At 42.9% G+C, this 72,089-nt stretch overlaps 2 protein-coding genes across 3 annotated transcripts; both read right to left on the bottom strand.

The window, feature by feature from the left end:
* Window positions 1-11,439: 11,439 nt before the first annotated feature.
* Window positions 11,440-16,599, bottom strand: LOC138784751 (uncharacterized). 2 transcript variants are annotated; one of them, XM_069960427.1, is made up of 8 exons: window positions 15,671-16,599; window positions 14,526-14,626; window positions 13,703-13,849; window positions 12,468-13,495; window positions 12,247-12,335; window positions 11,817-12,104; window positions 11,618-11,706; window positions 11,440-11,517 (listed from the first exon to the last, which is right to left on the bottom strand). In XM_069960427.1, exon 4 carries the CDS (start codon window positions 13,380-13,382, stop codon window positions 12,627-12,629), a length of 756 nt encoding a protein of 251 aa, XP_069816528.1. In that variant the 5' UTR covers window positions 13,383-13,495; window positions 13,703-13,849; window positions 14,526-14,626; window positions 15,671-16,599; the 3' UTR covers window positions 11,440-11,517; window positions 11,618-11,706; window positions 11,817-12,104; window positions 12,247-12,335; window positions 12,468-12,626. Both variants share the same exon structure in this region, with proteins under 2 accessions (XP_069816528.1, XP_069816529.1).
* Window positions 16,600-20,816: 4,217 nt separating this feature from the next.
* Window positions 20,817-54,614, bottom strand: GALNT15 (polypeptide N-acetylgalactosaminyltransferase 15). The gene is made up of 10 exons (XM_069960430.1): window positions 53,704-54,614; window positions 41,795-41,961; window positions 37,824-38,028; window positions 29,513-29,680; window positions 28,796-28,913; window positions 27,897-28,088; window positions 26,292-26,423; window positions 25,989-26,084; window positions 24,434-24,562; window positions 20,817-21,282 (listed from the first exon to the last, which is right to left on the bottom strand). The coding sequence occupies exons 1-10, from the start codon at window positions 54,180-54,182 to the stop codon at window positions 21,148-21,150; spliced, it is 1,821 nt and encodes a 606-aa protein (XP_069816531.1). The 5' UTR covers window positions 54,183-54,614; the 3' UTR covers window positions 20,817-21,147.
* Between the last annotated feature and the right edge of the window lie 17,475 nt (window positions 54,615-72,089).

Raw genomic sequence — 72,089 nt, forward strand, 5'->3', positions numbered from 1 at the left:
GTTTAAGAGTGGATTTGGATTACAAGCACGGCCCCGGAACGAATTATGCTCGTAATCCAAGGCACCACTGTATTGTCATAAAAACTATTTTTAATGCGGCAGCGCTGTGTCTAATGTCCGGGGCTTAGATTTGTGTATGCATTAGGCTGGCACACCCTCTCTGTCCTTCCTTCCCACCCTCCTCATCATTAGGAATACTCCAGGCAGATTGATTCCTATTCCCCACCTGTGTGTATAATGAACATGGGCTGGATCGTTAATACACCTGTGCAAAGCTCAAACAGCAGTAAATGTTCCTGGATCATTCCTAATGCTGGGGAGGGTGGGGAGGAAGGACGGAGAGGTTGTGCCAGCCTAATGCATATACAAGTGTAATGCTGCATTTACACAGACAGATTTATCTGACAGATTTTGGAAGCCAAAGCCAGGAATGGATTTGAAAAGAGGATAGATCCCAGTGTTTCCTTTATGACCTGATCCCTGTTTATAGTCTATTCCTGGTTTGGGCTTCAAAGATCTGTCAGATAAATCTGTCTGTGTAAACGCACCATAAGCCCCGTGTCGGGATCGGGCGATACAGACAGGACAAGACAGTGGGCCCTAGGTCTGAACCCACCCACTGTCACCTGCCTATTTGCCTCAATCGGCCCTAGGCGGCCGTGGACAATCACGAAGACGTTCCCTACACTGATAAAGTGCACACAGAACGAGACGGACAAACAAACATAAAAGAATGGTGAACAAGCCAGGTCAAATCCACACAGGCAGCGCAGTACAAAATCAGCAGGCAAAGGGATCGTCAAATAGTCAGGCAGAAGGTCAGATAACAAGTTGAGTAACACAGAGGGATTAGGAGAGGGGTTCGCAGGAATAGACGGGGGAGCTGGGACCAGGGACCAGGAGTTAACCTAATTAGCCAGCGCTGGGACTCAGTCTCTGCTTTGCTTTATGCTGACCAAGAGCCCGGTCTGAATCCTCATTGGACCGGCGCTCTGGTCTTCCAGGTACAGACAGGCAGAGAAACCTGTCAATCACAGCAACAACACAGGTGTAAAATCAAGTCCAGGAGCTTCTCAGCTTAAGTCCTGCATAGCCAGAAGCTGAGAAGCAATCGAGTGTGGCACACAAAAGCAAAACACCAGGTCCAGTTCACACAGGCTTCTGCAGATTCCTGACACCCCGGCTGTTAGACACAGGGCTGCCGGATTAAAAGTTGTTTTTATGACAATAACTGCATCCCCTGCCGAACGGACCCCAGGACAGATCTTGGATTAAAAGCAGCTATTTGAAGATACAAGTGGTTTGGGGGGGTCAGATTGTGGGTACAGAGTCGCTTTAAAGTGAGGCAACAGGCTACTTACATCAATGAACTCCCATTTTCCATATTTTATCCTTCACTGCAGCATTAAGGTGACAACCAAGGGTGGACACGTCGCAACCCAAAGCCTCCTTTAAACAAACTTCCAGGACCCCAGGTTTTGCCACAGGTAATACAGACACATTAACAGGCACATCGCAGCATTCAGGCAAACAAACGTCTTGAGCAGAATTAATCACAGCACCACTGTTAACATCAGTTATAGCACCAGTATTAGCACACTCCTCACCTATGGCAGCCCTGCCCAGTATTTTAAAGAATGTGGCAACCCCAGCGATTACAGACGAACCACCACTCGTTGCAGGATGCCCGGCAGAGGAGGAACTGACAGGATGGAGAAGGGGGTGGGGGTGGGGGGTGGGGGTGGGACGGGTGAAGCGCTCACGGCGCTACACACACTAGTACCGGACGGGTCCCTGGCTCCTTTCACTGCTGCTCCCCTCACTTTCCCTCTCTTCTTGTTAGCTTGCCCGGTCCTCCTCTTCCAAACCTTCTACTTGTTGAGCCCGGTAGTCGGCGATGCCATCTTTTTCTGACGCTGTAGCTGCCCTCCGCTTCTCCGGCGAATAGTAAATGATGACCTGCCTCCAGCACTGCCCTCCACTCCGGAACTGCCTGCCCGTTCCGGCGTCAACAATAGAGGTGGCCCCGGTTAAGACGCTGCAGCTCCCTCGTCACTGGACAACGATATCTCCCGGCGTAATCCCGAAACCCCGTGAGACATCCCACTCGGTCCTGGTATGGCACCGACATCCTCGGGCAGCCAACAAGCATTGTCTCAGCCACTCATCACCCCCGACACCGTAAGCCTTTGTGAAAACGCGATAATACAGATCTTCCATTACCAATCAATTGCCACACAGGTAACAGCACAGGTAATCTTGTTTCTTCGCTGCTTCACCTCGCAGAATAACAGTTCTTTCCGCTGAAATCCTGTTTTACTCTCTCTTCTGCTGACGTCATCACCTTTTCCGGGTAAATTAGATCCAACTTACCTGTAATCTGCCCAGTTACCTGAAATCTGAGTAGTAACTGTGGAAAGATCTAGACAGGTTAAAGCACTTAACTCCCTCCCACAGGCAGGGCTGACTCTACCATGTATTCAACTAACTATGGGTATTCAACGCACCCACATGTATACCCATCGCTATGTGCTCTGGGCATTTTTCAAGATGTTAATATGTGGTTGAGTTTGCACCATGTGCGGGCTGTTTTTTTTCCTGGTATATCAAGATACCAGCAAAGATTTGTCATGTGCCCGTATCAGGCTTATTCAGTTTTTAAGAATAAACTGTTGACTACATTCAGTCTATTTTTTAAAAGGCACTTCATAGTAAAATAGTACAGTTCAGTGTACAGTATTAGTAAGTGTACTTACTGACAGCAGATCCCTGTGTTCCTCACAGGGCTAAAATCAGACTCCCCTCCAGGTTGTGTCATCCTGCACTGTGGTGAGTCTGTCCATAAGATTTCCCGACAAGGGGGAGCATGTGACCATGCTCCGTCCCCAGTGTTCTCCTTTGGCTAATACAGGCTCAGTGGGCTCACTGGGGGGCGGAGCATGGTCACATCTTCTCCAAGTCGGCCATCTTATGGACAGACTCCCCACAGAGCAGGAAAGAACAGCCTGGAGGAGGGGAGTTGGATTTTAGCTCTTTAGCTCCTATACTGGACACTAAACTATTTTACTATGAAGTGGCCAAACCCTTTAAGAAACATAGTAGATGGTTAGGGACAAACAGGTTAAGTGATGTTGGCTTATCTCACAGTGCGAAGGTGCTTTAAGTTCAACATGTATGGATGGCATATCAACACAATAAACTAACAAATACTATTGAAACGTGTGTTTTACCCATTTTTTTTTTTTTTTTTCGTTTCCACTTTAAATGGGACTTCTTGTAAAGTGTAATTCGGTTTTGGGAATGCTTGACTAAGGTGGAGGTGTGATAGAGCCTCCCTGAAATATTCAATCTTCAGCCTATTTGTATCTGATGTGTATGGCCACCATTACAGAGACAACCCATTATTTTCAGTAGGCAGCTGCAGTCAGCCTATTAGATACGACCACTTGTGTTCTAATTCCACATTTAGAGGACAAACACCTCTAATCCCACAAAAGACATTTCTAATCAGGGCTATCGTCAAGAATTACCAAAAAACCAAGCTTGGTAGTGAGCTAGGTAGTGTCAAAGTTTGCACTATCATATTTTTATTTAACCATTGAAAGGTATCAATCATTGGGTTTTTTTCATCAGTAGGCACTGGGTGTGATGGTTCATTCACCATGTGGTGGCGCTGCAGGGAAATTCAGCACTTACAGCCAGGTTTTGGATGGTTGCAGAGAGTCCCAGCAAGACAACATTTTATGACCAGCAGTCCTTTACAAAGTTCAACTAATTGTGTGTCAGGAAATGTGCAGCCGATAGTGATCATTTATATGGCTGATCGCAGTTCATCATCAATAATCCGCTTGTGTAAAAGAACCCCAAGGCTTGGTTTACATTCTATTTTCTGCTTTACATTTGGGCTATACTTATAGTTATAGCCTGATGTCTTGCTTGTTGACCCATTGACTTTAATGGCCCTCACAGAAATAGTTTACTTTTGGAAAATCGACCAAAATAGGCTATGTTTGAACTTTGGTACCCCTATTTGATACTGTGACTATGTATAGATGTAACTGAGCCTTAGTTCTCAAATATTGTCTTCCAACCCTATGCAGCATAAACATAGGACATATTAAGAGATCAATAGAAGGCCGGTGCAATTGATGTATGTGTTCCTCCATGTAGCTGCTTGCTCTTTGTTCTTTCTTCTACTGGATGCCTAGGAAAGGTGTCCCACAAAACACAGTTCTTGTAAAGGGAGCCTCAACTGACTGCACAACCCCTTAATCCTAATATGGCAGAAATTCTCTGAACTTGTTATTTTACTAGCCACATAAATACACCTGCTAAATTAGTATAATAAAATCTCTAGAAAAAAATGTTTTCACAGTTTTGAACTGAGTAATCTTAAGTTTAATAGTTTCTAATATGAAAGATGGATGTCTAATATATTCCAGTAAGTGGGTGGTAAGCTTTGTTTTAGTGACAGGCATTGGTTTTATAGCTTGGCAAAGCTTTTTTGTTATTGTGCCAAAACATTGGGTTAGTGTTAGCGTGTATACAGGACTATGACCTGGGTACCATGGTTGTAAGCAGCTACACTAAAACCATTCCTTACAATGATATCTACAATGTGCAATTTATTTGTTGACATGAAAAGAAAACATAATACTAACCGGGTAATTTCTTTTCTTTGAGCCCATGACGGCACCACTGGAGAGGACAGGAAACAGGACCACTGGACCTTAAAAGAATCGCCTCCTCTCACCAGCACCAGTTTCTCAGCAAGGTTCCTAGGACTGAAGGTTAATAAACACAACCTAGAACAATACTGTGTGTGTGTATATAAATTTCAAAGTGTTTTCTTTTTTTTTCTTTTTTTTAATAGAAATTAAGTTCCCGACAGGGTGGGTATTAGTCGGGGTGCCGTCATGGGCTCAAAGAAAAGAAATTACCCGGTTAGTAATTTATGTTTTCCCTTTCGCCCTATGACGGCACCCCTGGAGAGTAGACTAGGAATCTTTTTTCCCCGCCTAGGGGGGGACTACTGCCTGAAGAACCCTACGTCCAAATGTAAGATCTTCTGTAGAGGACAGTTGTAGTCTATAGTGTTTGAAGAAAGTGTGTGGAGTGCTCCATGTAGCTGCCCTACAAATCTGCTCTAGGGGGACAGAAGCCCTTTCTGCCCATGAAGTGGCCACTGCCCTAGTTGAATGTGCCCCAAAGCCTACCGGAACATACTTCCCACTGGATTTATAACATTCTCTAATAGCCTGTCTGACCCATCTAGAAATAGTTTGTGATGTAGCTGCTTTTCCCCTTTTTTTTCCCTGAAAGGCAATGAGGAGATTATTGCTCTGTCTCCAATCCTTATTAACCTCAAGGTAGTGTAAAATACTACGTCTCACATCTAAAGTGTGGAAGGCTAATTCTCTCTCGTTAGCAGGATTGTTACAAAATTAGGGAAGAACTACCTCTTGGGTTCTATGAAAATTGGAAACAACCTTAGGGAGAAAAGCAGGATCTGGTGACTGAATAATCCTATCCTCTCTGATGGTCATGTAAGGAGAGACAATGGAAAAGGCTCTAATTTCGCTAACTCTTCTAGCCGATGTAATGGCTAATAGGAAGGCTAGCTTCCAAGATAGTAATTTAATCGGCAAATCAGACATGGGTTCAAATGGGGCAAGTGTTAATGCTGAAAGAACAATGTTCAGATCCCCTGGTGGTAGTCTAGACTTAGAGGTAGGATTAAGTCTAACTGCAGCCTTTGTGAATCTCCTGATCCAGGGATGCTCTGCCAGTCTGTAATCGAATAGAGCACTGAGTGCTGACACTTGGACTTTAATGGTGCTCAGTCTTAATTTCTTTTTTAGGCCCTCCTGTAAGTAGTCCAGGATCAGTGGGATATTGGGAGGGGCTAACACATTAATAGGATGGTTCACAAATGCACAAAAGGATTTCCAGGTTCTGAAGTAAGTCATGGATGTTACCCTCTTACGGCTTGCCAGCAATGTAGATATCAGCTGGGGGGACAGACCTCTATCAATCAAGAGCTGCCTCTCACACGCCAGGCTGTCAGATGTAGATTCTGAACTGTGGGATGGTAAACTGGGCCCTGGCTCAGGAGATCCAGTCTCTCCGGTAACACCCATGGGTCGGCTATTGACATTCTTCTTAACCAACTGAACCACACCCTTCTGGGCCAGAAGGGTGCAATTAGAATGGTATCTGCCCTGTTTTGTCTGATGTTGCGAATGACTCTGGGAAGAAGTCTGATCGGAGGAAAGAGATATAACAAATTCTCTCCCCAATACTGTGCCAGGGTGTCCACAGCTACAGGTCTGTCTTTCGGGCGGAGGGAGTAGAATTTCTGAACTTTCCGGTTGGCCCGTGTAGCGAATAAGTCCATCTTCGGGGTCCCCCAGAGTCTGCAAATTTGCCCGAACACCTCCTGTGACAATTCCCATTCCCCCTGATTGAGTCTGTGTCGACTGAGATAGTCTGCTGTCGTGTTGTCTACTCATCTCAGATGTAAGGCTGTCAAGGAAAGGAAGTGGGGTTCTGCTAACCTGAAGATGTAATGAGTTATTCTCATCAGGTCTGGACATCTTGTTCCTCCTTGATGGTTGATGTAGGCTACGACTGCTGCATTGTCGGACAGAACTCTTAAATTTTTTCCCTGTAGTTCTGGAAGGGCCTGCGTTAAAGATAGAAAAACGCCTTTCAGTTCTCTTACATTTTGGGACTGTCTTGCTTCTTCCGCACTCCATCTTCCCTGTAGGAGCAGGGACTCTGAATGAGCCCCCCAACCTGATGGGCTGGCGTCTGTTGTTATTGTTACCACTTCCTGGATGTTCCAGGGGAGCCCTCTGCACAGATTTACTTGTTGTTCCCACCAGAACAGGGATCTTACAGTCTGTGGAGATATAATGAAAGGGGAATCTAGGGAATCAGGCAATCCATCCCATTCAGCTAAAATCTGTGATTGAAGCACTCTAGTATGATATTGTGCCCAGGGAACCGCTGGAATGCAGGATGTTAATAACCCCAGCAGGGACATGGCTGATCTGAAAGATGTTAGGGGATGGGACCTGATTTCTCTGACTTTAGTCTGTACTAATGAGACCTTGTTCTCTGGGAGGAAGGATTTTTGTAAACAAGAGTTTAAACAGATCAGGGCATAGCTGAAAACTAAAAATGTTTAATCTCCTCACCCATGTTAACTGCGACTCTCAAAAATCTCTGATGATCGGGATGCATAGGGATATGATAGTATGCGTCTCTTAGATCAATGGTGGCCATGTAACAAAATTCCGAGAGGTTCAGAATAGCAGAGGAGATGGATTCCATTCTGAACCTTTCATATGTTAGGGCCCTATTCAGAGGTTTGAGGTTAATAATGGTTCTAAATGATCCATTAGGTTTCTGAACCAAAAATAAAGTGGAGTAGAATCCCACCTTTCTTTGGGCTTCTGGCACTGGGATTAGAACTCTCTTTTGCAATAAAGAATTTACTTCTGCTACCTTTCCCCTGGGGAAGTCGAGAAAGAGATTTTTAGGCCAAACTTTATTATGTCTAGTACAAATAAACTGGCAGAGATGGTACTCCATTGTGAGACATAACAAGACAGCCGCCCTCCCACAGGGACCTCATGTCATTGCGTTGGTTTTTTATTATCAGTAGAGGGGAAAAGAAACCCTTTGCTTTTCTTAGCTGGTCTCCAAGTGGAAGAACCCCAACCCCTGGGCTTCCTACCTCTTCCCCTAGCTGGTCTTCTGGGTTGTTGAGGGATAATGGGGAATCCCTTCTTCCTATCGGAAGCTTTCACAAAAACATTGTCAAGTGCTGACCCGAAGAGCAACTTCCCTTCACAAGGAATGTCAAATAATTTTGCCTTGGATGTTGTATCACCCTTCCAATCTTTCAGCCATAAGGTACGTCTAGCTTAATTAGAAAGTGCGGCTGAACGGGCAGTCAGTTTTAAGGCGTCCGCAGATGCTTCTGCCATGAAAGCTATGGCATTGTCCATAGTGGAGAAGGCCTGTGTGAAATCTTGGCTAGGGTTGGTTTCTCTAACCTTGTCCTTCAGTTCCGACATCCATACCTTCAGTGATCTAGCCACCGAGGTAGTTGCAATTAGGGGCTTGAAAGCAGATGTTGTAGCCTCCCAATTCTTTCTTAGGTATATTTCTGCTCTCTTATCCAACGGGTCTTTTATGACCGCTGAATCTTCAAAGGGTAGTGCATTCCTCTTAGTAATTTTGGCCACTGGTGGGTCGATCTTAGGTGCTCCCTGACTGAAAGGGTATTTCCTTTTATACTAGAAAAGAAGAAAAGGAGGAGACCAATATTAAGTATGGACTTCATATAATAATATCAAAAGAAAAGTCAGAAATCCCATCACTTACAGCCTGAGGGACGAAAAATTTTCTATCTGGATTTGACCACTCATGGCTAATGAGAGACTTTATATTCTGATGGATCGGAAATACAAGGTGCTTTTTTGGAGCCAGTTCCTTAAACATCATGTCTTGTCTAGTCTTTTGTTCTGGGGTGTCATCTATCTCCATAGTCAAGCGAACAGCTTTGACCAATGAGTCAATATACTCTACTGGAGTAGAGGAATCGTCTCCAGCTATCTCCTCCACTTCATATGCTGGTTCACTCTGATCCTCTAAGGGCTCGTTCACACTGAGCAAAAGGGGCGGATTACGCAAGGAAATATTTCCGTCTGAAATCAACTGACGCTGAATTCCGCGCAGAATGTAAGCGGAATCCCTGCGTATTCCGCTAGGAAAGTGTTCAGCTTGTAATACAAATTCAGCGTGGAATACTCGAGGAATCCGCGCTGATTCCGCATGCATTCAGCGCTACATCAGAGCTGAAATTCAGCGAGTATTCAGCGAGTAAATAGAGGGAGGTGCCAAGAACAAAATGTTGCAAACTTTGCAGACGACTAGACTATACCAGAATTTTCTAGAACAGATCACCTCAGAGCTGCCAGAGGAGAAGGAGCTGAGCAGACATGGCAAAACATCACTGCTGTGTGATTGATAGAGATGCACTAATATTTGAGGTAGTGTATGTATGTATGTTTATACTGTGTGCATGCTGACATAGTCATTTCTTGCTTGTGGGCCCCTGGTATCACCTCCAGCAGGTGCACCACAGGGACCCACAAACAAAAAGCTCATGCAATTGGTCATATGCTGTGAGTGTGCATGCTGACACTGTAGCATTATGTGTTGTCATTTCTTGCTTGTGGGCCCCTGGTATCACCTCCAGCAGGTGCACCACAGGGACCCACAAACAAAAAGCTCATACAATCGGTCATATACTGTGTGTGTGCATGCTGACACTGTACCATACATCTGTTGTCATTTCTTGCTTGTGGGCCCCTGGTATCACCTCCAGCAGGTGCACCACAGGGACCCACAAACAAAAAGCTGACTGTCAAGTAATCTTAATTTTTTTGTTTTTTTTAGCCTTATTTCTTCTTTATTTCTTGGTTTCAGGTGCAGAGCCGACCACAACTTTGAGATAAAAGCAGCAAAGGATACAGCGACAGGTTCATAAAGCAAAAACTATGGAGGGAGGTATCCGAGGCACTGTTTGAAGAGTTTGATGACTTAGAACGCGATGAACAGATGGAAATTGGTAATTCTTTTTTTTTTTTTTTTTATTTATTTATTTATTTTATCGATTTGTTCTATTAATCTTATTGTAATTTTTTTTCCCACAGAAAAAAATGTGCGAACTCGATGGAAATCAATTAGAGACTATTTTGCTAAGAGTCTCTTAGATCAAGAGAAAAGTGGATCCTCCCCAGCTAAAAAAAAGGCCATACCCTATGCAGATTCCCTTTCCTTATTACCAGCAAAAATGTGCGCAGGTAAGTGGTTTCCCCCCCCCCCCCCCCCCCCCCCAAATATATAATCCTTTTTACATTATTTGACCTAACATATATTTTGTTTTTAAAGAACGGAGGGAAACTATGGCAGACAGCAGCAAACACTGGAGGATACAGCAGAGGCGGAGTCTGGTCCAGCACGCAGTTTGATAGACATTGAGACCCCTTCCAGAGTCTCCACAACCACCAGTACCACCACCACCACTGCAACCACAGCTGCTGAACCTCCCTCTACCCCCACCCCTGCAACCACAGCTGCTGAACCTCCCTCTACCCCCACCACTGCAACCACAGCTGCTGCACCTCCCTCTACCACCACCACTTTTGCCACACCCGCTCGCCCTCCACGCCGTCTGCCCCAAATTGCTCGGCGAACTCAAAGAACCTCCCGAACCACAGATAGGGAACTTGATGTGGAAGCTCATGCCTTAGCCATGATTCAGAGGGTCGATAACAAAGATGAGTTTGATAACTTTGGAGCGGGCATGGCATCCAGCTGTCGCCGGATGCGTCCCCAGGCCTCTGGGGATTTCAGGGCACTTTGCCATGCCATGGCAACAGTTTTTGAGTTGACCGAGCAATTACCACCAGTGGAGGAGTTTATTAAACAACTAAAGATCATTGCGGGCCACAGACCGGGACAAAAAGACAATGCAGCACAAACGGTAGTGCAGTCGCATGTCTCACTGCCACCAATGCCCCCAGTATACCACCAGCAGCAGTAGTACCATCTGCCTACCAGCAGTCTGCCTCAGAGTGGTCATGGTGATGCCATGTATTCTGGTCCCTCGTTTTATCAAGACTTACATTAGTTTTCTTTAGGGATGGTCCTAACCTGCCGAGGTTCAGGTTCGACTGAAAAACCTAAAAAACTGTGTCGTCTCCAATTTCTTTGTTCTTATAACTACATACATTACCTGGGGGCACTCCTGCCTGCCACTCTAGCTCCCAGATGCCCCATCCCAAACATCCAGTGGCTGGGATGGGGCATGTGGGAGCCAGAGTGGCAGGCTGGAGTGCCCACAAGTAATGTAGTTATCACAGGCCAGAGGCTTCATTCTTGCCTGCAGAACCAATTCTGCTGGGGAGAATGAAGCCTCCAGGCAATAATATATTACCTGGGGGCACTCCAGCCTGCCACTCTGTCTCCCAGATGTCTGGGATGGGGCATCTGGGAGCCAGAGTGGCAGGCTGGGGTGCCCACAAGTAATGTAGTTATCACAGGCCAGAGGCTTCATTCTTGCCAGCAGAACCAATTCTGCTGGGGAGAATGAAGCCTCTGGCCTGTAAAGGCTCCAGCCTAGATGATTAATATCCCTATTAAAGGAGCGATAATCGGTGACATTCAGCCAATTATCAATCAATGTAGTGCCCTAGGTGGTCATTGAACAAGCCGTAATCAACAAGATCATTACTCATACAGATAAGCATACATTTTTGGCAAAAGACAAGGACACATGATTTATAACATAAAATTTTTATTTTTCAACAGTTCAAACTTTCTTTTCCAGTTGCTGGGCCTGGGTTGCTTCCTCAGAGTCAGCTGCAGAAAAATCTGAATGTTGTGCACAGTGGTGCCCAAGGCGGGAGCCAATGGAGGACCCCAAAAGACCAAAGCCTGAGAAATATAAGAGATAATTAAAAACAAAAAAAGATACAGAGAGAGAGACGGGGGGGGGGGGGGGGGGGATAGAATGCAAGGACAGAACAGTACTTACATGTGGTTTGCCAATAAGTGGGCGTCTTGGCGGAAAACCTGAAGGTTAAGGTGGAATGAGGACGGAGTCCCAAAATCAAAGACCAAATCCTGAGAAATAAGAGTGATAACGTAATAAACTAGAGAGAAAGAAAGAGACAGAGAGAAAGAGAGAGGGGGGGGGGGTGGGGAATAGAATGCCAGGACAGAACAGTACTTACATGTGGTTTGCCAGTAAGTGGGCGTCATGGCGGAAAACCTGAAGGTTAAGGTGGAATGAGGACGGAGTCCCAAAATCAAAGACCAAATCCTGAGAAATAAAAGAGATAACGTAATAAACTAGAGAGAAAGAAAGAGACAGAGAGAAAGAGAGAGAGAGGGGGGATGGGGAATAGAATGCCAGGACAGAACAGTACTTACATGTGGTTTGCCAGTAAGTGGGCGTCATGGCGGAAAACATGAAGGTTAAGGTGGAATGAGGACGGAGTCCCAAAATCAAAGACCAAATCCTGAGAAATAAAAGAGATAACGTAATAAACTAGAGAGAGAGAAAGAAAGACAGAGAGAAAGAAAGAGACAGAGAGAAAGAGAGAGAGAGAGAGAGAGAGAGAGGGGATGGGGAATAGAATGCCAGGACAGAACAGTACTTACATGTGGTTTGCCAGTAAGTGGGCGTCATGGCGGAAAACCTGAAGGTTAAGGTGGAATGAGGACGGAGTCCCAAAATCAAAGACCAAATCCTGAGAAATAAAAGAGATAACGTAATAAACTAGAGAGAGAAAAAGAAAGACAGAGAGAAAGAAAGAGACAGAGAGAAAGAGAGAGAGAGTGTGTGGATGGGGAATAGAATGCAAGGACAGAACAGTTCTTACATGTGGTTTGGCAGTATGTCGGCATCATGGCGGCAAACCAGGAGGTCAGGTTGGAGGGAGGACGGAGGCTCCAGCATCCCATTGCCAGGAAAAGAGATGCCAATGAAGTCCTTTGATAAGCTGGGGTGCAAGCCATAACTCCCAAAGGCCGAGTGCTGATCACTGAGGCTGTCCAAACTGCCTGGGCAAAGCACCTTCGGGGGACATGAAGTAGTCCGTGAAGGTTTCTCTCACCAGTACAGCACGGTTGGATGGCCGTCCTGAGCCCCAGTTGACAGTGGAGTCATCCAAAGCTTCATGTGTCTCCAACCCTAAGTCCGGACTACTTTCATAGTCACGGACAAAGTTGTGAAGCACACATGCAGCTTTAATGACGCTGTCAACTGTGGCCTCATCCAACTGCATTGCACTGGTGAAGACCCTCCACTTACCAGCCATGATCCCGAAGGTGCACTCCACGAAGCGTCGTGCCCGGCTCAGCCTCATGTTGAAGACCCTCCTCTGGGCATCCAGGCCCCTCTGTGGGTATGGGCGCAGCAGGTTCGTCATCAGCGGAAAAGCCTCATCCGATACCAAGACGAAGGGGACTGGACGCGTGATACCCGGAAGAGGTCTTAGAGGAGGAAGAGTCGCCTGATTGAGAAGTACTTCCCTCCCAAATTGTGATGTCATCAGCACTCGGGAGTCCCCAGTATCTCTATAGGCGCCGACGTCGATAGCAAGAAACTTGTACGAGGCATCAGCCACCGCCATCAAGACCACTGAAAAATACTTCTTGTAGTTGAAGTATAGGGATCCTGATGCCGGTGGCTGCTGCACACGTACATGCTTACCGTCGACGGCACCTATGCAGTTTGGGAAATTGGCCACAGACTGAAAGCCATGCAGCCATGTCTCCTGAGTAGGACTAGGCATCGAAATGGGTTGCAAGTACTCCCAAATCACACGGCATGTTGACCTCACAATTCCAGAGATGGTAGATTTACCAACTCGGAATTGATGCAAAACTCTCCCCTGTTGCGAGAAATCTGTAAGAGAAAAAAAAATAAAAATTAGTGTCTAATCCAAATGTGACATCCCACATTTTACCTTTTATCACATAAATCATGTTTAAGAAACCAACATTTTAAAATATGAATGGTGGTTTCTGAAACATAACATTTCAGATAAAAGGGTAAAGTGGAAGTTGACACATGATACATACATTAGCTTATAGGGAAAAAAAAACAACTCACCGCAACGTGATCAGCAGTCGGTCTTTGGCAGTGATGGCTTGTCTCATCCTGGTATTTTGCCGTTGAATGTATGGTCCCAAGATGTCCACCAGCTTATCAAAGGCCTCCATTGGCATCCTCGTAAAATTATAAAATTTTTCAGGATACCTTAAAAGACAAAAAAAATAATATACAAACCAGGGGTGGGGGATAATTGTTACAAACTGGCTCAGTTTCCCATAGCAATCAATCAGATTCCACTTTTGTCCAAAGATTGAACAAAAAAAGAAAGGTGGAATTTGATTGGTTGCTAGGGGCAACTTAACCAATTTTAGATTTAAAAGTGTGCCTTCACACACACCGGATCTGCAGCAGATCCGTAGAGAAATCTGTGGCGGATCCAGTGTCAGTGCATCCCTATGAGAATACATACCCACAGTGGAATTGACATCCCGCTGTGTGTATGTATATTAACCCCCCCGGCACCAAGAGTATACATCACCACCTCCTCCCCCTTCTGGCTTGCTTCGGGGGTTCTCAGCAGGACATCCAGCTCTGGCAATCATTTGCTGCGGCGGGGCAGCGCACCCCGGGAACCGCCAAAGCAAGCGGGGAGGAGGTGATGTATGCTCCAGCGGTCGGGGGGTTAACATACATACACAAAGCGAGATGTCAATCCCGTGCGAGTATGTATTCTCATAGGGATGCACTGACACTGGATCCGCCGCGGATTTCTCTGTGAATCTGCTGCGGATTTGGTGTGTGTGAAGGCACTCAAAAAAAATGTTTTGAAAATCTCCCCAACATTCTATTACCAACTATACAAATCCTTTTAGCTACTTACTGCCGTAGTTCTTCATAAAGTTGACCAATGTGTCCACGTTCTTCTCTTAGCATATTTATGGGATGAACCCAAAACTGTCGGCCCCGAGCTCTGGCGATGGCCTATAAATATATATAAAAAACCCCCATAAATAATAATAATAATTTGCAAGCATTTAAAAAAAAAAATACTACAACCCATCATACATATTGGGCTACAGTGCAGAAACTAAAAATCTCAACACAGGGATGAGTTAATATGAGCGTGTGTATAATAAAAAAAATATATACGGGGTGGGGCAATTATGGAACTAGGCATATAATGTACTATATAGTACTATATAGTACGGAATTTGATGGGGGGATGGGGCAAATAGAAAAAAACAAACCTGGAAACATTGAAAAACCATATACAGTGGTACCTTAGTTTAAGAGTAACTTGGTTTAAGAGTGTTTTGGTTTAAGAGCTCACAGTTTTTCAAAATTGTGACTTGGTTTAAGAGCATTGCTTTGGTTTAAGAGCTTCCTGTACTGGGTGGGTGGGTGAGTAGGAGAGGGGCATGGCCTGCATAGAGGGGTCTACAGCACTGTACTCTGACCCAGGAAGTCTCCCTCACCTTCCAAATCACAGCAAATCCACTTCAGGATAGGGCTTGCATCAGGGGACAGGACTGTGGAGGTAATCTCTCCATAGCTGTAACCCCTCTCTCCCCGGACAGAGAGTGCTGCTATACTGTGCCCACATCTGCCCTGCTTATTCCTTCCTGCTCCCTGCAGTCTCTTGTGTTTCCCATCCTCTCCATTAACTGTACAGTAACTTATAATATCACATATTCTGCTGTTTCTGAATGTTTGTTTCATCTATTTTACATGTTATTCAGAAAAATAAATCATTATTTTTGGGGTGTGGAACCAATTGTCTGCATTTCTATGATTTCTTATGGGAAACCTTGCTTTGGTTTAAGAGTGGATTTGGTTTACAAGCACGGTCCCAAAACTAATTATGCTCGTAATCAAAGGCACCACTGTATATTACTATCCATGTCACATATTGGGAAAAAATTTTATAGGGTTGCTATACAGAGATTTGGACCCGAATTAGAAAAAATAGATATAGGGTCACAGGACACTTGTGAGACTGGACATATCAAAAAATTATAGCCTTACCTGACGGCGGCGAATAGCCTTGACTGTGACTGCCAGGAGGACTGTCATTTGATCATGGTTTAGCCTCATTCGAGGCAGAGTTGGATTCTCCTGTGCGCACATTTCCCAAAAGATTGGTGATGCTGCTCTTGCTTGCAAGTGAATAAAATGGCTGCTGTGATTCAAAAGGTGGGAGTGTTCAAATCTGTAGGACCTCCTTCAGTAACTCCTTTTGGGTTGTCTTAGAATCCTCCTCTCCCCCCCTTTTCCCCATTTCCGCGCTGATTCAGCGAGTAATTTCCGCTTGTATTACGCTTGTATTCCGCGCTGAAACAGAAAATCAGAGCCCCATTGATTTGTATAGGCTTCCGCTAGCGGAAGAATGAACATGTTCATTCTTCTGGCGGAAAGCGGATTAGTTCAGTGCGGAAATTCCACTGTGTGAACTGCAGAGCAGAATTTCCATTCCACACAATGGAAATTAGCTCTGCACCTATTTTTACGGCTGAAATTTCAGCGCAGAAATTTAGCTGCTTTTGCTCAGTGGGAACGAGCCCTAAAGACACCAGTTCCTGATCCTCCTCAACAGCAGAAGGGGAGTTCACCATCTGGCTAGGTCCTGCAACCTCAATAGGCTGAGTGTCAGCCGGAGGTGTCGGGATGACCACAGCGGTAGTTGTAGTCTCAAAAGGTGGAGGGCGAGAAGGAAGTGAGGCCTATAGAAAAACAATAATAATGAACTAGGATACAAGAGTATAAAAAGGAAAAAAGACCTATAAAGGAATAATACATACCCTGATTTCATGCCTAACCATGTCTCTCATACTCCTCATAAAAGAGGGTCCCTGGTCTTCCAATACACGGTTCATACAACCTCCGCAAAGGGTTTTTGTATACGAACTACTAAGTCTCTTTCTGCATATGGGACATTCTCTGTTTTTAGAACGTTCTTTCCTAGCAGCTTCATCCTATAAATACATAATGAGCTGAAATAAGATACCAAAAAATTGAAATGAATATGGGGATCTCCCCTCTTACCCCACCATACCGCTGGATTCTCTGCAGTAGATGTTTGAGCCACAGAGGGTTGAGCAGTGTCAGCGCCTTGGTACTCCATCTGACCCAGGATAAGTAGTAAATGGTTCCCAGCTGGTAGAAACAGATCCACAGCTACACAAGCAGCAAAACCAGAGACTGTCACAAGAGTGCAAGGCACTCTGAGTCTCCATGCTGCCGGTTTTTAAATTATGGTGCCACCACCTGCCGCGGCGCTGATTCGGCACACCCTCCCGCAGTCAGACTCCTGACAGGCCCAAGGCCTGGAGTCTGTTGAACAAGGCCCCCAGGACTCCCCCCCCCCCCCGTGATGTCAGCGCGTAACCACTTCCGGTAACACGCGTACGCCACACGGTGGACGCCGCGAACGCAACATCACCGCGCCCCCGCCGCGGCCCGCGCGCCCAGCAGGCAGCACCTTACCCGAGGAGATGCCGGAGGGGCCAAGAGGACGTGCGGGGATCCATCCTCTGGAGGTGCCGGAGCGGGAGCCAGGCTTGAGAGAGGTCGTCTCGGGAGCCGGTGAGCAGTGATCTACGCCGGTGATCCCCAGTCCCTATGACGGTCCAGTCTGGAGAAGAGAGTCCTCCACGTCCTGCTCCCGCAGGACAGGATACAGAAACTGGTGCTGGTGAGAGGAGGCGATTCTTTTAAGGTCCAGTGGTCCTGTTTCCTGTCCAATGGGAGTAGAAGGTGGTCCTCTCCAGGGGTGCTGTCATAGGGCGAAAGGGAAAGATTACATTTCCTTGAGCTGTATTCGGTCCTGTCCAGTCGCTGTCGCATATCAAATTTCAAAGTTAAGGAGAATCTAATCGAGAAGAATTGAGGAGAACAGATGAGAAAATGTTAATACAGGGAATTGGGTGGGGGACGATGTAAGCTGTCCCATGTTTAATGCTAAAGAGAAATTATACGATTTGTAAGAACAGGTGGATCCACAAAATAGGTAATTTAAAACAAGTCTTATTTTGATTTATTAACTTTTATTTGTATATTTACATACAATTCTGTACAAAAATAGTCATGATCACTAACATATCTGAATACCTTCCATTTCTTTGCAATGCCTTTCTGGTCAGCAATAAGGCATAACTAATAGAGATAAGTGCACTGGCTGTATTTAACTTCTTCAGCCACCGATGCTCAAATACCGACCAATCGGACTCGAGCATGCTTGAGTTACGCTCATCCCTAATAACTATGATAACCATTGTCCTGTAATTTTATTATAATCTAATATTTAAAAATAAAAGTAGGATTATGGTACAACAATCATTTAGCAGATATACAGTCATCCATCCCTAATCCAAGTATTATGGAAACAGATGCTATTTATATTAACATGTGAACAATATTTGGAAACCTTAGCCTTCATTTATTGGTTTCCTTTTAAAATAAACTTTAAGTTAAAAATTGTGTTAGAATAAATTTTATAAAAAAAAAACAACTTCAACAGCATTTTAGATTTATTGGAATTAAAATGGTATTAGAGACCTGTGGCAAGTAGTATAGACTCTTCAAACTGTGTTTACAGCCATCAGTAAAGGATAGTGAAGGAACAGTGAAAATATAGGGATGTAGAAGAATATGTGGAAATCATATTTAGTTTTTTTTTTATTGTAGGCAACATGATTTCTAATAACTGCAAAAGCATCTTTGGGGTTTGTTCACATTGGCAAATTGTTTGTGGATTTTCTGTATTTCCATGTGCATGTATTCCACGAGGCATACTTATGTGCCCCAGTCCCTGCAGCTGCCATTCTCATCGCGCCCTCCTCTCATGTTGACCAAGCAGAAAATCGCCATTCCCTTAGTCAATGGCTGAGGCGGGTCACAGACAATGACTGGCGCAATGAAACTGGTGCAAAGAAATGTGCAGTTCAAAGGCTACTCTAAGATGTAAATATAAGTGCACAGAAAATATAGATGCACTTTCTGTCATTGGGTTTGTGTACACTGAGGAAAACACGCGGAGGACTTGCGCACTCCCGATTCACTCTTCGCCTGTGCCATAGACTCCACTCTATAGTCAGGCAGATTCCACCTTCCACGCAAAGAATGAACCGTTCATTCTTTACCCGGACAGCGTAATCTGCCTGTGCATAGAATGGAGTCTATGGCATAGGCGAGTAAGCGCACAGCCGCGAGCGTGGGTGAGCTACGGAATACGTGGCTGGTAATCCGCCAGGATTCCGTAGTGTGCACATACCCTTTTGTAGTAAATGCGAGACTCCTTGATTTTTTTAACTTTGCAAATAAGTATTAGCTAAGAGACAGGATCTCTGAGTATGATATAGAGCTGACAGGTTCCCTTTAAATATTAGCATTTTCATTCCAAAATCCACAGTGGCAAATCCACACCAAATGTATGATTTGGTGCACATTTGCTACTGCAGGATTGCTGCAGATTTTCCATCACATCTTGAAATGGTGACACCGCAGTGTATAAGGCCAAGTTCACATGTCCTCCCCCATGTTTAGTAGTTACACTGGTAAAGCTTTTGACATACAGACTAAACATCTCTCTAGAGGTCCATTTGTCAGATGGAGGCTTCCTTATGGCCAGTATACATCAGTATCACAGTATTGCAGGAAATGAAGTGTGGAATAGCATTGTATATACCGTATTAGCTTCTAGTGGGCTGACACCACTGTGCAGCATCTGTAATAGACATCCTTTTAAAGGATACATATTGAGCTTTTCAATAGCTTTATATGACATATTGATATATCAGTGATGGATGTGTTGTGCTGGGTTCACACTGCAGTCTCCTAACAGTTTTACTGTTTCAATTTCAGTGCATTTAGTTTTAACGTACAGAACCATTTCAATGCTTTTTTTTATTTTTATTTCACCTCCCAAATAATTTTTTTCTGTTTTGAAGCATATTTTATGGAGAAATTAGAGAAGTCTGGTGATTTTAAAAATTTGTCAGCCGGCAGGGGTGAACATAATAAACAATCACTACCTACCTCCCCCTGTGCCTTTGCAGCACTGGCTTGCTGCTCTGGGACCACTGACAGGCTCTCCTTCTCTTGGAACTTCACAACCCTGTTGATGGACAGCACAATCAGCCAGTCAGTGACTGTAGTGGGACACTGCTGCAGTCACTGATTGGCTCATGAAGCAATCCATCAGCTGGGTCGGTATTTTTGAGTCGTGACAACATCGAAATTTGGTGGAAAATGCCTTTTGGCGGGGGGTCCCAGAGCCTGTGACTAAGCGCTTTGCGGGCATTGGGAGAGGAACATAGTGATTGTTTATTATGTTTCCCCCTGACGGTTGACAAAGTTTTAAAATTTTTACAAAACTTTAAACAAGAAGAGAAATAACTCAAGTGCAAAAATAAAAGTTGTCTTTCACATGAAGGGGTTAAAGTCAATAGGGCCTGTGCCTGTCTGTGCATGTATAAAGGGCCCTTTTACATGAAAAGATTATCTGACAGATTATCTGCCAAAGATTTGAAGCCAAAGCCAGGAATGGACTATAAACAGAGAACAGGTAATAAAGGAAAGCCTGAGATTTCTCCTCTTTTCAAATCCATTCCAGGTTTTGGCTTCAAATCTTTGGCAGATAATCTGTCAGATAATCTTTCTGTGTAAAATGGCCCTAAAGTCAGGATCCCATTGTGACAGTTTGCTAACAGAAGGGCCATTTGTAATGTGAACTTTCCCTTAGGGTATATTCACACGGGCGGGCTCGCAGCGAGATTCTCGCTGCGAGCCCGGCAGTTCCTGGCAGTTCCCATACACTACATACTTGCTGCGGTCTAAACGACCGCAGCGAGTATGTAATTATACCGCCCTTAACCCCTTCTGCTCCCCCGCTGTAAGCATACTTTACCTGTCCTTGCTGCACGGGTCCGGCGTCCTGCTCTCCTGTCCGGCCAATCAGTGTGTTGCCCAGCCGCAGCCACTGATTGGCCGGGCGGGAGAGCAGGACGCCGGACCCGTGCAGCAAGGACAGGTAAAGTATGCTTACAGCGGTGGGAGCAGAAGGGGTTAAGGGCGGTATAATTACATACTCGCTGCGGTCGTTTAGACCGCAGCAAGTATGTAGTGTATGGGAACTGCCAGGACCTGCCGGGCTCGCATCGAGAATCTCGCTCCGAGCCCGCCCGTGTGAATATACCCTTAGACAGACAAATAAACCTTTGATGGACCCTTCTTATCATTGTTTTACCAAAGCTGCGAATTTGCCCCAGGTTTAGCTAATTTAAATGATGAACATATCAAACTCATGCACACATGTAGTTTATATGAAATAATCTTTTTTTTTTTTTCATCTGATGATAAATCTGGACGTGTTGTCTACAGTAAGAATATATTAATGCCCAAAGGTGCTATTTCGGATCCGGTGAAGAGTCCAAGAGCGAAGTCCTTACAATGCATAAATATCAGTTAAAAAAATATCATACAACAAAAATTACATCTTGGCTGTCTCACTTTGGTATAATTTTCCAGATTTGGTTCCTGTTTCTATAATTACATGGTTTTACGAACAGCAATGTGTTGGAAGTCTGTGTTTTTCCTGGCTCCATGCACTTGCCAGTAGGGAGGTGAATCACCAATCCAGCCTATAATAGAAAATAACATCACATAATTTATCAAAATAATAAGTTATAAGACATGCAAATTCCACAACAACTATAATAATACACTACTATTAGTAGTAGTTATATATTGCTTTAGTTAGATATTTATATTGGACTGCTTAGCAATAAACGGTGGTGCCAATTAGCACACGGATAGATAGTTTTGGACATACTCTTTTTATTTTAATAGTCCCTAACATGGTAGGAGCCAAGTCCAGCCCATGTACTCGTTATCTAGTGGTGGTCAGTCAGATGGGGTAGGGGTTGTAAGCGGGTCAAGGGGCTATGATAAGAAGATGGGCTGGACTTCCTTGGGCTGAACCTGGTTTCCCTCCAGGAACAAAAATGGTATATATCTCACCAGTGTAGAGGACTATTGATATATGGTCAAAGTAGATTGAATTGCTCATTTAGTTTCTTTTTCCCAATGTAGAATTTTATACCACAGAAAGAATCATTTTCCATAGTGCTATGTTAGAGTTAAGACACACAGGAAAGGGGCAACCTGATGTGGCATTGTAGGTTGTAAGTGCTTCAGGTGCCCAGGAATAGACCGCGCTGTGCCCAGGAACCATGACTCAGTTCAAAAAAAGGACCGCGGCACTGGCGTCCCCAGGCCAGTCTAATTATGTAAAAAACTTAAAGTGACTGTACCACCAGGCCCAGGCTGAAGCACTGGAGGCGGGCCGACCCACCCTTAGTGGGAGGAAACCCTATGATAGGGTTCCATTAATTCTAATGGAGTCAGGTCATGGAGGGGCTGGGGTTTCTTCCCACTGGGGGTGGGTCGGCCCTGTGGTACAGTCACTTTAAAGCCATGTACCTGATGGTACATTTACTTAAAACATTTTTTTTAAGTATAGTAATTGTACTTCTTATTCATCCTTTTGCTATGGAATTAAAGCAAAACTAATTATTTTGACAATTTAGTTTAATACATATACTGCAGCTGAATTTCCACTCAGCCCTGTGTCTGCCTCTGCATTACTTGTCAATTCTTGTTTGCCCCGCCCCCTGGAAATCTGTACTGTGGCTGAACTTCCAGGACATCCCCCCTCCCCCACCATCAGATGTCTGCAGCAGGTGCACAAATGTAATGCGCAAAATACAAAAGGAAAATAAAGGAAATAACAGACTAGATTGACCAGGAAAGGGCAGACTAGATTGACCAGTTGGTCTTTTCCTGTTGACAATCTTCTCTGTTTCTATTACTGTGTGAGGGAACAAAGGGGAATATTACTACTATAAGCAATGTACAACATTACTTTACTACTATATGGCAGCACAAAGTAGGCATATAGCCCTCTTTTTTGGGAGGGGGGTGTTAGGAATGTGACTGCGCTCCATGCTTTGGAACGGGCGGCTGAGGAAGCGCTGAGTTTCTGTCTGTGTTTTTTGCAACTGTGTCTGAATTTACCAGCCACACGCCTTGCCTGTCAGACTTCCGTCAGTAAAGGGGTTACTGCACTGCTGGATCTGCTCAGCTGAGCTTGGTGCTGGGATCAGGCCTGGTCCAATCAGCTGCCGGACCCAGTCTCTGGGTAAATAGCAGCAGGCTCCTCAGTTCTCTGCTGACTATTAGTTATCACTTCTGCTCAGCTTCCTATTCATTTTCTCTGTTCTTCGTGTTCCTGACCTTCTGCACCTGACCTCGACTATTATCCTGCTTACTGTTTTTGTACCACGCCGCCAGACTGTTGCTGACCTGGTTTGTCTGACATCTCTTATTGTGTATGTTTGTCTGTCAGTGTTCTGTGTTCCACGTATCGAGAGTAGGGAATGCCTTCGTGGTTGTCTGCAGTCACCTATGACTCTTCTGGCAAGTAGGCAAGGACAGTGGGCGGGGTCAGCTTAGGGCTCACTGTCCGTGTCTTGTCAGACTGCATTTGCCATACCTGACGCTAACAGGGGCCTATAGCTTTATAGACCATGACAATACCACTGGCACAAGTGCAGGCCCAAAATCTGCCCCAGGGCCCATAGGATATTAGCTAATGTATACATACATATACAGTTTATCTGTGTAAAATAGGCTCAGCTGTATAAGCTATTGTGTCATGCATTTTACATTTAATGAGGCTACATAATGTAGAACAATTGTCTGAAATCATATTCTTTAAAGCACATAGGCTTGCAAACCACTTTTATTGAGTTTCTTTTTAGGGTTTACAAGTCTATAAACCTCTCACCATTACATTTAAAGGGGTTGTCCTGCGATAAAAAATTATTCACAGAATAACACACATTACAAAGTTATACAACTTTGTAATGTATGTTATGTCTGTGAATGGCCCCCTTCCCCGTGTACCCGGAAGTGTGGTGCGCTATACATTACCTGTCACGTGCCGACCATGGTCTCCGATCCTCAGCAGTGACGTCTTCTTCGGGAGGCCGGCAGATCTTCCCGAGTGTCGGCCGCCCTCTGCAGCGTCATCCGAAGCTCAGCCGCGATTGGCTGAGCATAACTGTGCTCAGCCAATCGCGGCTGATGACGCGGCCACGTCATCAGCTGCTCAGCCGCGATTGGCTGAGCACAGTTATGCTCAGCCAATCGCGGCTGAGATTCGGATGACGCTGCAGAGGGCGGCCCGCACTCGGGAAGATCCGCCGGCCTCCCGAAGAAGACGTCACTGCTGAGGATCGGAGACCGTGGACGACACGAGATGCGGTGAGTATAATGCACCACACTTCCGGGTCTAGCGTGGGTGGGGGGAAACACGGGGAAGGGGGCCATTCACAGACATAACATACATTACAAAGTTGTATAACTTTGTAATGTGTGTTATTCTGTGAATAATTTTTTATCGCCGGACAACCCCTTTAAGTTCAGATACGTGAATGAGCATTTGGTACAGAGAATATTTCTTTTACTGGAATTTAAATTAAAAGTACTCCTGACACATAGGATATCCACTCAATGAATGAGTAGAATGGATCAGATGTAACATTTTGAGATGTTTATCCTGAAGATAATTACAGAATTAGTAGACTTTTGTGGCCTACCCATCTTCTCAGTTTTGATCTGGCTAAAACTTTTTTGTTATAAAAATACTGTGTGAGCCGGGCTACTGTGTGAGCCGGGCTTCAGTAGCCTCAATATTTCTAAATTATATAATTTAAATAATATCTGTACCTCATTAAAATCCCATGTGGATACATCATTGAAGGTACAATTTTGGAGGAATACCATTTCATTTCTTACATCCAGGCATAGGGACTCTGTCATCCTTAATTGGATCATCTTATCATTATAGACAAATATCTAGAACATAAATTATATATGTTGTTAAACAGCAGTAATATGTGCACATCAGTATTATTAATGCTGCTGTAGCTGCTGATCCCGCTAAATAGAGCTCTAGTGAGACCACATTCTGAATACTGTGTCCAGTTCTAGAGACCTCACCTAAAAAAAGTCCAAAGACGGGCTACAAAAATGGTGAAGGGTGTGAGGCATAAAACACTGCTCCTCCTGATTGGTGGAGGTGTCAGCAGTGAGACCCCCACTGATCAGAACTTTTTTTTTTTTTATATATATATATATATATAACAGGCGTGAACCTGTGTAGTCTAAAGAAAAGAATGAAACATGCTAAGGGTTAAAAAATTCTTTCAAATCAACTGGTGTTAGAATTTTTTTGGCTGAACTACCCCTTTAAATAAAATTCAAGAGGGAAGTGTTTTTAATAAGAAACTGAGCACAAGTAAAATGGGCCACAATCTGAGGTTATTCAGGTCAAAGATCAGAAGAAATGTAAGAAAATATTATTATACTGAAACAGTAGTAGATGCTTGAGTTGTTACTGGTTAACAGTATTAAGATATTTTAAAATAAATGATTCTAATGGAGGCGCATCACAAAGGGAAGGGGATATTGTTACACTGGGGTCATCGGGCCCACCTCCAGTAACAATTTTGTCTTTACAATAATATAATTCAGAGTGCACAAATCTAGATGAGAGCAGAATAAAATGTGTGAAATTTATTACAGTGGGTAACAGATTCGGCACATCTTGCTATATACTGCATATTAGATCATTTCCTCTTCAAGGGGTATTCCCATCGTCTAAACTTTTGTTTGCATCAGCAAAATTGCTTTCTTTTGAAGTTTGTCCCTCATCCTTCACTGTCATCATGACAGCTGTTGCCTTGGATCCCGACCACCGATATAATCTATGATAGCAGTGGTTTGGCAGTGATGGGACTGGTGGTCGGGAGCTGGTATGTTTTTACTTATCTTATGTCTCCCTCCAACATCCCACATGTATCCAGGGCTGTTACTGGAGACTTGTGTAATGTCAGAGGGAGACACAGCAGAGCCGAGCACATTCAGCTCAGCATCACTGCATCCCTTCCTCGCTCACCTAAACTTGAAGCCGAAAGTGAGAGCAGGATGTGATGGGGCAACCCCTTTAAAGTATACCTGTCACTTCAAAAAAAATTTTGTTTGATCATTGGGGCTGTCCAATTGGTAGAACAAGGAGGGAGAAGCATGTTGTAAAGCACTGCAATTTCCAGTGATTGCAACAGACATTCTATTGACAACACACTTGAACACTTCTCCTAACTCCTCCAAGTGATCAGTGGGAGCCTCAGCACTTTTGAAAAGTCTCTATGATTTTTCTAGTTTTTTTTTTTTTTTTTGCATTAGAAATACAAATAAAATTTTGAAAGAAAGTAAAAACTACCTGATTAACATTGTCATCACAACTGGAAAGCTCAACCAGCTTAGTTCTTCTGTTACATAAACATTGCACACACTGTCTAGCATCTGAGCTAAACAACTGAAAAAAGATACAAAAGATAGACTGTTAGATGCATATGAATATACAGTGTGTGTGTGTGTGTGTGTGTGTGTGTGTGTGTGTGTGTGTGTGTGTATGGTTGTAGACATTCTAGTTATTCGGTGGAAAACTTACATTACGGTGGAGTATTCAGAATAGAGCTCTGAACTACATTTTGTGTAATTGCACATGGACAACATATATTACCTGTCCTGATAAATAGAGCGCTGAATATGTGGTGTTCATAGCAGGATCAATATCTGATAAAAACGACTTAAATCCTTTACATCCCAGTCTCAGACGGAGTTGCCTCAGTTCAGTGATATCATTCCTTTCTATCTAAAGAAGAGAATAAATATATTGTAATTCCAAATAATAATAATAACAGGCTGGAAAGACAAGTGAAAACACAACCATCTATACTGTAATGATGCTTGTGTAAGATACTTTACTAGAATGGAAGAGGAATGATCTTTAACCATATAGTTTGTGATTTATGGATAAGATTCAGTATACTATGTTTCAATTTTATAGAATTGTATTTAATAAATTTGGCCCAATCCATACTGTTCATTGCAAGTAAAATATATGCAATGTATTTACAAAGAAACTCAATATACATATATATGTATTCTATTTTGTGCCTGGTATAACTTATATATTGGAAGACCAGGGATTGGTACATATGGAGACTATACCAGGGAGAACATTTTTTTGCATGTCCCTTTATCAAATACCCCAGTGTGCTGTAATAGTTGCAGAGAATACCCCCCCGCCACCAATTGCAGATAGAAACGTTTGCCCTTTTGTTAGAAGTGAATGATTCTCCACCACACCCATCTCTTCCCTGCTAATTCTCTCAGGACACTTAACAGTTAACCTCTCTTTTGCTTTGGTGATTAACATCTAGTCCTTCTGTTTCTGTGTGTGTGTGTGTGTGTTGTCCAATCACGCTCTGGACTAGATCCATGACCTCCTATAATGTGTCTCACAGCCCTGAGCTCCACACTGGCTATAAGCCCTACCCCTACTACCCCTTTGTAAGTTTGTCTTGTCCTTGTGCAGTGTTATCTCCTTTATTGCAAGAAAGGACCGTCTTGATGGTTGTGCCCAGTCGTCTATTACTGACCCCCGGACGAAGACTACGAAACGCGCGTCGGGGTGGTGGCGTCCCGGAGGACATATACGAAAGTTACTTGATAGGTATTTATGCTGTGTCTCTAAGACCATTGGGGTCAACAATTCTTTTAGGCAAGTTGTGATAAGATGTATGACTTGATGCACTGATATTACTAATAATTTTGCACTGGCACTTTAACTGTCTGCCTATGTCATGGTACGTTAAGCTGGTCAGGGACACAGTATGTGCAATAATAGTATAGTATAACATCATACCTCCTCTGGGATAGCCACTGTTCTTTAATGTTGGTTTTTCTCTTTTTTAAAAGAACGAATTGTTTGTATTTAATAAAGATTGATTTTTTGGCTACATAATTTCAGCATTTTTTCTTTGGAGGTAATTGTCTGTAGAGCTGTAGTAGCAGTACGACTAGATGCACAACGTTTAGATTTATTTTGCCATAAGGTACCAACTACTAACTGATGCATGAGGACAAAAGTGTGCAAAAAAGGACCGTCTTCATGGTTGTGCCCAGTCGTCTAGGACTGTTGAGGCAAGTAGACCAGGTCAGCTGGTGGGACCAGCTTAGAGCTCACTGTCTGTGCCCTTCCCCGCCCTTCTCAGGCTATACCCTATCTACTGTTAGATCAGCAAAGTTTTGAGGGTGTTAAGCTACAATACACAATCCTTACCAGCTTTGTTACCACTTCCTTTCCAATATTATGGTAGAAGATGTCTTTATAGGTGTCCAGCCAAACCTCTGCTATTCTAATTTTATTTTCTAACAATGTTTCATTTTGATATTTATTATGTGTTTGATTTTTAAGCAAATATCCAACTCTTGAACAAGGTACAATTTCTACTGATCCACCACATAGCCATACCTGTGAAGAAGAAACATAGTGCAGTAAATATATTCAGACACATATCTGATTATTCCAATTTTGAACTAACTATGCTACTTGTAAATTATAACTTATTTATTGTAATTTAATTAAAATCGTTTTGCATACCAGTTGTAATAATATATTGTAAATCACAGGGCCAGCCCATGACAACCAATGGCATACAAATCATATGTTAATATAACATATTACTTTAATAAAGTGTATTTATTAACAAATTTCACAGGATAAGTAATAGTAAGAGATCACGGGGGATCCTACCTCCCTGTAATCTCCGTATCGGCCTGCGGCTCCTTTGTATTGATTAGAGCCACGAGTACATCACATGACCCATGGCTCTATTCATTCCTATTGAGCTGCCGAAGAGAGCCGAGTGGTGTACTCGGATCTTTTTGACGCCTCCATAGAGAATGAATGGAGCCTACAGCTATATAGGAATGAATACAGCCACAGATCACGTGCTGTACTCGTGGCCGTATTTAAAACAAAGGAGATGGAGGCCAATACGGAGATGGCTGGTGGGTACGGAGGTCAGACCCCCTGATCTCTTGTCCCCTATGCTGTGGTTAGGGGACAATTTATTTTATCTTGGAATTCTTCCTTTAATTCATATCTTAATTATTTTTAGAATAATTGTAGTTATGATTTGTGTTTTTTAAATAAAATGCTAATTTTTATTTACTTACCCGGATGGAAAGTTCAATGTTTTCCACCCCTGAAATATTCATTAATGTATCAAATGCCCCAATGTTCTGAAAGTAGTGACGGTCAACAGCTATAACACAGCCAGGTATTACTGGAGTCCTAGTTCAGTAGAACGAAACAAAATCTACTCAAACTTCAAAAGAAATCCTTATACTTATAATAATGTATCATAATACAGTAATACAGGAGGTACTAAAAATATGTTTACAATTTTTAAAGGAATTTTCCAGCGTAGGGGCACTTGTATTTGGGGACCGGGGAGGAGGTGGCTGAAATAAAAGACGTCCACTTACCTCCCAGGTTCCAGTGGCAGGTCCCGGCTGCTTCCTGGTGTCTGACGCCGCCCAGCGACTCAGTGAAGGAGGTGGGATCCGAGCGGACTTCAAACGGATCCCGCCTCCTTCACTGAGTGGCTGAGCGGCCCTGAGATGTAGCGTCTCGGGCGTCGTCAGACACTGGGAAGCGGCCGGGCACCGGAGCGCCGTGATGTGGGACCCGCCACTGGAACCGGGGAGGTAAGTGGACGTCTTTTATTTCAGCCACCTCCTCCCTGGTCCCCCCAAAAAAGTGCCCCCACGCTGGATAACCCCTTTAAGTTTAGTAGCCAACTATAAAGTACATACATCAGCACATATGTTTACAGTCATATCAGTGCCTAACTCAACTACCTAACCCTGAACTGTGAATGTAAATATTACCTGAATGGAATGATGGGAGATTGTCGTACCTTCTGGTCGGTTTCTGACAGAGTAACCCAATGAAAATCAAGGTTCCAGTCAAAGACTCCTTGTCTCAAGTCCGTAGAGTGATAATACTTATATGTTCTCCAGTCAATTACATCTAAAACTGGGGACACAATGCAGTTTCTAAAAAAGAAGATAATACTGAATTATCTGAAATATACAGTATACAGTCCTAATATACAGTATGCCCATGTGAATATACATTGTGAATATATAACCTAGTAATACATAAAAGAGGTTCTCCAGGATAATATATCTGTTGTAGTTAAAGTGAACCTGTCATTTGAAAATTGAGTACCAGGCACTGGTACAAGCAGGTATTGGTTGAGAATTAATTTGTTATAAACCAATGCATACTGTTACATACTCAACATAAACAGTAGCAACTTTAACACATTTTAACATTTCTCTATTTTGCCCTCTTTTCCAACACCAATCCACTCATTCTCAGCTCTGAGGTTTGGTCCTGTAGTAGGTAGGCCTCAGGACAGCTAGCCAATATGTCCAGTGGCCAGTCTTTCTCCAGCAGATGTTCTGTCTCATTCTACTCTGCTCAGACCCGCCCCAGCGATCGTTCAGCCAGAGCTGCATGATTAAGAGATCATTCATCCAATGTAATGGTACGTTAGAAGAGGAGGTCCAAAGTGCATGATCCCCACTGTGGTAGCCTAAGGTTATGTTGGGGGGACATTTATTAAGTCCAGCGTTTTCTGCGCCAGGCTTGAAGATTTCCCTGCATCGCCAACACTTCGCTGATTTATGTAGAGGCTCACTGCCTCTACATAAATCCTGTGCGCACCAGTGTGTGCACGGAGGGAAACCTATGCAAGCTCAGGGCTGGTGTAGGTTTCCTTATCATTTTTCCGCACAAAGAATTGATAAAATGAGCAGATTCATAGTCTGCAGCCCCCATTGCGCCCCCTCCACACACCATCCCCGCCCTGGGGGCAAGGTGCGGAAAATGTCCTGATGCGAAAATGTATTTACAAAATGGCCGCTTGCGAATAAATTTATTCATATCTGGCCATTTTCCGCCAAAAATAGACTTTTTTTGTTCATAAATCTCCCCTTTGGAGTTTAATTCTGTTAACACAATAAAGGATAGCTGACCGTCAATGAAATGATTAATTACTGCAATTAAATGGGGCATTCACTTTGCATCTTCATTGCGTTACTGGAATCCATTTAGCTTATCATCTCTTTAGGAAAAATCTGAAAGTGGCTTTGTCGTGCTTTTGGGGAAAAGTTTATTTTAGGGTGTACAGCTATTGTATAGTTTTTAAACATGTAAAATTCCAAGAATGCAATATTTTAGTACCCTTATACAAAGTAAAGCTACTTTGCACAATCTGCGTGATGGTATCTTAAACATCTAAGGTATTCACATAGTCAACAGCAGACTAAATACTCAGGTTTTCACCCATAATTTTGTGTCAATTACTCTGTTGTCTGGAATTTACAATATACTTTTATCAGGACGTTACAGTAAAATAACAGTTTTATGCTGTGTGTTGCTGATCTACTAAAGTATTACAAATTGTAGACATTGGGACGTATACCATAGATTACTTTTAAAGCTGCAATTGGTCTAACTTCAGAAGTCTATTCCTGGCATCCACATAATGTAACACATGAGCAGTCACTCCCCTGGGAAACTGTTCTGTTACACGGACTATTACAGTATAACCAAACCCATGTTAGCTATAGTACATTGTGTAAGAATCAGATTTACAAAGGAAAGTTTAGTACGAACATCTGTTTTATAGAACACATTTCAATTAACTTCAATGGCATTTGGGAGTTTGAATTTCCTGTAAAAATAATTGTTAGAATACAGTATTGAACAAAAAAAAAATTATGTATATTTTTTTTTATTGGGAACATAAGATTGATTCCACTTTTGCAAATTTCTTATAAATGTGCATGAAATGTTAAAGTGTTTGTGTCATATAGAGTATATATAAACTTTTGACGTTCAGACATGTGAGCGATTATATATCTCAATGGGTCACTTGGTGGCACATCCAGGCTATAGCATTCACCTTTCCGGGGTCAGAATAATGGCTTCCCATATTTAGATAGCTCCAGGTCTTCATGGAACAGAAGGATAGGATGACCCGCCATACAGTACATACAGGATTGTATCAAGTCAGAAATGAAGAGTACTACTATTATAATTAAAAGGAGCATTAGGACTTGCAGGGTGATTGATCAACCACTGACCCATAATGGCTGCAGAAAAATGACTGAATAGTTACTCTCTTAGGATGATTGTAAATGCTACTTGCAAACTGATTCATGGAAACCACAAACCTGCAAGAACTACTTATGCTGGTCAACACAAATACACCGAACACTCTTGGCAAGAGACAAGAGCCAGCAACAGACCTAGGGTAACAAACGAAATCTGACTGTGCCAACAAAAGAGTGCAGAGACAGACTGATTAGCAAGCAATATCCCCTGCACAGAACAAATAGCCACTTAAAGCGAATGTACCATCCGATTACATTAGCTTTAAGTGTTGCACATGAATAGACTGCCACCTAAAGGACTGGAGGTGGGCCGGCCTGCCCCCAGTGGAAAGAAACCCCCGCCCCTCTATCACATGGCTCCATTGATTCTAATAGAGCCGCGTTACAGAGGGGAGGGGGTTTCGTCTCACTGGGGGGGGAGGGGGCAGCACCTAACCAGTGCTTCAGCCTTTGCCGATACTCAGTAATATACCGGCACTGTGGGCAGGAACCAGGACGCGGTTCAAAAAAAGAACCAGGGCACTGACTTCCCTGCACAGGCGCCATTCTATTCATGTGCAACACTTAAAGCGAATGTACCTGCAGGTACATTCGCTTGAACATTGAGGAGGCACACACCACACCAAAAGCCAAATAGTACTGAAATCCAACAGGAAGATAATGACACAGAGGGTTCAGAAAAGGTAAAGTCTGGCAGCATCCTTACAGGTTCAGTAATCTTCACAAATTTATTGAAGCATCCACGCAAGATACAAAGTTTTGACTCCCTGTGGAGTCTTTGTCAAGTATACAAAACCAGTGACACAGTGCTAGTATATATATGTGCACATATAATACAATCACCAATCAAACACTAAGGGTGGAGGGGAAAGGGACCCAGCGTCATGAGAGTAAAAAGCAAAACATTTTAAAACCAAGTGACTCAAAGAGAACAATAGGACCTTATGGGGGAAAATGCATAGCCAGCCCGAGGCAGTCAATGGCTGAACTTACTACAGCTCCAAGGAGAATGCAGTCAGCAGGGAGAGAGCCCGCACCTGTGCTGGAGATACCGGAAGTGATGTCATGGGGAAGCCCAGGACGGGGGTGGAGCGGCCGTTGCCAGAGAACCACTGAAGCCGAGGACCGGAGTACAGCCCCACCGCTGGGTTTTCCACAGCAGAATCCGATACATCTGACGACAGCACCAGGACCCAGGGGAGCCTGCTGACATCCCAAGAAACGCCCCTATACCTGGAGCTACCTCCTCTAATGTTTTAGTGGCAGACCCGGCGAGGGGCAATACCGTAAAAGGCGGCGTGGTGGGAAGAAGAACCAGAAATACCACATCCAAAGGGGAAACAACGAGGAAGACTGGCCTGTTACAGGACAGACTCAGGACCTCGTGGTAAATATATAATCTTTACCTATTGATGACAATACCATGACTGTTTTATCTAAGGGATTGTCTTTTTGTCTGGTGAATAAAATAGATTGGTTCACTCTTGAACATGAGCTACAGACTTTCTACAGACAATTACGAATTAAGACATTTTTTCATTCACACTCCCAGACATCTAGATCCATTGACTCATCCTAGCTGTCATCCTGGGCCCTTGGCCTGCGAACCAAGAGCTCTTTCTGCCCTCCACCTACTAACAGTTTTGTGGAAGCTTTCACCAAACTAGTCACTGAGGACATTAAGAAGTTAACGATTTACATTCACCCAATCTGACATGGTCTCAGAAGGCACTACTTAAACCCCTCATGGAGAATAAGGACATTGTGCTTAAACCAGCGGACAAAGGAGGCGCACTGGTAATTATGGACACATCTTTTTATGTTGCTGAAATCATGAGCCAACTCTGACAAAGCGATTTAAGAGGAACTACACCAGAACCCCACCATGACCTACAATTGTGACATCATCGATGATAAATTGTTTGATTTCCTAATCCCTGACTTTCCCATTGTCCCCCTACTGTACACTCTGCCCAAGATACATAAGAGCTTTCAAAACCCACCTGGCCGCCCTATTGTTTCGGGCAGGGGGTCCTTGTTAAACAACGCTGCCATTTTTTTGGATAAAATGTTGTGGGATTATGCCATATGAGCACTATCCTATGTACAGGACACTACGAACTTCCTCAACAAGATTGCAGACATTAGGGTAAACAAAAACACTATTTTAGCATCATTTAATGTAGTTCCCTCTATCCATCGATCAAACACACTCTAGGATTACAAGCTGTATCTAAATGTCTGATAGACTCCTCCCTATCATCACAGTGCCCAGATTTCATACTCTGCCTACTAACCTTTATTCTAAAGCACAACTACTTCACGTTCCAGGGTACCTTCTGTAGACAGCGCCAAGGGACCGCGATGGGATCCAACGTAGCGCCAACTTATGCAAATTTATATATTGCGACCCTTGAGGTATACCACATCTATCTTTTCTCACACTACCACCTCATTAGCAAATGGCTTAGGTATATAGACGATATCTTCCTTGTATGGAATGGTAACACCGACGACCTCCTTGACTTCCAAAACAGACTGAACCACATACACCTCAAACTGAGGTTCAAACTCACACACTCAACAACTGAACTGCTGTTTCTAGATACAAGGGTGTACAAGCAGGATTGCTCCCTCTGCAAAGATCTTTATGTCAAACCAACTGACAGGATCAATCTACTGACATACGACAGCTTCCATCCCAGGAACATGCTACAGTCTCTCACCAAGAGCCAACTCCTTAGGGTCAAGAGGATCGTTAGCGAACCCCACATAGCATCCACTCAACTTGATGAAATGTGTCAAAGGTTCAGAGCCAGGGGTTACCCCAGACAACACAGAGAGTCGGTCAATGACCTTGACAGAAGTACCACACTCTAGAAAAAACACCTAGGACTCACAATAGACTCCCCTGTGTCTCCACCTACAATACTTGTAGTTCCTCAATAGTTAGGATTCTCAGGAAAAACTAGAGAGTGTTGATGGATGGTTGCCCAGACATCAGCGAATTCCACCAACCCCCCATTATGGCCTATAAAAGGGGCCATAATTTTAAGGATATGCTGATCAAATCGCTCATGCCACTACCCAATGTCCAAAAACAAACCGATTTCCTACCCCCCAAACCAGGGAACTTTCCTTGTTTAGGCTGGGTTCACACTACGTATATTTCAGGCAGTATTTGGTCCTCTTGTCAGGTCCTCATAGCAACCAAAACCAGGAGTGGATTGAAAACACAGAAAGGATCTGTTCACACAATGTTGAAACTGAGTGGATGGCCGCCATATAATGGTAAATAACTGCCATTATTTCAATATAACAGCCGTTGTTTTAAAATAACAGCACATATTTGCCATTAAATGACGTCCATCCACTCAATTTCAACATTATGTAAACAGATCCTTTCTGTGTTTTCAATCCACTCCTGGTTTTGGTTGCTATACAGCCTCAAATATACAGCCTCAAATATACGTAGTGTGAACCCAGCCTTAAACTGCGCCTCCTGCAGCAACCTCATCAAGGGTGACGCCTTCCCACACCCACATACTGGCCAACGATACCTGATAAAAGGCGGGTACACATGCTTCTCGAAGTTCTTCATTTATTTGATTACTTGCCCCTGTTGGTTAGCCCACGTTGAGGAAACAACGATGGAGGCCAGGGCCATAATCAGCAAGCACAAAATCACCATTAGAAAATCGATGCTTGACCTACCAGTCCCCAGACATTTCCATGAAGCACAAAATACAGTAAGCCAGCTCAGACTGGGTGGGGAAAGACAATCAATACTCAAACAGAGAGAAGCAAAATGGATTTTTCAGCTGGAAACTCTGAATCCTAAAGGCCTAAACCTTGAAATATGTTGGCATTGACTGGTACCCATTTTTTTTTGCGTTGGTGTCCTTTTACATTTTCCTCTGTGTATTGTGTTTGTTACATTACTTGTCATTGCATATATTATTTTGCATTTTTAACACACTTCCCTTCGGGTCCCCCTCCACACCTTCCCATACCTCCTCTCCCCTTCACTCCTACCCTTCACCCCTCCTCCCCCCTTTGTTCCCCACCTTCACACCTCCTCCCCCCTTCTCCCCATTCCCTTCCATATCTCCTTTCCCCACCCTCCTTCCACCTGTTTACCCCCGCTACCCTGCCCTTGGACCTCAGCCCCCATATCACATTTGTGATGTCCTTATACTTACCATTTTATTCTCTCCTTGTGCCCTTTAGGACAAGAGGATCAGTGTGACCATTATTGCCATGGAAACCCTGCCACCGGCCTTCCAAGATCCGCCTTTTCTCCTCTCATCTTTCTATACTTGGACCTGTTTGTGCCACTGTGCCTGACCCCACAGACCATCCTTTAACACCCTGGAACCTTGCCCTTCATCCTCCCCGTCATTCCTCTGGGTCATTGCTATGTTTGGCTTATATCAATAAACTCACTTAATAGCAACTGTACTGAGGGTTGTGTGTATGTTTACTGGGTGGACACAGTGAGCCACAGCAGACCACTGTGTTTCCACTGGACTGATGCTTGGTAGCGGGTGAGCCAGTGGGATCACCCCCTTGTGTACCACTAATGACTGACACAGGTGGTGTGGGTCCTCGATCCATCCCAACAGCCGATGCACCGTACTTGGAGTGCGGCTGTTCTCTGGGTCCAGGGTCGAGCTGCCTCTGTTTGTATTGCATGTTCTGACCCTCTAGCACCCCCGTGTTTGACCTGGTCGGGTCATGGCATGACACCCTCTCCATACTGCCCGTTCCCTGAACCAACATCGGTTTATGCCGGACCCGATGTTTATTCCCTTATGGTCCGGGTCATCTGGGGATCCTGCGCTGGGTCTCCACCCTGCAGGACTTTGCATACATACCCCTCTTAGGTCTACCTCTGCTCTAACCTTCCTATCGCTGTGTCAGGATATCTTCCAAATACGCCCAACATACTCTCTGCAAATATCTTCCTCCTCTACCCTCTGCAACATCACTCTGGCGATCTATGGTTGTGCTGAGGCCAGAGATCGGATGACAGCGGTGGGGCTGTGCTGCGGTCCTTGGCTTAAATGGTTCCCTGGCAACAGCCCGCTCCTCCCCTGTCCTGGGCTTCCCCATGACATCATTTCCGGTATCTCCAGCACAGGTGCAGGCTCTCTCCCTGCTGACTGCATTCTCCTTGGAGCTGTCGTAAGTTCAACCATGGACTGCCTCAGACTGGCTATGCAGTTTCCCCCATAAGGTCCTATTGTTCTCTTTGAGTTATTTACAACCACTGTTGCTCCTGCCAGTGCTCCACAATACCTACATAGGTTTACCGTGTTTTGCTTTTTACTTTCATGACGCTGGGTCCCTTTCCCCTCCCCCCCCTAGTGTTTGATTGGTGATTGTATTATGTCTGCACATATATATACTAGCACTGTGTCACTGGTTTTGTATAGGGAGTCGAAACGTTGTATCTTGCGTGGATGCTTCAATAAATTTGTGAAGATTACTGAACCTGTGAGGATGCTGCCGGACTTTGCCTTTTCTGAACTCTGTTTACCGGCTACTACTGGGATTTTAGCTGTACCAGCGTGCATCCCCTACCCCCTATCTGGTGCTGTTGGAACCTCCTCCTGCTTTCCATAATGACACGTGTAACACATATACAGTTACTCAACCTATGTAGATTGTGACTGCAATGCTGTTTTACATTTAGGAACATTTATGAAATTATATGCAAGAAAGGGGTCCATGGAGCCTCAGTTGCGAGCCTCAAGTCTCAAAACACAGGAATAGCCAGATATCCCTCCAGGAAAGGAAACTCATTGCTAAGGGGTGCCTTCTAGTGGGGAGATCTCCATACCACCCTGACATGTAGCCCCTTAAGTTCCACTCGGTAAGTATTGGGACACAAATAAGGAAATACCAGGGTGACCCCTTTTACATAGTTGCAAGGATTTTTTATACAGAGGTTAATGTCAGTGACCACATAGAATATTTAAGACATTTTTTAACACATTTAACTTCTCACCTGTTATTCATTATTCTGCTCAGAAGAGGCTCTAGCCAGCCAGGGTGGCACTCACAATGTGGGTCCATAAATACAAGGACCTCTCCACTCGCCCTTGCTGCCCCAAGCATCCGACCTCCAATGACACCAAGTCTCTTGTTGCTTCTTATTAGCTTTACTTCACCAATTCTAGAAACATATTCACTTAGGGCAGTCTTAAGAGGACCTGAGTTGAGAACATATGAATTTACATTTGGGTCCAGGCAGGCCAATTTTAATTTTTGCATTTTCGTTTCTCCTCCTCATCTTCTAAGAGCCGTAGTGCTTTTATTTTTTAAGCTACAGGGCTGGTGTTATTTTTTGCACCATAATTTCTAGTTTTCATTGGTACTATATTTGTGTAGATGGGACATTTTGATGACTCTTTATTTTTTTCCCCCAGTATATGATGTGACAAAAAATCAGTAATCATGGCGCTTTTTTATTTTTTTCATTAATGCCATTCACCGAATACTATTTTTATATGTTATCAGATTGGACAATTACGCAGGCTATGATATATATGTTTGTTTATTTATGTATGTTTGTTTTATATATAAAATGGGAAAGAGGGTAATTTAAACTTTTATTGGGGGAGAGGTTATGCCATTTTTTTTTTACACGTAATAGCAGCCAGTCCTCACTCTCTATGAAGCAAGCTCCACTCCTGAGCATGCTTCAAAGACCCTTGAACCCTTTGGCGTACCAGTACGTCATGGGTCCTTGAGTGACAGGCTTCCATAACGTACCTATATTTCATGGGTACTTAAGGGGTTAAACAAAGTCTTCAATATGTGTATGAAATGTAGACTTTAGCTTTTATTTAAGATGATTAAACAAAAATTTGACATTGACCATTTATGAGAAAATACTACTTTACTGAAAGAGTAGTAGATGCTTGGAACAAGAGATGAGCAAATCTACAGTAGGAACGAAGTAAAGTGCTTCATTTCTATCGGGATTCTGCTTATAAGGCTGCGGGGCTTTGACGTGTGCTCCGCTCCATGCCGGATCATGTTCTGGCAAACTTCTCCCAGTTTCCCAGGACTGGATCTAGCCTTTTTCCAGCACCTGGGGAGGAGCGGCAAGGAGCGGAGCAGACTTCAAAGCCCCACAGCCTGTGAGCAGAATCCCATTAGGAATGAAGTCCTTCGATCTCTACTTGGTACACATGTTTAGCAGAAGTGGTTGGTAAATCTAGAATAACGGAATTTAAGCATACCTAAGATCCTAACATAATAAGAAGGGAAATCCTAAAGGGCAGACTAGACGGACTAGGTGGTCTTTTTCTGTGGATACTCTTTGTTTGTTTCTGTGACCATTCGGGTATTACAATAATAGTTAACACAGTTCCTTTATTTTTACATGCTAAACGTAATTTAACAACTGACTGATAGGGAGTTTCATGAGAACCCATCCAGAGATTTGCACTACCAGAACCATGGGCGGCATGAAATCCCAACAGGCTCTCTCGCTACAAACAGCTGTGTTTTACTCTGAAATGAGAGAGAAAATATAGTTGAAAAACAGGGCTGGGAACAGGATTCAAAGTCACAGGGGCAGCTCCCCAGTGGTTTCCACCAGCTCAATATGACTAGATTGACAGGTCTGTACCTATTTGTGTATAGGGAGAAACCTGTCAAACAAACTAGATTTCAGTGATGACCCTGGTGTGGGACTGGTGGAGAGTGGTTCAAATTGTGTTTTTGAAGGGTATAGGCACATAAACTGATAAGGTCCACTGTCACAGATTTACTGTTAGAATTTATAGTACAAATTGCGAATCTGACTTTCAGGCATGAGTAGTAGATTAGATTTAGCTAGTTCCAATTTCTAAATTCTTTGAACTCAAAAACTCTGGAAGGACGTTCGAAATGGAATAGAATCACTTTGGAAACAGAACTACTTTTTCTAGACTAATCACCCACTGACAATTTGAGATTCTGATTTGGCAATTCATGCTGTAAATTCACTCATCTTAAAAACTTTGTATGATAATATTGCAAACAACGTACTGTAAATAAATGCACCTCAAAGAGAACCAGGAACCTGAAACCAGGGAAATGCCATCTCATACTAAACTAGTGAGTGCAGCTTCACCAACTTAAAGGGATTATCCGGTTAAGTAAAATCCATGCTGTTATGGCTGCCTGTGCCACGCGCCGCCCATCCCGTTCACTCACTAGTAGCAGGAGGTCTCCTGCGACCGCTGTCTCCGCTCTCCCCTCGACTCCCGGCGTCTGCTCTGCACGCCACGGAGTCTCTGTGTCTCAGAGCCGGCGCGCGCGTCCCAGCCTCCTAGGGACTCTGCTATGTCTTAAAGGGACAGTGTCCCCATAATTGGTCTGGCCATTTTCCCTGCCCCTTTTAAAGGCTGCCCCTTCCTGTTCCCTTTGCCGGATCTATAGTGCTCTTTTGCCTATCAGAGAAAGCGTTCCCAAAGTTACTGTGATTTCCAGTGTACTAGTTCCGTGCTCACGTCCCCTGACTTTGTCCTTGTCTGCCCTGACCTCTCTGCCTGTCCCTGACTACGTCACTGCCTCACGTCATTGTACTTCGCCTCTCCTCGCCACCTACTCAAGCAAGTCGCACCAGGGGTAGCGACCTGGGGGTCGCTTGCCGCTGCAAGGCCATCCTGCCTTGCGGCGGGCTCTGGTGAAGACCAGCGGCCCCTTAGACTCCTCTCCCTGGTGCGGCTTAAGTGCTATCGCTTGTGTGGCCACACGGATCCACTGACTCCAGCCGTTACACATGCACATCAATCCCCCTCCTGGAGACTTACAATCTCTCCCATACTTGTTATTAATTTATCAGTCTCCTTACCAAAGTTTTAAGTCTGCTCCAGGCACTGAAAACTGTTTCTGAGCCATTCAGTCCAGTCCCGCTCTGAACTCCCTCTTCCTCCCTTCCTTTGGAGATGGCTCATGTCAGCAGTGTCCCTAGCCGGCTGTCTCTGCACTCTGTGATGCCAGGAGGGTTAATAACATTGAGATCACAAGTAATTTTACCTCAGGGGGCTCTGACCAGAATCATAGAGCGCTGTGACAGCTGGCCAGGGAGCTGTTTACATGAGAAGGGAAGGGGAGGAAGGAGTTCAGAGTGGGGATGGTGATAATAGTGCAGACACAGTTATCAGTGTCTGGCGCAGAAGGCACTTGGGGAAGGAGACTGATAAGATAACAAGTATGGAACACATTATAAAGGCCGTATTACACGGCCTGACTCTGAGGAGCAAACGACCACTGTCCGTGCTTGTTTGCTCCTCGTTCCCTGCTCACTCCCGCCGCTATTACACGCGGCAGCAGTGAGCAGGTGAGTATGAGGCGGGCTGCGGCGGGGCTGCCTGGGTGATCGCTTGATTTTCCGGGCAGCCCATAGGATACAGCAGCGGTCTGCTGCCACCGCTCCTAATCCACAGAGCGACAGCAGTAGATTGTTGCTGTATCAGTCGTTTGACTTTCAACATGTTTGAAAGACAAACGACGCAACGATTAGCCGACATGAACGATATCGATCGTTGCCTTCTATTCCACGGGACAATTATAGGCGTAACGGCCGATAATCGTTCCATGGAATAGGGCCTTAAGTCTCCAAAGGGAGATTATTGAACATGTATTTTACCTAACTGGATAACCCCTTTAACAGCCATGAGGGCTGGTTCAACAATTGAAAAAAACAGATTTGTGTACAATTCCTAGGCTTACTTTGGGTTCTAAGGGTGTTTTGTTAGGAAATGACCAGCTCAGCAGAGACATAAAACAACCTATAACTAATCCAGTCTGTAGTTAAACCTCTAGTAATAGTATTGGTGATAAGACTTAACAGAAGGTGTTTGTAAATGACAAGGTTCTTAATCACTGCCTTCCAAGTATCACTTCTTTAGTATTTCAGAAATGATTACAAGGTAAGAGTTCTGCGTTCTAATCTAGGACTGACAGAAATGTAAGAGTTACCTTGGTGACTTAGATCATCCACAAGAATGATTTCTTTCAGGATCTTTTTTGGAGAGTTGTCTAGCACGCTGTGAACAGTCCTCAACAATGTAGACCACACTTCATTGTGGAAAGTGATGATAACACTAGTGGTGGGAAGTTTCTCACTGTACATTTGCTTGAGACATCTGTTTAAAGAAATCATATAGAGACAAAAAAAGAAATACATTTCCGTGCTGATGTACACAAAATAATTATCATTATTTAAATATAGGGACTTAGTCGAAAGATCCATCCAGCTTATATTCACTTTCTCAGAACAAATCACAAGAACAATGGGGTCCACATAACAATACAATAAACATCTGTCTAGTATGATGAAACTGATGACTGCTGTTCTCACTACAACATGCCTCTTGTATTTTCTGCAAGACAATTAGTAATCTCATCCTCAGATTTAGGAAACCTACCTGCATCTTAGATAGTTTATAGAAGCCTATAATTCATCTTTACATCAACAGGTATAAAACACAGGATGTCTTCACAGCTATACACATGCAGTGGTCATTCAGGTAACCAGCATTGGACTCCTTTACATAGCCTGTCACCATATTATAATGTATTAATTAATATAGTCTACATAAAATATTGTAAATATATTTGAAATTTATTATTAGTGTCGGGTTTGTTTCTTTATACCTCTTTATACTGTGTGTTTCTTTTTTATTTCTTATTGTGGCACATTCAGTTCTGGAGCAGTGCGACACAATGATAAAACTACTTTATGCATTCAATAGCTACACGTAACTCCCAACAGGATATATGTTTCCCTCCTGGGAAAGAGCCTAGAAATGCAACAGAGGCCATTTCTAATTTGTTTAAAATGTTTTTGGAGCAAAAGTTCCTTCAAAACAACAAAATAATGTTAAAAGGTCAGCATGTTCACACCAGAAAAAGCAAAATGTTCAAAAAGTAATGTACCAACTAAAGTAAATAAGTATTACTAAAAATTTACAAAAATGACCAAAATATATAAAAAAAATTAAAAGAAAACAGATATGATAAAAAAAAACAATCAACAGCCCTTTCCATAATGAACATATTGTTACCAAAGTCCAACCTGTTTAAACCAACTTTTTTTTGGTTCTAAAACCTTTTCAGCAAAATAAAAAAAACTGCCTCTGTTGTGTTCCTAGTTTTTGTTTTGCCAGAAGGAAAACATATCCCCATCATCTTTCTGGAGCTGAGGCAGACACCATTGATATGTAGAGCGGTGCATGCACAGTAAGATTTGGACAGGGCTCTCTGAGTCCTGTCCATTACTCAGAGCTGGAGGGAGCTGAGAGGACAGTGAAGGAATCATGGAAAGGCAATGAAGCCCAGGGCCATGCCAATTTCACCCATGAGATGGGTGATACCATTACAGGGAGATGCAATTATGTCACTGCATTATGTCAACGTAAAATCACTTATAACCAGGACAGGTTACTGATGTAGGCTGCCATTATGCACTAACAATACTGCGCAAGTCTGTACCATGCCACAGACTGCAGAAGCCAGATGTGGGCTACAAAATGATTATTTAGGTTCCCTGTTGGAATGGGGCTAGATGAGTATCAATTTTATTATTTTAAGGACACTAACTGTCCTGGCAGGCAGTAATGGGGGATCCTGTGCAAGGGGGCCTTGGCATTACTCTGAGGTGAGCACTTAAGGGGCATCCAACTTTGGGGAGGGGGGGGGCAAGGGGGGTTTATTACTGTGAGAGATCACTAGGTAGGCATAATTTCTGTATAGGCGCACTCATACTATGTGCCATCTATATACTATAACAGTATGTGGGGGCACTGCAACTGTGTGTGGGGGTGCAGTGTGTAGGGGACGGTTTTAGAGTGTATGGGTTCCAATACTGTACAGGACACAAGGGGAGGGGCGTGGCTTGACACGCTGATGGTGTACAGCGTGTGAAGAAAGCTCCGTCATAGGCCTCAGCTACAGGAGGATACAGCGCCAGCATGTCAGAAGGAAAGAAGCAAGAAAAGAAGGCAAAGGTGAAGGAGACGCCAGGGAGTAGAACGAACCAAGCAGCAAGAGGATCGGAGAAGCAGAAGGGGTAATCGGCAGAGAGAACCAGCCGCAGCTCTGTCCAGGAAGACACCGCAGCCATCTTGGAGGTGGCAGGCCGGAGAGGAGAAGCAGAGCGGCAGACCCGACAGTGATGAGTGAGGCTCCCGCAGTGAGTAGGGACCTCACAATACACCGGCAGACCCCCGAATCAGTATCTAACTCACAAGGTCACCCGGCTAAGCAGCTGGAGGCGGCCATATTGGATGTGGCATCAGAGGGAAAAAATACACAAGATGCAGGGGGAATTAGGTGCAGTGCCGAAAAAAGGCTCTGTATCAGTGAAATGGGATCCCCAGATGTCCAGGCAGACCCCCAGCACATATTTAAACACCCTAGAAAACACTGAGATACAAGTGGGAACAGCACCCAGCAGACAAACACAGTGGGCCATATTGGAGGGGGCAAGCAAGAAGGAGCCATACACAAATAAAAATGCTTGTCCTGCTACTGTTGATGTACATGCTCCCAGATCTTCTCAGACTGTTGAATTGTACCAAGAGCAGGCATACAATGAAGAAAGGGGACAACCTTATGGCATAAATAGAAATGAACTGCAGGATGCCACCCTGACACATAAACCCACACAACATAAGAGAGGATCTCAGGAGTCTGATATTTCAGAAGGGTACTCAACCCCAAATGACTCAGATGAGGAAATCCACCCCCCTATCAAAAAGAAACTCCTAAAACCCCCCAACAAACTTGACATGAATAAGTCCTTTTATACCTGTGACATGACTTCTTCCTCAGACAAATCATCTGCTTCAGTGGTACATAACCCAATGCCGAACACACCCATGCAATCATCAGCTTCAGAGAGCGCTATGAAGGCCCTACAGGGGCATCTGGAGTTACAATCGTTATTATCGCTAATTCCTTCTAAACAGGACCTGAACAACTTAGCAAAAGATCTGAAGGCATCTTGGTACATAATAAAGTTGTAGTCCTAGAAAAGAAAGCTGTGTGTCTGGAGAAAATACAAATGAAGCATGATGATAAAATTAGGGAGCTGACATATACAACGGAAAGACTAAAAATCTCCCAAAAAATGATAACCCTTAGGCTTGACAACGTTGAAAACAGAAGCCGTCGTAATAATATGAGGATCAGAGGGCTACCTGATGAGGTTAAAGCAGTCGACCTATACGGGGCTGTATCCTCATTATTCAATAAGATCTTGGGAAGACCTTTGGAAACCCAAATAGAGCTCGATAGAGTGCATAGAGCTTTGAAGCCAAAAGGGAAAGATCCAAAAAGACCCAGAGACATTATATGCAGAATACATTATTACTCCCAAAAGGAAGACATAATGAGGAGGGCAAGGGAAATCCACAACATTGACTTCAACTGAGCCAAAATTCAGCTCTTTACGGATCTATCGCTACTAACCCTAAGACAAAGAGCCACTCTCGGACCACTCATACAAAAATTGCAGGAGCTTAACATCCAGTATAAGTGGGGATTCCCCTTCTCATTGTCGATGAGACACGATGGGAGCACTCTTACCCTGAGAGAACCCAAGGACTTACCAGATTTCCTGAAAGCCCTAAACCTCCGAAACCTATATTTGCACGAATGGTATGACCTACATGAGCCCATGGTTTTACCTCCGCCCAGCTATATTTCAAGACCTAGATCGGAGAGCCCAGATGTCAACAGGAGACCCGACCTACCACCTCTACCTCAAAGAGAGAAGGAAAAGAAAATGTCGAGAAGTCATCAGACCGGACCGCGATGAGAGTACCGCCTGATTAATAAGTTGTCTTTTAAATGATATTTCTTCTGCTGTCTTTTTCTCCCTTTAGCAGCAATACTTTTGACCTGTTGATTTCTTTTTTCTTAAATTAGTTGCCTCTTGAGATCTCACAAAAATAGCAGAACTGGTTAGAGAACTCTGATAGTCATGTTTTAAGATATAGTTTTTAAGATAAGACCTATGATTGTCTACTAAGATAAATTTATAAGTGCTAAAGCAATGCCACGTATAGATAATCTCCTACAGACATAAGATAAAGTAACCCAGAAATACCTGATTATTTAGTTGTTAGATCCACTGGCTACTCCGAGATATAGGTTTAGACTTGAATATGCCTAATCTTTTAGCTTGACAGTCTAAATAGACCTAATTTTTGAACTCATTTCTCAAAACAAAGTCAGTACACTCTTATTATAAGACATTATGATATCTAACTACTACTCCAAAAATACTCCTGCTCCTTGTTAAACATAGTTGGACATTTAGAGATATGGCTTCTCACTGAGGATAAATGTATAGTTAATTTCCTATTGACAATATCCCAGTCCATTTAAAGATAGCTTTATGTTAGTCGAGTTATTTCTTTCCTGTTTGCAGTAATCTAAATTCCTCCATATATTTTTTTAGGACATATGATTAACCAAGACATCTACAATAATCTAATCGTCCACCAACGTACCAACTCACCCACCCGATAGTTTGTCTTGCTTATCAAGACTTAGTGACAATTTGTCACACGTAGACCCTTGCGTATTGTTTACGCTTTTTATGTTAGTTTAGGTTGTTTGTTACGATTTTTTGTTAAGTGTGTATTACCTGTGCTTACCTTTTTGTTTTTCTTTTCTTTTCAGTCTTTCCTCCTCCCATTACTACATCCCTGCGGTTGCTATTAAGGAAAGTCCTTGACAACACAGAGAACAACTTTTGAGGACGAAGCTCAAAGCTACATTTTTGGCACAGCCACTCGCTCAACTGTAAGTACTATATACAAACAATGACAGACATCACAATTTCCACATTGAACGTCAACGAGTTTAACACCCCCGAAAAATGTTCCAATGTATTATATTCATTACATAAGAAGAAGTCCCACATCATCATGCTCCAGGAAACACATTTTAAAGCAGATAAAACCCTGTATTTAGGAAAAAACTTATATTTCCCCACATGGTACCATGCAACTTCTCCTGACAAAAATACTAAGGGTGTTTCCATAGGTATTCATAAAACACTTCCCCACAAATTATTAGATCTTAAAACAGATATAGATGCCAGATACATCTTTGTTAACTGTGTAATAGCCGAAGAAACACTTACCCTAGCGAATATATACGCCCCAAACCAAAACCAGACTAGATTCATTACAGAGACACTTAGTTCACTCCAAACATTTGCCAAAGGCCAGATCATACTGGGAGGGGATTTTAATATCCCTCTCAACCCTCTGGTAGACACATCAGCGGGTAAAGCAAAGGTCGCTCTCAAAAAAATACAAAAGTCCCTGAGAGAACTCAGACTATACGATTCCTGGAGGCGATCTAATCCTACAGAACGGATTCCACACCGACCAACTCTTACAGTAGGTTAGACTATATTTATACATCGCATTCAGTACTGAGTTCTCTCAGGGACTCTATAATAGGCAACATGGTTCTATCCGACCATGCACTGGTCCACACTACCCTATCCCTTCTCCCTAAAAAGAAGCTTGCCCCGAAGTGGAGATTGAATGAATCTTTGATGGCTGATGTAGCATGTATAGCCACACTTAAAAACTATTTTGAAATTTTTGACCAGGCCTATGAGAAAGATCCCACTGCGGCGATCTTTAAATGGGAGGCCTTAAAAGCCTCTGCAAGGGGTATTCTTATCTCACACGGGGCAAGACTCAAAAGAGATAAGGCAAAAAAACTCAATCACCTTCTAGCTAAACTGCATAAATTAGAGACTACCCATAAGAAATCCCTATTGACTGAGACCCTGGTGGATCTGAACAAGACCAGATGCAAAATAAAGGATATTATCCACAGCCAATATAAGAAAACTATTCAATAGAGATGAGCGAACCTGGAGCATGCTCGAGTCGATCCGAACCCGAACTTTCGGCATTTGATTAGCGGTGGCTGCTGAACTTGGAAAAAGCCCTAAGGCTATGTGGAAAACATGGATATAGTCATTGGCTGTATCCATGTTTTCCAGACAACCTTAGAGCTTTATCCAAGTTCAGCAGCCCCAGCTAACCAAATGCCGAATGTTCGGGTTCGGATGGACTCAAACCCGAACCCGGTTTGCTCATCTCTACTGTTCAACTCTGTGGTAAGAGTTTCTATATCTGGAGCAAAAGACCCAGCAGATTCTTGGCAAATGCATTAAAAAACAAGCAAACCTCCAACATCATACCCTTCATTAGAAACTCAAATGGAGTGACCACTTCTGCCAAAGAACAACCAGCCTACTGACCCCTCTCTTTCACCCGACACTTTGACAGACTAAATTAATAAAACCAAGCTCCCTGAGATTTCTCCTGAGGATAGAAGTCAATTAGAAAAAGACTTCACCCTAGAGGAGATTAAAGAAGTTATCAAAAATCTTCCCAATGGTTAGTCCCCAGGCCCTGACGGCTTTACAGCAAAGTTTTATAAATTATTCTCAGACGTCATTACCCCACACCTATTAAGAGCATTCAACTCCATTTCGGAATCACAAAAATGTTCACCATCATTTCTAGAGGCCTACATTACTGTTATCCCTAAAGAGGGCAAAGATCCCAATTTATGTAACAACTATATGCCTATCTCTCTACTGAACATAGATACCAAAATTTATTCTAAAACCATTGCAAATAGACTGGCCGGACTCCTGGAACCTTTAGTCAACCCAGATCAGGTCGGATTTATACAAAATAGAGAAGCAAGAGACAATACACTTAGAGCTTTTGCGCTAGCTAACAACTCGCATAATGCTAAACTCAGTACCGTATTCCTTGCATTAGATGCCGAAAAGGCATTTGACCGGGTCGACAGGAGGTCCCTTGAGTCCACGTTAAGACAAAGTGGCCTAGGTTTTGGCGTAGATTTGATCACAAAAATAATGGCCCTTTATAACAACCCCATCGCTAGAATAAAAATTAATGGCACGCTATCTCTTCCGGTGAATAGGAAACGGAACTCGTATACGTATTATGCATGGAGCATTTATTAAATGCGATTAGGAATAATCCAGACATTAGAGGTATCAAGATAGGGAAGAGACATCACGTCTGCTCTGCCTATGCAGACGACTTACTCTTATTCATCACTCAACCGCATATATCCCTCCCGTCTCTATTAGCCACCATTAAAGAATTCTCATTATACAGTAACTATGAACTTAATTTAAATAAATGCGAAGCCCTTACCATCGCCTTTCCAAACGAGAGTAGGAAAAATAAGGATAACTTCCCATTTAACCTTCAGACAAACTCCCTTAGCTATCTAGGGACACAGATAGCAACATCCTCAGAAACTATAATAAAGGAAAACTTTGACCCCTTAATGAAGAGAATAAAGAATGACCTGGCAAATTGGGAGAAGGAGTTCTCCTGGATAGGTAGGATTAATATCCTTAAAATGAATATCTTACCACGTCTGCTATATTTATTTCAAGCGGTACCCGCGACTCTAAAACAACCCTATCTATCCAGAATGAACTCAACTCTAATCAAATTTGTGTGGGCACAAAAACCATCACGCATCGCAACTAAGACTCTAATCAGACCTAAATTAGAGGGAGGCCTAGCTCTGCCGAGCTGTAAAGCTTACTATCAAGCGGCCATTTTAAACAGGGTGCTTGATGCCTTTAAAGGGGTGCTCCAGCCTGGGGGCACTTTTTGGGGGGGACCGGGGAGGAGGTGGCTGAAATTAAAGACGGCCACTTACCTCCCCGGTTCCAGCGGTGGGTCCCATATCGCGGCGCTCCGGTTCCCGGCCTCTTTCCTGGTGTCTGACACCGCCCGAGACGCTACGTCTCAGGACCGCTCAGCCACTCAGTGAAGGAATCGGGATCCGTTTGAAGTCCGCTCGTATCCCGCCTCCTTCACTGAGTGGCTGAGCGTCCCTGAGACGTAGCGTCTCGGGCGGCGTCAGACACCAGGAAGCGGCCGGGCACCGGAGCCCTGTGATGCGGGACCCGCCGCTGGAACCGGGGAGGTGAGTGGACGTCTTTTATTTCAGCCACCTCCTCCCCGGTCCCCCCAGAAAAGTGCCCCCAGGCTGGATAACCCCTTTAAATATTATATCAATAAGTATGGTATGTAACACTAAGTACCATATGATGCCAAAATTCCTAGCACTACTTGATAAAACTCATAAAGATAGGATATGCTTGAATGAGGAGTATCACCAATATTTACAAATATTTACAAATTATAAAGTAGCTTGTGACAATTTATGCACATAATCGTGCCAATATATCGAAGTTCATGCACACAGTTGTACTGTTCTTTCCCTGTGTCGTTATGATAGAGTACAGTCCAGAACCTGTGTCGGTCTATTAGCTGTATTCCAAGATAACAAATAGTACCAATCAACCAGATCTACACCGTGATGGCTTCAACAACCAAACTACTCCGTCTCTGTTCAGGTTGTACGTATAGTAGTCAGTCAGACAAATCACGGTTTATGTAGCATAACGCCTCGCCCAACGCGTTTCAGTCACTTGTAGTCGTGACCTCATCAGGGGCGCTGAGGCTAATTGCGGAATGTGACAGTATGTATACAGTTAGATACAATACATGGTACACATAACATCAGAGGACTGTGCAATATATTTGCAAGGCACAGCAATATGGCTACTCACTATACCGATGTCAGGAGCAATAAGAGGGATGGTCCTAGGTAGCAGTGGCTACAGTCGACCAATGTCCCCTCTCGTATATGTTTTTGTGTGAGTGCACAATGTTCCTGGGTATATATTGCTGTTCTGTGCGTGTGAAGTGGTCTTCCCGCGGTCCTGCAGTGGCAGACAGACGGCTATTTCTGAATGGGCCGAGGAAGTAGATACGCTCCACAGATTGGAGGAATTGGTGTCAGAAGAATTAGACACTGGGAAGAAATTTCATATTAGATGGCTCTATTGGACTCTATTTAAAGAATCTGACTTGTTTCAATCCCTGGTGCGCTCTGTCTCTCCAACCACACAAAACAATTAGACAGACTCACAAGACAGTTTTCACTCGCCAATCAAAAGTGGCTGCAATAGCGGTCCACACCTCTTGCCAGAGGAAGATTCCTTTTTCCGATATCCGTAACTGACTAACGTCTCTGTGTTGTCAATGACAATCCTCAGAGGTAAGATCGGTCTACTCTCTATAGATGATGTGATTAAAGTTTACATGCTCACTAGGGAAGTGAGTATGACAGGATAATAAGAATATCAAGAATACATCCGCATAAGGTAGGGCCCAACATTAGTGACTTTTGTGAGTTGAATATTAAGCCATTTGCTAAAAACCTGGAAAAGAGAATTAATCTGTGGAAAAGGCTACCAGTTTCAATGGCAGATAGACTTGCCATTGTAAAGATGGTCGTCCTTCCCCAGCTACTCTTCTTTTTTGGAGCTTCCCCTGTATGGGTGATTGATAGGTGGATTAGGAAGATTGAGATCCTACTGGGGAACCTCATCTGGGGGAGGAAACGGGTGAGACTTAAATACAGAGCTTTCAGTGGCCCTAAAAGGGTAGGTGGCTTTTCCATGCCGATCTTAGATTATATTTTATTTCTTCACATTTAAGTAAGTTAGCAGGATGGAAAAGTATTACCCCTCTTCAGCACAAGGTTGGGATTAGTAATTATGACAATGTATTTGAATTGCTTGAAACTGGTTACTAACAATTCACTATGTAATCTATACAATAAAGTATGGTCCTACACTAAGCAAAGAAGTGGTATAGTGGTTGGTATGAGTTGTTCTCCATTATGGAACAATTTCCACTTGTTGGAATTTATGAAGATTCACAACTGGAAATTTTGGCACGTAAAAGGGATTAAGTTGGTATCGCAGCTTTTTCAGAGTGGCAAGCTCATGACTTTCCAAGAGGTTAAGGAATGTTATGGGCTAGAAGATAAGCACAGGTTTTTTTTTTTTCTACAACTAGAGCACGCGTGTAAAGCATCAGATGGTGCGAGTTATTTCGTGAATAATGAGCACAGAATATTTTCAGTGATACAGGGCATGGGAAAGGCAAGAAGAGGTCCCTCTTTGATCAAAAAAATTTTGGCAATTGAAATTAAGTACATCGCACTAGATAGTAAGAAGGTAAAGTGGGAACAGGAAGTTGGCAATCTCAGGGAGGAGGCATGGCAGAATATATGTGCAAACTTGGATAACGTTTCCATGAATGAAGCTCACAAGCTGGTTCAATTTAGAATTCTCCACCGTAACTACTATTCACCTTTAATTTTGTTTAAGATGGGGATAAGAGAGTCGGCGAACTGTTGAGATGATGCAGACTTTTTTCACATAATCTGGGAATGTAGGAAAGTCCAGGGTTTCTGGAAAGCGGGTTTTGATACTCTGAATTGTATAACCAAGCAGAACATCCCAAGGTTAGCGGTAATTGGTATTTTGGGCAGGTCCTGGGATATACCAAAGAACAGAGCGTTGTATACCAAATGTCTACAGGTATAAAAGTAAAAAGGATGGAATTCGCAAGCACCTGTTTATTTGGAAGGATTGGGTGTAAATGATCTGCCTAAAATAATTTGTTACCTTGGATGTGTGTATTTTTGTCTTCCTTTTTGTGTTTTATTCATTTATTTATTATTTATTTATTTATTTTCCTCTCACATCTGCCGCTTCGGGGGTGGGGAGGGAGGGCGATGTTTATTGACATATGTTGGCAGCAGCAGAGGAGGGATACCTCTTATGTGTTTATGTCTCGCACAAGAGTATGAGATTCTTAGTGGTGTATCACCCTTTGATGTGATGCTCCGCTCTGCCGCTGGATGTTTAGTACCGTTTATTTGTGTGTAATGAATTGTTTGTCACACAGTTGTCCTTGTTGTTGAGGACCACTGCCTTTCCAACTTTTTTTCTTTGTTAATGGAAAAACTAAAATAATAAAGAGTTTAAAAAAAAAAAAAAGAATACATCCGCATTCCCTTTCCCTACACGTACCCCACCCTCTATTATCCTCTCCACCCATCCCCCATGATGTCACATGTAGCGGTATTTATAGCATTATCATGCTGCCATTTGTAAGCATACGTCAGATAAGTTATTCATGGCACCTACATGCAGCCGAGCTATAGCCATAATCATTTCCTTACCCTCCATTCTCCCTCCCCTTTTCTACCTACTTTTTTCTATCTTAAAAATCCTTTATAGATTAAGATTATGTTGTTCAAATACACCCATGTTTGAGGTGTTCAATATATTTTCACTGCAACTCATATAGCTAAAATGTGGAGCGTTTTGTTTAATGTTATATTTCTTTAATAAAAATTTTAATTTGTAAGGACACAAAGGGGGCGTATGCCTCCTCCCGCCCCTGATTTATCATGATTTATGCCTGCTCACAGGTTTAAATCATGATACAAATCTACACCAACTCCTGAGCTGTTGTAGATTCGTTCTGCAATACCAGGCACAGGGATGGATGGCTTTACTAAGAGGCTAGTAAATCCGGTAGAGGAAAATGGGGCAGCTTTATTTAAGACTGCCGTATGAGTACCCCAGTCTTCATAAATGTCCCCTTAAAATTTGTGCAAAACATGTGGGGTTAAGATGTGTATGTCTTTGAGCTTGTGTCCCTATACCTTAGGATTATATTATACCCAATTATATTATACCCAATACCTTAGGATTATATTATACCCAATTATATTATACCCAATACTTTAGGATTATATTATACCCAATACCTTAGGATTGAGTTACACAAATTACATATGCTAACGCTAGACAATCTGTCTTCTGCACTTTGCATACTATGAGAATCATAGGGACCTGGTATACAGTGTGTAAAGTTTATTTATACTAGCGCAAAAGCAATGTTGTCAGTACTCACAGCGAATGTCGCCCCTCAGGTATTGCCCTGTGTAAAGACATTTTCTGATTGCCTTCTTCATCCAACCTATTCATGTTCTTTGCTTGTTCACTTTGGGCAGTGTCCGTAACCACATCATTTCCATTTTTCCTCTTGTGCTGCTTCACTATCTTGTATATGTTCCTTCTGACCTTGTCAAGGCTTCTTCTGTTTCCAGACATCCCAATAGCTATTAGTTCCTCATCCCTGAGAGAAGAAAGCGGAGACAAAATCTCCACCTTGTACTCATAGGTTTCCTCAACAGGCTCCAGCAATGAGCCGACACCTGCCCATCCTTGTCCATCGCCCCCATGATGCTGATTAAGATAGACAGCATTGTCCTCACTCTGGACTTCTGGCTCTAGCATGGCCACCATGACTAGCAGCAGAACTAATGCCAACATAAGAACTAATATCTGCAGCTGGCACAGTAGAGATTTGCACCTCTTCCTCAACAGCATGTTTCCTATTGTATAGTAAGGCACACACCGTCATGGTATTTTCAATTATCTTCATTCCCGATCTGTTTTCCTCACCGACATGTATTTTCCCACACACAGGTCCGTCTTTCCTCTTTACATTCCACTTGCACGTTCTTTCCTTGTATATTTTCTTTTCTTTTTTTCCCCCTTCTAAACCAACCAGCACTCTTTAGATAAATTCCTTCCAGTCAGTGCAAGAAAATATATAGAATCAACAAACAAGGAACAGTAATCCCTGGGATTTCTTTAGGATTATATATCTTCAATGAAATTCCATGTTAGGAAAAATAAAATATTCCATATTCTCTAGATATTATCTTCTTAAGATGAAGTAAGCGATTGTATTCCCTAATAGTGTCATCATCTTATGGCAGCCGCACGGGAGAGCAGCCCAGATGTGTGATCCCTGCTCTGTTGTGATACTGCACTGAGCTCTGATGAACAGATGTAAATAGGCAGCCACTGCCTCCCTCTCACACAGAACTTCTCCACTGCCAGACACTCCTAGTCACTGCATCCTGGTCCTAACGCCCACTATGTTTCCTGGGTTCTGCCTTCATTACAACATATTCTGCAATAACAATGTACTCTGCAGTCCAGTGATCTATGATGCTGAAGGATGGAGTGTAGCTGCCAAGGCTATAATACGCTATGTAACCATAAAGATAATACTCCCAGTTAGAGATGTGGAAGTGAAATACAGGTAGATATGGTAGTTCAAAAGTTTCTTAAACCCTTTTCCACTTTCCTAATGAGGAATAAAGGTGTGAGGGGTAGGGGCTGTTCACATCACAATTTTTCTGTCAACATATTGCTTGATGTACCCATAGGCTGTATTTGGAAAAATTTACTGCAAAAGTGCAGGTGGGATGCAAAGCATACTCAGGATATGTATGACTGCTCGAGATTAACAAACTTAGGCTAGTCATGGAACGGTCAGTCTCTGCAAAGATCATCCCAGCTGGTACTGCAGTACCGTCCGGATGATCTTTCCGGCCGCAGTGTTCTGATAAGGGCGCATCAGCGCGCGCCCGCCCGCATCAGAACTTCACACAGCACACGATGAAGCTTGCGGCCGGAGCTGCTCCCTTCATTGTGTGAACCTACAGGTCTTTCTGCGGCCACAATTCACTGAATTGCGGCCGCAGAAAACTTACATGTCAGTTCTTTGCGGCATCGTATGAGATCCTGGCCGGAGTGTATACTATGGGGGACATTTATTAAGTCTGACGTTTTTTACGCCGGACTTAAAAATGTCCCGGCATCTCCAGCGCTACAGAGATTTATGTAGAGGTGGACTGCCTCTACATAAATCCGGTGCGCACGGCCGAAAACCTACGCCAGCTAAGGACTGGAGTAGGCTTATCTTTTAGAGAAAAAATAGGGAATCGCGCGGACTATAAGTCTGTGCCCCCCGTTCCGCCCCAACCACACCCCCTCCTGGCCCCCCGGCGTAAAGAGCCGGTTTGCGAATATTTAAATATTCGCAAATCGTCTCTTTATGCCGAAAAACATATGTACGCCACTTGATACATGTCCCCCTCTGTGTATGCGCTCCGGCTGGGATCCCATAGCAGATAAGGCAGTGTTCCACACCGTACAAAGTACGGCCGTTGTTGGCGATGGCAACAACGGCCATACTTTTACATAGTGTGAACATAGCCTTATAGTGATTTTGGGCTTGTGTGAACCCAATAACTTGGTATTTAAATCCCACAGACTAGATAAGATGCAGGGCTATATCCATGTTTTCTAGGCAGTCCTAGGACTGCATCCATCTTCTTCAGGCTAGAAGCTAACCTTACTGTAAGTTCACTCATCTCTAATGGCTGTGAAGTCTTATGTTTCTATAACACAGCTTGAAATCTATAAAGTAAAGGGTAGGTGCTTCGGGGGCAGGCCCCCACGCAATATAATATGGGAAGGGATGGAGGTAGCAAGTATTGTGCTAGAGATGAGCTTAACTTGAACCTGCTCAACCCAGATCGCTCAGAATTCTCATCTCTATTGCTCACCTTGTTCAGTTGTGCTGGTGAGGCTTAACACTCGTAATGGCCTGTTAAGCAGTTGCCATCCTGGTAGCTTCACCTGTATTTAACTCCTTTGCCCTGCTAATTACCTGGCTATATAGGGAAAGCGGAGAAAAAAGCTCTTCTTCTGCAAGAATGGGTAGTACATTGGAGTGTCACAATTTTCAAGTAGTGTATAGTGTATAGCATATAGCTGTATATAAAAAATGATGCCATAATGATGCCAGATTATTTTAAATACAAGACTTTATAGATTTCTGTTCATATATTTATTAACTATAGCAAGACAACCTATCTTTTTAGCATGCTTTTTATAATATGATCCGGTGATTGCTAATGCAAGGACAGAGTTGTAACCCCTTTTGCCACACTAGTGCCACATGATGTCCATCAGCTAATGGGATGGGAAGTTCAGTAATAATATATAGCGTTCTTTTGGAAAGTGCCTCGAACCCATAAATTTGTGAAAGGATCACTTTAAAACTTCTTAACATTACCAAATGTATGTATATACAAAGAGACAACGCCAAACTACAAGGCTAGTGCATTGGTTGATCATGACAGTGGCTGAAACGTAGGTGTGCATGCTGTGATTTTAACTAGTTAACTGCTGGCTATTCTGAAAAAGTTGTGGTCAATATACTCACTGTCCATGGTCCTGAAGAAGGACAAATGTATCTAATTGTATTGTTGTTTCTCTTAAGCATAAATGAAAAATCTAACCAAATGTATGGAGACTTCACCCACATGCACTCATCTCAATCTGAGTTTCATTACATCCTGACATTTCTGCTCCAGATATTAGGCAGAGCTATCCAAATGATTTGCAACTATATCACCATAAACATAGGATTCACACCCTTGCAATTCATTTTTCACATGCGATTCAGCTCCATGGCTCCTATTAGACTATGTTCACACATAGTATTTCCATCAGTCTTTTTTCAACCAAAACCAGGAGTGAGTGGGAAAAAAGAAATAGTGCAAATCTTTCTATTATAATTTAGCCCAGTCAGTTCCACTGACAGAAATGCTATGTATGACCATAGCCTTATAGTTTCAGTTGCTACTCTTTGTCGTCACAGCATTTGATTCTAATAGTGAGTCTGGGGACCAGCTAATGTGTCCACCTTTGAAACTTCAAATATGGATCTAAACCTGACTTGGATCTGTGGAAGCTGACTTTCTCAGAGCAAACACATACAGAATAAACCGTATGCCAGTATACATTGATTGTTTGTATCCATGGTCCTAGGACAGTGCAAAAGCAGTGACAACTGTAAAATTGAGAAGTCTTTTACTTTCCATTTAAAGGGTTATTCCCATCTGCCAAATATTCAGTTTGGTACTGAGCTATTCCTGATCACTTTATGGTTCAAAACAAGGGGGCCAATAGGGGGAGCAAAGGCGAATAGCTGAATAGTACCTAAGGCAAAGGTGAGGTTTCTCATTGTGAATGGAGTAAAGAACATAATTTCCATGCACACCTATACAAGGAAATTAAAATTTTTCCTTAAAAAAGTATCTGATCTTCCCAATTCCTCAGCAATGCACCCGCTTTTCTCACTTTAATGGTACAGTTAAGTTTCATTTTATAGATTCTTTTCGTTTTGCCATGCTGCCCAGATGGCCTCTCTAAGCTGTTTTAATGGAAGGTTTTGAAAACCAACCAATCACAATGTGACACCGGTTCTGCTATCCGAAAATAGGATTACAGTAATATTTAACGCAACCATAAAGTGAAATGGTAATTTTGGAATAATCAATTAAAAGCAGCTATACAGCCTAAAAATTGGCATTAAGAATGGAAAATTGGCTCATTCTAATAAAAAGGCACATGGAGGCTTTCTAATGAAAGCCACACTAAAGTAATATTAATATACCAGGCATCTTTACTGTAATTAAATATTCCCATCTGAAATAGGATCCAACAGAAACGTATTCACCAGCAAATTCACCAACAGCACACACTATGGTAGCTCATACATGACCTATTCCAAATTGGGTTTTAAGTGCTGTATTGCTTATAGTACATTACACCTAAATTTTACCCATATATCGGTGCCTCCTGCTGGAATCATCTCCTGATATTTTCTTCTTCAGGTATTTGTATTATTATTAACTATTTTATCACATTTATTCATATACTTTCAATTTTGAGAAAATAGTTTGGATAGCTTCTTGTGCTATACCTGATTTTAGAGAAGTTATGACAAAAGGGATTGTCTCAACTCTTCTCTAAGTGTGCGTTCACACTATGGAATCAGGACGGATAACGTCCGGTGGATTACACCACTCTCCCCTGTGTACTCCCGCTTGACTCTTTATTCATCCCATAGACTCCATTCTAGGCTCAGGCGGATTTTGCAGTCTGGGCGGACAGTGGAATCTGCCCGAGCATAGAATAGAATCTATGGCATGGGCAGGGTGAGTGGCAGAATCTGCGGGATGTTATCCTCACGGATTCCGTAGTGTGAATGTGCCCTTAATGAGAATCTGCTGGTGCTGGTTTTACTACTTTAAATGTTTTTTATATAAAATAATGAAGGAAGCTTAGTAAGTTGTCCGGAAAAGTCTTCACAAAGTAGAACTATCACAATTGCTCTCCACTTAGAGAATACAACCAGGTTTCCATATGTCGACACCTTGTACATGTGGCATAGATATTTGAATATAAAGAAAATACAGCTGGCTATCACAGCCAAATGGCTAGTATTCACACGGTCAGGAATATAATGGACTCTTTTTCCAGTGGGATGGTATGGCTGAGCAGGGTGCTGCTGATGGAAGAAAGGCAGTCCACCTCATATGGCCTTTGTTCCGGGAGATGCATCTGCACCCTCCACCATCCCCTCTTTGCTTAGTTATGTCCGTGGAATAAACCTCTGAGCTGTTTCATTGCAACGGCGAATGCTGGATTCATGTCTACTTTGCAGGCATAAATAGTAGAATGTTAATTTGTAAGTTTTTTCATGAATCCTCCCCATAAGGACTCATGCACACCAAGACAAAAGGACTGTCCTATGTTACCATCATATGTCATATTATGGAATGACTCACCCACAGGAATATCATTATGACATGGCCCAGTGCAGTGCAAACCCCAAAAATGCAAAACCCCTCCATATTTCGCAGGACAAGCCTGTTAACTGGCCTACAAAAGCATTTCTGGGTCATATCATGGCAGTTGGCATTAAATGTCAGTTTTACCAAGGCGTAAAGATGAACATCTGTCTCTTGCACTCCCCCCCCCCCCAAAAAAAAAAAAATCTATTTGGAGGTATATTTTATGGAAAATTTTAACTTTTCATTACAAAATAAAATTGGTGTCATAAAAAAAGAGCTCATATGGGTCTAGGTAAAAAAAAATATAAGCAGTATGGCATTTTAAACAGGAAAAAACAAAGGATAACTCACAGAGGAAAAAACAAAGGATAACTCACTTGGTCATTAAGGGGTTAAGAGTCAAAATAACTGGTTTTTTATTGTAGTTTATCCTGGCTGTTGGCATGGGTTAGTAGCTGTCAATCACAGGACTACCCACCCTCTATGGGTGATCTCGCTAGCGCACCCGATGCGCACTCATAGTCACAACACTATCCATTTATGCCAGCTTCCAATAAGGAGTTAGTAACTGTGCCTCATGTGCCAGTTGCTGTGTGTTTTTCACAAAACCAGATGTTCTCCGTGAACTCATGGAAAGCCTTGCCTACAGTGGCATGAACCACACCCATGATTGTATATTTTCCATGGCCTACAATTACACAACACTAAACACCAAATGGAATCAAATGACGCTGCCTCTTCTCAAACAGGCCATACAGCACAACTTAAAAAGTACTATGAACTGCAAAAAGATCACCAAAGGCAGCAATCAAGACTTCTTCTTTTTTTTTAATTGTGTTTTTTATTAATTTTCAATAAAAGACATACAAATAACAGTAATCTTAATAGCAACACAGTGCTGTTAAAATACAAGAAAAAAGCGAAACATTGTCACTATCAATAACATAAGTAGGAGAGTAGTTATAGGTGAATAAGTGGAACAGGGAAGGCAGGAAATATGGCATTTCCCTAGTATGACCATAAAGAAGAAAGAAAAAAAAAAAATTCGAAGATACACAGAGAATTAATCAAACAAGACACAAGGGGGAGGAAAAAGGAGGGACAGGGGGGGTAGGGAGGAGCCGGGGACCAGCTGGACTGTTTGAGGGGAGGAGGAGGCCGTACGATCAGTGTTCCTCTCTATCCAGTAGAGATCCCATGGGTCCCAGACTTTTTTAAATAGCTCCAGTTTGTTGTCTAGCCTAGCAGTTAAGTGCTCCATGTTCCTAACATCCAATATCTTAGCATACAGGTCATTTCTTGTAGGCGGAGCAGTTGTTTTCCAATATTTTGCTATCAGACACCGGACCGCTGTAAGGAAGTGTAGCAACAGTTTAAGAGTGTGACGTCTTATCATAACTGAGGTCACATTAAAGAGATAAAACAGCGGATCCAGGGGGATAGCTAGTCCTGATACATCTGCAATAAGTCCCTTAACTAGGGTCCAGTACGGGACAATGAGGGGGCAAAGCCAGTATATGTGTGGAAGGGTGCCCACCATCTTCTGACATCTCCTACAGAGATTGGAGACCATTGGATTCATTGCGTGCAGAACACTTGGAGTATAATACCAAAGATACATTATCTTATACTGGTTTTCTTTATATGTCACACAGGTAGAAGTCTTGGCTGCTCTATCCCATATCATACTCCAAATGCTCTGAGGCAACCGCCTCCCGAAAAGGCTTTCCCATTTGTCCATGTAGGGATATCGCACGTCTACATCTGATGGAGGTCGCTTAAGCAACCTGTATATATCCGAGATTAGGCCTTTGGTGGAGACCCCAACTTTGCAAAGCCTCTCAAAGTCTGTTGCTATGGATACTGTTGTAGAGGAAAATAGTGTCAGCATGTAATGTTTGATCTGGAGATATTGGAACTGGGCAGCAACGGGAAGGTCAAAGTTCTCAGCCAAACTAGAGAATGAAACTTCTATCCGTCGGACTCACAATGTCAGCAAAGCGGAATAAGTTATTGTCATACCAGTGTTTCGTCATATTACTTGTAAGGCTATCCGGTAGTTTAGGATGGAACAGGAACGAAGTCATAGGGGAGGATTTTGAGGCCAAGGAGAACCGTTGCTTACACACCTTCCAAATATGCCTAGTGTGGGCCATAGGGCCGAGGATATTGTCCTGCAAAGTGACATCGGACGTGGACCATAGCAAGGAGTTGGGATGTATCCAGAGCTTCTCTATTACCATCCATTTTGAAAAGGCACGTAAGGCGGCCCAGGCTGGAATATGGCGCAAATGGGCAGCCCAGTAGTAGCAAACAATATCTGGGAGAGCAAGACCCCCCCAGCATTTCCTTGCTAACAGAATATTTTTCGCTACCCTGTGCCTCCTCTGTGCCCAGACAAAACGGAGGATAGAAGCCTGCAGGGCCTTAAGGGCTCTCAGTGGCACTTGAATTGGGAGAGTCTCAAAATGATAGACTCATTTAGGAAGAATGGTCATCTTAACTGCTGCGATTCTTCCCAAGAGAGATAAGGGAAGCGTATGCCATTTATCCAGCAGAGCCCGGATCTCTGAAAAAAGCTTAGGAAAATTATGAGCGTACAGAGATGAGTAGGAGTTAGTGATCTGAACCCCTAAATATTTGAGAGGATTCTTTCCAATTATACTTGTAATTGGAATGCAAGGTGCTCAGTAAAGGCTCCGGCAGATTAATGGCTAAAGCTTCCGTTTTGGACGTGTTAATTTTGTAGCCGGAAAGCCGGCTGAAGGTGTGCAATAGGTTATGAAGATTAGGTAAAGAGATGTGGGGCTGGGTTAGTGTGAGCAGGACGTCATCTGCAAATAATGTGAGTTTGACATCAATACCTCTGATCCGTATGCCATGGATTGCTGAGTGTTGTCGTATCGCCGCCGCCAGGGGTTCGATGCACAAAACAAATATAAGAGGAGAAAGCGGGCGTCCTTGCTGTGTGCCATTGTGGATATGTATGGGGTTAGAGGAGGCGTGGGGGAATTTGATGGTCGCTGAGGGCGAGGTGTAGAGGCCTCTGATCGCTGTGAGAACAGCACCATCCAGACCGAAGGTCTCTAGGACTCTCAGTATGAACGGCCACCCCAGGCGATCAAAGGCCTTTTCTGCATCTAAGCTCAAAAGCAGAGCCGAACCTTTTTCCTTGTTGATCACGTCTATGAGGTCGAGTACGCGTCTCGTGTTATCGCACCCCTGACGGCAAGCAACAAACCCCACTTGATCTTTATCGATGAGTTGGGGGAGCCACGGCGATAGCCGATTAGCAAGAACCTTGGTGAACAATTTAAGGTCTGCGTTAAGAAGTGCTATAGGGCGGTAGCTCCCGCAATCCAAGGGATCTTTCCCAGGTTTGGGGATTAGGGAGATGTAGGCGTGACATAGTGTGGTTGGGATAGGCTCTCCCTGGAGAAAGGCATTGAACATTTTGAGTATGTGAGGTGTAAGAATGGGGGCAAATGTTTTGTAGTATAAAGCAATCAAGACTTCCTATAGCCACCTCAATCTATATGAACAGGGCTGTGGAAGGACCTAGAACAAGAAGGTGAAGTGCACTATCTGCTGCTGACAGCTAAAAGTAAAATAAAGTGGCACATTTATTAAAACTGCGTAAAAGAAAAAGTTTTTTTTTACCCATAGCAACCAATCAGAGCTCAGTTTTTATTTTATTTTAAAGGAGAAGTCCCACCAAATAAAAAAAAAAGTCAGAAAGCCAGGAGGGAGTAGGAAAACAATAAACAAAGTAAACTTGCCTATTCTTGTGACTCAAATCGCTGCTCCCCAGTCCCATTTCGCTGTGAATGGCTGTTATGTACCGCTACCTACGGCCACAATTGATAATTATTAATTCCAGGCATTCCTTTATACTACGGCTGTTCACAGTGGAGCAGACGTACATAAAACAAATATTCCATCACGAGCGAGAGGACCCCAACACCGTGATCCTGGCACCAAAAAATAAATAAATAAAAAAATAAGTCCTGGTGATGGTACATTTACTTTAATATGTAGTTGCAACAGAGAGTTGAAATCACCCCCCTTCCCCTTTAAAAAAAAAAAAAAATCAAATAAATTATATTGTAGCGTGCATAATTGTATGATCTATTAAGGTATAACATTGCTGATCCCGCACATTTCATAGCGTAAATGGAAAGAGGGGAAAAAACACTATAATCGATTACTTTTTGCTTTATCAGAAAAAAAAAATTATAAAAGGTGATACAAATGTGGTACCAATAAAAACTAGAGATCCTGGTGCAAAAATATTACATCCCATACAGTTGTAGGCTGAAAACAAAACTGTTCTAAGGGTCTATTCACATGTCAGTAAATTTGTTAATCCGCAAATTTGTGCCTGCTATTTTTCCTCCGTAATCTGCAAAATTGTCCTCAATTGCGGATCCACAATGGCGGACGTGTGAATAGGGCCTAAGAGTCACAATAAGGGCAATTTTAATAATAATTATTTTCAAATAAAGTTTTCCTGCTAAAATTATAATATAGACTATATATAATATCGTAATTCAAACTGACCTATAGAATAAAGATATATATTCGGTGTTGAATTGGGTAGACGTAACCCCCCAAAATTTCTATATATTTTTTTTTCAATTTCACCCTATAAATAATATTTTGGGTGTTCCGTCATGCATTTAGTTTTGGATTAGGAGGTGCCATTACAAAATATACTAAAGGACACCTGGAAATGTGGGCAGGTAATTAGCATTTCGAGACTTTGGATTTTTATTTTAATCAGATTGCCTAAAGATGGGCAGAATCCTTCATTAAATGATGGCTGAACAATCATTTAGCTGTTATTCATGTCTCCCATCTTCCCCTTGCAATGGAACATTCATGACAGCCAAGAATTTTGCTGTTCTCTGGAGAGGTGATGTTTAAAGGGGAACTCCAGGTAGAGTTTTAAAAAAATGAAACTTCTGCAGAAGCATATAGCATTACTTACATATCCTAGTTTTGAAACAACCAAAAATCCATTTGTTTTGGGTGTTTTTGATCTGTTTTGTGTTTCTGTCCTTCCTGCTTTAGCATTTCCCAGAATGCAATGCTTTCCCTCAGCTGATCATCACAGACCCCACCCATCAAAGTCAGTAAAATTAGTGCTGCACCTGCTTCTGGCTGGTCTGAGATGGTGAATCACTCAGGGGATTGGGTTATCTAGTGAAGCCTCCTGTCTGCATCATCAGCCTGATCTCAGAAAACACACACAATGTGAGACAGAGGCATGGGAGAGCAGTGGGAGCAGGAGACAATGTAGATTTGCACAGGGGCCATTTTTTTCACTTCCTCGATTTTTATCAGCTACCAGTGCAGCAGAACTCTACAGATATAGTAATACATTATATAGACACATCTATATAACTTTTAATGTACTTTTAATAGAAAACAAGTTTTTCTTATCTGGAGTTCCCTTTTAAGTCACAGTATAGGCTTTATTGCGGAGTTCATCTGCTAAATTGGCAGATTAGAAGCCTATTACAGATTACAAGCCTATTCCAAGGCTTGATTATCTTGCAGCAAGGTCTATATGTATATATATATATATATATATATAACACCAAAAAAACTTGCCTCTCGTATATCATTTATATAATTTTTTATTTCTTCACTTTATAGAGAAAAATGTAAGTTTAATTACACATTTTGTATCGACATATCATTTAAAGGGGTTAACTACTTTATAGTAAAATTGCTAAGTGTAAAGTATTAGTAACTGTACTCACCGCCCTTACTGATAGCAGTTCCCTGTGTACCTCATAGAGCTAAAATCAGACTCCCCTAGTCCAGGCTGTGCTGCCCTGCTCTGTGGTGAGCCTGTCCATAAGATGACCAAACATGGAGGAGCATGTGACCATGCTCCTCCCCCTGTGTCCACCACTGAGCCTATATATGTCTATGGATAAAACTTGGGGACAGGGCATGGTCACCTGCTCCTCCAGGTTGGCCATCTTATAAACAAAGTCACCACAGGGCGGGGCAGCACAGTCTGGAGGAGGGGAGCCTGATTTTATGTCTGTGAGGTAAACATGGAGCTGCTGTCAGTAAGTGCTGTGGGTACTGTGAGTGCACTGAATAATTTTACTATAAAGTGGCCAACCGCTTTAATGATTGTTAAATTTTGGATAGGAAATTTGGAGGGCACTGAAAGTTCTGAACAGGAATCATCAAGAGGACAGGGTAAAAGAAAAACACAACAAAAGCCATCAGTGTCAAAAAGGCAAAAGAAAAAAGCTCACCCAAAGGTACCTAGGTACCTAACTATTCACTACTGTTTTGCGAAACCATCAAAACGTTATGGTTATGCACCCTTTTCAAAACGCTGTGCATTTGATTTATGGAGGCTGCATAAGTTGGATGCCGCTTTAGGGAGCGGTATTCCTTCAACGTCTGCATGAACCCCACATCTCCAACATGATAGTAGTACTCTTAAGGTTGTTGATGTGTGGCAAGGGATCTGATTACTACACCTAGTTATGATTTTCTGGCTGGTCATTGATGCTTTGGCCTGCCAGTCTAATAACATATTAATGGGCTGAAGGTTGCTGCAGAGTGCAGATCAGTGTTTGTTTTTTTATGCACATAACTTAAATTAACTAACAACAAGCAGTACTGAATCATGTCTAGAATCATCACCACGTCAGTTTTGTTATAGATTCCATAGGTTGCTGTCCAACTGGCAACTGTGTATTAAAAACTGCAATTTGATCAAATGTTATCGGTTGTAATAAAAATAATCTCAATTTTTCAATTTTCTTTATAGTCTAGGCATCTAAAAAATTTGGAGCAAAAGTAGAGCTACCACACCACGTCCTACTGATTTCCCCACTTGTCGTTGGCGCTATTACACGCACATACAACGAGTAAGAGTAGGGGAAGGGTCGATTGGAGCTTCGGGGGGGGGGGGCCTTTTGTGTAATATTATCCTTATCCTCTAAATTTCTCTTATATATAATAAATTTTAATCTCTATGGCCAATGATGGCGGTCTATGGTGAGACTTAAAAATTTACTTTTTGTTTTTATTGTTATAGCATCAAACTGATATTGACCTCACCTGTGGAGAAAGTTTTACATAGATGTAGTTTGTACGATTTTTGTTAACAAGTTTAAATACAAAAAAGACATTTGAGACACGATAAACATTTTACAAAAGTTTGATTGGAGTATTTTTAACATTAACAAATTAGTTATTAACTGTAAATGGTTTACATCAGTTGAGGGTGGGGTAATGGAACTTAACTTTATGTTATATTACAAGATAATTAAAAGTAATAAAATAAAAGTTATACCATGCTGTCTTGCCACAGTACTTTGCCTGCTTCACTCAAACAATAATCAGCAAAATAGTCTCTTAGGGCCCTATTACACGGGACGATTATCGTGCGAAAAATCGTTATATCTATCGAATTTAAACGATAATCGTTCTGTGTAATTGCAGGCAACGATCGATAAATTGTTCGTATGTCGTTGATTGTTAATTTAGATCTGAACCTAAAATTATCGTTAATCGTTTGCTGTAATTCCACAATCGTTTGCTCAAGTTCCGCATTTTTTCACAAATCGTTCAGTGTAATAGCACATTGCCCATTGTTTTCCTGAGATAAGAAGGAGTAAACGATCGCAAGAACGATCGTAATAGCGATCGGATCTAACGATCATCGTTCTGTGTAATATGGTGAACGATTTCAGGTTAACGATAAACACTCTCGTTTGCGATCGTTTATCGTTAGTCGTTAATCGTTAAAAATCGCTCCGTGTATTAGGACCCTTCCTGACAAAGCATGAGAATTTGTGCAAAAGACAACTCCCAATGCCTCTCTTAAGTTCGAAGTTATGTACTCTTCTGGCACATTTAGAGGTTCCTTCACACAAATAAAATTGTGGTATACAACACAGGCCTTCACTACCTTGTCGACAGGTCCCACATCTAATTGAATGGCTTCTGTCAAAACCCTCCATTTTCGGCTTTGGCTATGTTCACACAACCTCAAAATAAAGAAAAGGCGGCCGATTTTGATATTTAAAATAACGTCCGTTTTTGCCGTGATTTAAAGGGGTTATCCAGTGCTACAAAAACATGGCCACTTTTCCCCCTCTCTTGTCTCCAGATTGGGTGGGGTTTCAAACTCAGTTCCATTGAGGTAAAAGTTTAATTGCAAACCACACCTGACCTGGAGACAAAAGAGGGGGAAAAGTGGCCATGGTTTTATAGCGCTGGATAACCCCTTTAACTGACTGCAATGCCAATACATTGAAGTCAATGGGAAGACGGACATCCAATGCACACAATGCGTTGAATAACGGACGTTTTTGCTGCGGACGTCAAAATAACGAATACGATCATTATTTTTGGACGTCTTTTGCAAACAGCGGACGTTTTGAATTAGTTGTTTACATGCAGTTTTTCTTTTGTCACCGTTCTTTCTCCGTTTTTACTATTAAATTCAATGGACTTTTCAATTAAGCCGCATTGAAAGGCCAATTAGTAATTCCAAACTAAAATAATGTGCAAACACCAGTCTTTGCACTAAGGGGCAAAGGTTTCAGGTTTGGCAAATCAATTTTTTTATGTATTCTTTGGCCAATAGCTGATTCACAGAAAACTCCAGAGTCATTATTTTGGCCGTATCCTCTGATGTCAGCACAAATGAATTTATAGTTAGCATCAGCAATAGCCATCAATCTGATCGAGAAGAATAATTATAAGAATAATAATAAGAATTCGGACCCAGTATGTGGTTTTTGGATTTGCACACGTTTGCCATCCATACAGTTTGGCAACTGAGTGGTGGCATAAAATTTTTCAGAAACTCGATTCCATATCTGTTTGGCTCTGGGAGGTATTGAAGCTGAAGAATATCCCAGAGTACTTTACATGTATCTTTAACTATTAAAGATGTTGTACTCTTACAGATCTGAAAGCTGTATTGTAGGGATGTATATGAATCCCCGGCTGCCAGAAACCTAAAACAGGATGAAAGAAACATGATTAAATAGAAAACATTTAAAATGCATTATTTCAATATTATCAAATTGACCATAACACTCAATTAAAAAAACTAATTGTACAAAAATGTATTATTATGTGAAAACCAGCCAATGAAAATAAAGTACTATAGCCCTGAATGTTATAATATAGTCTTCTCTACATACCTGTATTAAAAACATGTTCTAAAGATAAGTGTAGATAAGTGTAAACCGACAGCATGGAAATGCATATACAGTGGTACTTTGGTTTTTCAAAATTGTAACTTGGTTTAAGAGCATCACTTTGGTTTAAGAGCGCCCTGAGCTGGGTGGGAGAGGGAGTGGGAAAGGGGCAGGGTCGGCATCACGGGGTCTACAGCACTGTACTCTGACCCAGGAAGTCTACCTCACCTTTCAAATCAGAGCAGATCCACTTCAGGCTGGAACTTGCATCAGGGGACTGGACTGTGGATGTAATCTGTCTATAGCTTTAACCTCTCTCTCCCTGGACAGAGCGCTGCATTTATGTGCACACATCTGCCCTGCTCATTCCTAATACTCCCTGCAGTCTCTGTCAGCCCTTGTGTTTCCCATTCTCTCCATTCCTGCTATAATGTGACTGCACTCACACTCAGGTATAGACACTGCTGCTATAATGTGCCTGCACTCACACTCAGCTATACATACTGCTGCTATAATGTGCCTACACTTAACACTCAGCTGTACAACATATACTGTTCCTCCACTTACACTCAGCCATTCAAACTGCTGTATATAAAGTTTCTGTCTTTGTCCTGCTGCAGAGCTCTGTGATTCTCACTTTCTGGTCCATGCTGAACACACACCCCTTCCCTTTTGTTGTCATGTGACCACACAGACCTCTGACAGCCCTGCCTCTCTATTCTAGCCTGTTGTACTACGCTACTGTATTATGGTGATCTGCATCTCCATCCTGTATCTACAAACTGCTGCTGTGTTATCAGGTTTATGCTCTTCTATACATTACACTCCACATGCTGATTGCTATACTGTACAGTAACTTATAATATCACATATTTAGCTGTTTCTCATTGTTTGCTTCATCTGTTCTATATGTTATTTCAGAATAAAAAAATCCTTATTTTTGGGGTGTGGAACCAATTGTCTACATATCAAAAATTTCTTATGGGAATATTTGCTTTGGTTTAAGAGTGGATTTAGATTACTAGCATGGTCCTGGAACGAATTATGCTCGTAATCCAAGGCACCAATGTATTTGTGATGCCAGTTTCCCCATGCTGATCAAACAAGCAGTGCATAGTTACCTTCTGCATTGCTTGGTAATCTGGCCTGTTGAATCTAAGTGACTCTGTACCCACAATCTGACCCCCCCCCCAAAACCGCTTGTACCTTCAGATAGCTGCTTTTAATTTAAAGTCTGTCCTGGGGTCCGTTCGGCAGGTGATGCAGTTATTAGCCTAAAAAACTACCTTTAAACTTGCAGCCCTGTGCCAAACTGGCGTGGCCTAGAATACCTGTGCCCTAACTTTGCACTACCCCTCCGTCCCTCCTCCCCACCCTCCTTATCATTAGGAATGCCACTGGCAGGATTTTTTCTAGTCCTCTGCAGTGAAAACTGCACAGGTGCCTTAACGATCCAGCTCATGTGCCGTGTTCTCACAGCTGATGAATAGGAGAATACCTGCCTGGAGCATTTCTAATGATGAAGAGGGCGGTGAAGAGGGACAGAGAGGGTGTGCTACCCTAATGCACAGACACTCTAGGCCACTTCAGTTTGGCATAGGGCTGCAAGTTTAAAAGTAGTTTTTTAGGACAATAACTGCATCACCTGCCGAACAGACCCCAGGACAGATCTTGGATTAAAAGCAGCTATCCGAAGGTACAAGCGGTTGGGGGGGACAGATTGTGGGTACAGAGTCTCTTTATGTACAGACTAACATTGTCAAAGAGGTGTGTCTAGTACACTGGCCCTGCCCGCCACGCACAGCCTCTGCCCACCACACTCTATGGCCAATGCAGTATCTTCAGGCCGACCCTATCTGTCAATCATTATGAATATTAGTGTTCTCAGTTTACCTTTAACCCTTTAAGGACAGAGCAAATTTCGATTTTTGCGTTTTCGGTTTTTCCTCCTTGTGCATAAAAGGCCATAGCACTTGCATTTTTCCACCTAGAGACCCACATGAGCCCTTATTTTTTGCGTCACTAATTGTACTTTGCAATGACAGGCTGAATTTTTGCATAAAGTACACTGCGAAACCAGAAAAAAATTCAAAGTGTGGTGAAATTGAAAAAAAAACGCATTTTGTTTATTTGGGGGAAATGTGTTTTTACGCCATTCGCCCTGGGGTAAAACTGACTGTTATATATGTTCCTCAAGTCGTTACGATTAAAACGATATGTAACATGTATAACTTATATTGTATCTGATGGCCTGTAAAAAATGTAAACCATTGTCAACAAATATACGACACTTAAAACCGCTCCATTCCCAGGCTTATAGCGCTTTTATCCTTTGGTCTATGGGGCTGTGTGAGGTGGCATTTTTTGCGCCATGATGTGTTCTTTCTATCGGTACCTTGATTGCGCATATACGACTTTTTGATCGCTTTTTATTACAATTTTTCTGGATTTGATGCGACCAAAAATGCGCAATTTTGCACTTTGGGATTTTTTTGCGCTGACGCCATTTACCGTGCGAGATCAGGAATGTGATTAATTAATAGTTCGGGCGATTACGCACGCGGCGATAGCAAACATGTTTATTTATTTACTTTTATTTATAACCTGGGAAAAGGGGGGGTGATTCACACTTTTATTAGGGGAGGGGATTTTTACTAATAATGACATTTTTTTTTTTACTTTTACACTTATACTAGAAGCCCCCCTGGGGGACTTCTATTATAAGTGCTTTGATCTCTCATTGAAATCTCTGCAGCATAGATATGCTGCAGAGATCCATGAGATAGGCACTCGTTTGCTTTCGGCTGCTGCAGCCGGAAGTAAACGAGTGCCGAGCAGGGGACGGCGCCATCTTGGAGCGGTGCCCGGCCGGCTTCATTTACGGAGATCGCTCCTCCGGGATAACATCCCGGAGGAGCGATCTCCCCACTAGACACCAGGGATGACACTGCGTCCGGTAATCGGATGCAGCTGTCATGTTTGACAGCTGCATCTGATTACTATATTAGCGGGCACGGCGATCGGACCGTGCCCGCTAATACCTACGGTCCCGGGCTACACGCGGCACCCGGGACCGGCGCGGTTCAGAGCTCCCGGCGCGGTAAGGGAGCTCTGAACTCCCTTACCGGCATCAGGGCGTAAATATACGCCCGATGTCGTTAAGGGGTTAAAGGCCCTACTAGAGCTATGGATTATGGGCCAAATCTAACCCAATCAGGAAGAAATTGCTCCATGTAATAAAGACAACAATCATCCAAGGACGGCGCAATCTTTCGACCGTTGACTGTTAATTATCTTTCAAAAAGTGAAAAAATCTATTGCAGCATGCGATTGCATGGCCGATGCCTGATTCTAGTGGTATCTGGTGTTATGTTGAAAACAAGAAAGAAGGGATGTTTACCTCTCCATGCCTAGTGTCTTCCTGCCTTTTCTGTGTTTGTCTAGTTGACCGCTGCCGTCGATGACAGTTCCGAAGCCATCTTTTCATGGGGACAGTACCGTGTCCAGTGCTTGGGTGAGCAGACTGTCACCGTCACCCTGTACACCACCCTGTAGAAGTGTATGCTAATGAGGGGGTTTTGATGACCGTGGGAACC

This window comes from Dendropsophus ebraccatus, chromosome 2 (assembly GCF_027789765.1).
Source record: "Dendropsophus ebraccatus isolate aDenEbr1 chromosome 2, aDenEbr1.pat, whole genome shotgun sequence".
Taxonomy (NCBI): domain Eukaryota; kingdom Metazoa; phylum Chordata; class Amphibia; order Anura; family Hylidae; genus Dendropsophus; species Dendropsophus ebraccatus.

What these genes read in the sequence shown, in the direction of transcription:
- LOC138784751 (XM_069960427.1), bottom strand. Translation starts at nt 13,382, where the DNA reads ATGCCTAGTCCTACTCAGGAGACATGGCTGCATGGCTTTCAGTCTGTG.
- GALNT15 (XM_069960430.1), bottom strand. Translation starts at nt 54,182, where the DNA reads ATGCTGTTGAGGAAGAGGTGCAAATCTCTACTGTGCCAGCTGCAGATA. An exon ending in AGGAAGTGGTAACAAAGCTG is followed by an intron (nt 26,424 to 27,896) that starts GTAAGGATTGTG and finishes TCTCTTCTTTAG; the next exon opens with ATAGAAAGGAATGATATCAC. An exon ending in CCACATGGGATTTTAATGAG is followed by an intron (nt 21,283 to 24,433) that starts GTACAGATATTA and finishes TTTCTATTATAG; the next exon opens with GCTGGATTGGTGATTCACCT.